Raw genomic sequence first — 71,865 nt, 5'->3', positions numbered from 1 at the left:
TCCTACAACATATCCCGGCTGGCTTTCAACAACTTTCGACGAAGACATGCCTTCTTCGCCGGGCAGTTCGCTTACGGATGTGGGGCCGGAAAGGTGAGGGACGAGATGGCCTGTGGCTGCCGAAGACGATCAGGAACCCTTGAAGTTGTGAAGGTGGACGACGAGCCTACCGATCCGAACTCCGCTAAAGACGATGCCCCCTCCCCGGTGACCCCTGCGATGAGACGTGACGACCCCCAGAACGACTGGACGGAGACTGCCCTGAGGCTAGGTGGCGCTTCCCTTTTTATCCCTTCTGGCCGACGAGGGGTGGCAATGCCCGGCCGGTTTGAACTAGTTCCCTGAGGCATCCGAGCACCTGTCGTGCCCAGCAGGTGTTCCACAAACGTGCCCGGACAAGACCCACTTCTTCCGGCCGACGAGGGGATGACAATCCCCGGTCGGGTTGAACTAGCTTTCTAACCCATCCGAACAACTGCCATACCAGCCCGCCCGCGACGCGGGCTCCCAAGCGCGCCGGACCCGATCGGGAACCTCTCCGGCTGCCTCCCTCCTTCGTGAGGCAAATTGAGCGACGCGTCACTAACCGACCACGTGGTGCCCCGTGTTTTCGAGACGAGGAAGAAGCCATCCAAAGATGGCCGTCCGGGGAAAGCAGCCGTAATGGCGGACATGCCAACAAAGATATACTGGTATCCTGGTCAGGCGTTTGTGACACTCAATGAGGGTTGGTGGCGATTGGGGGAAGGCCAGCTGCCACTTGGGTAGCTCACTATTCACCATTCGTGTTACTAAGCTCCAGCTGGGGATGGATACCAAGGCGTTGGACTGGGCTAGTTGGTACATGCTTGAATGGAATAAAAATGGAATAAAAAAGCCAGCTTGTCCCGTCGTTTTCTTCGGTGTCCTGTGTTTACCGCTGGTTTTTATTCCATTCTGGGGATGGATCTTGGTAACCTGAATAATGAATTTACTTCACGTTTCCCTTTCGAGGAGGAGGGGGCGAGGAATGGGGTTTGAGAAGGGTACAATAAGTGGAGGACTGAGCCAAAGGGTAAAAGTTTGTCAACATCATTTAGTTTGTCAACATCAACCTGTTTCAGAATCGGAATCGCGCTGCTAGCGGGGACACAGGATTCGTCGCCGTTCGACCACACTATTCGTAATTGTCGCCCCAAGATTACCGCGCCCGGAAAAGCCACGCGGGCTAAGCTCGCACGCATAGAGCGCTCCCACTGCACCTCGAAGTTTTCACTTTTTATATTCAATTATTTGTTTTTGACTTTTTGTCCCTTGTTTTGTCTCTTTACTGTATCCTTTTGCTCATTTTGTCACCGCCCCCCTCCCCACCGTAAGCCACTGGTTGAAGGCGCCCTAGACGCCCTCAGCATCTTCTCACCAGCAGGGAGGGGAAACGCCACAAACGCGAGGATGTACCCTGGATACATTCCGCAAAGGAAACTGCGCGGCGCTTTTGAAGTCGCTGGCCGATACAAGAATAGGTTTCTTTGTTTTTGCGATACTTATCTGGGCAACGCTTCCCTCACTTCCTTGTTTTCGCCAGGAAGCAAGTGCCGGAGGTTTGGCTGAACGCGAATGAAAAGTGTGTATACGCCGAATGAGGTGGGCATCCAGAATTTGCTGTAGGCGAAGAAAAACTACGCGCGCCGAATGAAATGGTCCCAAAACGCCTTTTTTGTGTTTGTTTGGTTTGGCTGCTGTGCCGTCGCATTGCTCTGCGCGCTATTGGGCGAGATTTCCCAGCGTTATAGCGACTTGAACAGGAGGCATGGCAGTATCCTTTCTGCAGCTTCTGCTGGTGACAATTTTCCTAGTTACTTACCAGAACCAGATGACAGCTACTGAGGAGGACTGAATGCAAGTGAAAACTTCGAAGTCACGGAAACAGTGTTCGTCGTGGGGGACACTGTCAGGTAAAAACTACGCTCGCAACGTAGACGCAAGTTCGAACCATATATGTTGCTAGATCCCCGCCGGCTCAACGAACACTTCGTGATGGTGACATAATTCGTAGAGACAGAAAATAATTTTTTTTATACTTCGGTATGTCGGCGGTAAGGCTAGTGATTAAATACGTCTTAAGTGTAAATTTCTAAAGGGATAGACAACCGATTTTTGTCGAGTATATTTTCTCTATCTCAAAAGAAAGGCGTCACTTAAAGCACCTTAACCCGAAACGGTTTTGCTGATAGCGCCCTTGAAATGGGAATTTTTAGATCTTAGAATTTTAAATTTAGAATTTTGAGAAGAAATGATGCCAACCATGACATTGAGCCGACCGGCAACACAATTTTAACTGTACGTGAGGTGAACAGAGGTATTTAAAGACATGTCCCCGGCTACAAGAACAATAATACGCAACCTTTACTATTCCTTTATGCGGTTCTTGAGTCCCGCGTTAAAGCCGATGGAGTTGTTGTCACGTTTAGACACAACATGGCGCCACCTTGCAGACTTCAGAAATTTTAGGGCAAAATTAAAATTATTTCTAGAGATGTTGCACGCCCCAAAAAAACGGTTGTATGTCCCTTTAAGGGACCAAATTATATTTTAACGCAGGGCAAATGCTTATATGTACGTAGAAGCTGTGAAGCTTCCCCGACAAATGGCGTAATAGCAGACAGAGCAGGAGGCGGTGTTGGCCAATAATATCTAGACTAACAGGCCAGGGCATATAATAATTAACGTAATGCTAGCAGGCATGTTCTGCACTTCCCGTTGGTTTCCGTCTCGGACAGCTACGGTTATCGTAGACAAAGGAAACTCGCTATCTGACAACTAACGCTAGCTTTATAATTTTCGGCGCTGGCCTGCTAATCAAAACGGCGTTCTTCAGGCCCATGTGTGGTTCGTTATCAAAACTGATTACCTTTCGATATCGTGTATAAGTAACAAAATAACTTTCACTAAGCTTGATTGACTGTGGGGATTGTTTGTGGAGCTATGAAACTATCTGGCCTCCTACGCCGAATCATCCAACACTGATTTTTCGGGAAATAGTGGCATTGTGCAGTTGGGCACGCGATATATAGTTCGATTTTCCCTTGTGGAGGCGGTTTTCCAGATGGAGGCGTAAAACGAAAATTTTTTGGGTGAACGAGGTCTGTGCAGGTACACTAGGAATCTCTAGCCAGCTCCTCACTTAACGCCTTATAGCCCTGCTTTAACTTCAATGCCTGAAAAACAAATGAACATAACTAATGCGTACAATAAAGCAACCACATATTGAGGTGTGCCTCAAAAAACAACGGATCCTAAAAAGAAAAATTTTAACACCTAGAATGTCTTTAAAATTATTCTTAAAATTTTCAGGAGTGCGAAATATTTGGCACTTGCCTAACTCTAGAACGAGCACCTAAACTGCAACCCTTCTGATGGAGGCGAAAAGCAAAAACGCCCATGTGTACGAGATTTCGGCGCACGTTAAAGATCCCCAGGTGGTCAAAATTAATCCGGAGCCCTCCACTACGGCGCGCATCATCGCCTGCGTTGCGTCGGCGCGTTAAACCCTACAATCAATCATTAATAAAATGCAACCCTGCAATGGCCGTGGTACATGGCCGCTCAGTTCGCAAGCCATGAGACTCACGAATGTTCGAGCTTTAATAAAGGCTGATTACGGCGAATGCCGTGACTTCTCGTGTTGAAGTACGAGATTTGTGCCCAAACAAAATTATTTCCCGCCCTGGCATGCAACATGTGGTTCCATGCCATTTGTTTTAAATAAGTCAGGCGCTTCCAGTCATGCAATAAAGGATTGAACTCGGCCTCTGTTAGGTTCCACCGTTCAATTGCAAGCGAAGCCTAGTTAAACGTAAGACGTTCTATTCTTTTCTCCCTCACTCCACATGGCCAGCGTCTGTCTGCGCCCGGCTGTGTTATCTGTGTTCGAAGCGAAACTCGTGTTGCCTTTCCTTTTTTTTTTGTATACCTCGCCGGCTATCTTATTTAATAGGGAGAGTGCATCGCCCTATCTTCACTTGGCTGGAATGTTCTACTGTGATCACCAGTGTTCTGGACCTAATCTGACTGTTCCATAAGGAATCACGCGGAGAGATAAATGGTCGCCGGGCAAACGCTGCGGCATTCTATTCTACGACACCCTCCGGCCCACGTCACTTCGTTTAATGTTCCTTCGCCGCTTGTGTATTCTTTGAGTTAATGGAGGAGCACAACTTCGCACCAATAAACTTTGTTCCTTGAAGAAAGCTGCGTCGTCCTTCGCTACACGACAATATGGAGTCCTTGTCGAGTGACCTATATATAAAAGTGATGCAATGGCGTGTTACCAACCAGCTTTCTTACCATGGCTTTTAAATTTTGCTCGTCCTCTATATTTACTGGAGAGAGTGGCTTTTCCTTATTGGCATAAATGAAATTGGGTTAAAACCTTGCTGATATACAGCCCACAGTAAAATTCCGCACCCCTAACAAAAAGGAAGGCGCAAAAGTAATACAAAACCACAATCAGCATCCACACAGCATCTCTTAACACATGAGTATTACACGTGAGGGCGGAATACGACACAAATTCTTAGCCAGGAGTGAAATATCCCGCGAAGGGAAGCAAGGCATGGTTAACTGAAACCTCCAAACGGGAGGGCGTCCAGTCTTCCCTTGCTTGAAACACCGATTCACGCTTATAAAAAAACGTTGCATATGGAGAATAACGGGGTCGGGTCAGAGATTTTGTTGGAGATCTCCACCATTAAGTGGTTGCCCTCACGCTAGGGCTCAACTGTGCCACGGACTTTCCTTACTTCACGGTCAGGAACGAAACCTGCATTTGTTGGCCTTCACAACTGCTAGCACCTTCCCGCACGTTATAATGAGCACACGACTATCCTTCCTATCAATAAATGAAAATGATTGTAAATCTTATACGAAGAGTATAGTAGTCATATTAATACCATTTCAGTTCACGCTGTCAGTCGCCTTACGTGGGTGGTAAATATCTCTCAACGTTTTAACCTCAGCTACTTGGGACGATGGCTACGCATGCTTTTAGGGAACTATGCAAATCTCACAGTAACGCAGCAGGCGCAGTAGCTAGGGTATGTCCAGTGCTCGCTGGCTTTCGGTATCGCACCCACATTTGCGCAGCCAATAGACAATTGGATGTAGCCAATGCAACGTCACACTTGTGCAAGTGACGCAGCTTACATGCTCGATAAGTTTGCTCTTCGGTGGGCCAGTAAATAAAGCCGGCGAGATTTATTTTGAGGCAAGGTATGGTACAACAATATATGCTGCGTTTATTTCCTTGTAGCTACTGTTGCAGCATACATTTAAAGTAGACATTACTTCTTTTCTGCAATTTAAGCACCTCAGAGAAATATGCCACCGTAACGGCCTTGCATATTTGAATAGCGAGTTAAGAGGGCGCCTAAAGCAATCGTGTTAACACTTTTCGGAGAGAATTATATCTGCTTTTAGGTTACCTGTCTTGCTATCACTTGGACATTTCTGTCTGCAATCGCTAATTCCCTGCGTAATTTCAGCAAAGGCGCAAAAGAATTTCTTCGTATTTTAAAGGAAGTCCTTGAATGTACTTGGTTTCATCTGAACTCCTAAAATATATATTTTTATCAGGAACTGTCTTAACTACGCTATGAACATGGCGCAATAAATGAAACACATGAAACGTTTTTTTCCTCACAGGAGATCAATCATATACTTTATTTCGCGACTAGCAATGTCATGGTCAAGATGGGGATGACATTTACAGAAATGCAGTCAGTGTAAACATTGACGTGCACGGATGACTTCTGCACGGATATCCCGCGCGCAGCATCCAGCTCCATTCACAGCCTACGCCATGTTAGCGCCGACGACGCCCATAGCCCTTCTTGACACCATTAAGCCCGTAGCCGTAGCTTCCGAGACCGGCGCCGTGTCCTCCTGCAAGCCCTCCCAGACCTCCGAGGCCTCCGTAGCCTCCATAGCCTCCAAGGCCTCCAAGACCTCCAAGACCTCCAAGACCTCCAACACCTCCAACACCTCCAACACCTCCAAGACCTCCAAGGCCGAGCCCTGGGCCCAGACCTCCGCCGAGACCACCCAGCCCCCCGGCGGCGAGCCCGGCCGCGGTGTAGGTGACCACAGGGCGAATAGTATGCGAAACCGAAGCCACCGGCTGCCTCACGTATGAGACCACTGGCTTGGTGACATAGCCGACGCGCACGACGGGCTGCTTCACATATTGCACGGTTGCCACGGGCTTAGCGACCGCTACTGGTGCTGCCACCGCCACCGGAGCTGCCACTACGGGCCCCGCGCCAACGGCCAGCCCTGGTCCATAGCCGCCCAGCCCGACGCCTCCGAGACCGGCACCTCCGAGACCGGCACCTCCGAGACCCAAACCTCCGTAGCCGACCCCGCCGAGGCCAGCGCCGCCCAGACCGACGCCTCCCAAGCCAACGCCTCCGAGCCCGAGTCCACCGTAGCCGAGACCACCTAGGCCCACGCCACCGAGACCGGCAGCTCCGAGACCACCGCCGTACCCGAGGCCGCCGACGTCGCCCGAGTAGGCACACGCCACCAAGGTCGAAAGGATTGCCAGCTGGGAGGAGCGGGTGTCAAGTATATGCGTGAGCAGCATTAGCAGGAAGTTACAGATATAGCCGGACGCAGAGAAGCCATACAACTACACAATTACAACTTCCAAGATCCTGTCATACACACGCTATGTTGAACATAAGAATTACAGTGCATTATAAATCTCAAAAACATATATCAGTAACTATGTCGTAGTCAAACTTCCCTAAAACATTCATTATATAAGACTGACGGTCGAATCAGGGCACATCTTTTCAAGTTACTTGGAACAACGAGCGTAACTAGGATCGCGCGCGTTGTATCCTTTCCTGGAGTCTCACAGGTGCAAGGTTGACTTTGAACATAAACGTTAGTCCGTGTTCTGGCGCCGAAAATGCCCTTTAATCTAGTGCAAGTGTGACTGTCTCCTCACTACAACGCTGTTACAATATGTTACCTACGCGTAGAAACAAAACCCATTGCAACCCCTGAAACGATCTCTTATATTAGCTCTCTAATCCATGCAAAAAACGCCATAAATTACCCGCCCACTTATTTGAGCAAATGAAGCGTTCATCACAGGAGGCGCTCAACCCAAACACATGCCGTTTCGAGGCGGTGGCACCTACAATAAAATGTTGTCATCTATTAACAACGCTTTGGAGCACAGGAACACAACATCGCAGCATAAACACCTGCTACCGCTTCTAACGCAGAAACTCCGGCGCGAATGGCGGAAGTTTTGTTTACAACATGTACACTATATTGTTAATCATCAAAATAATACGGGTAGGCTCTTCTGTTCACTTCACGTAATCCGGCTAGTTGTCGATGCTTCCGTAGTGGAGGTCAACGCCACTGCGAATGCACCAAACCTTGCTCGTCAAACTTGGTTCGAGGGGCAGCTGAGCACCCTTCGGGCCACACGATCGGAGGGTACGGGTCACTCCTTTTGCACCAGGCAGCGCATACTTACGAGAGCGTACATGGCTGCTTCGGCTGCTTGTTTTTCACGGGCTTTACGAGACTGTGACGAGCTATGGACCCATGCCCGCTTTTATACGGATGCTCCGTAGATGACAACCGCGAGCTGCGACCTCCTCCCCAGTTCCGGGGCACAGGCTGGGTTCGGGAGAGGGGGTCGCAGGGATGAGCCCGGCCCAGGCTCTATGGAGCCAATAGTTCCGAGCTTTAAGTTCAGCACGTACGAGCGCCCGATTCTCACACCCGCCGCTATAAGAGACGAGGATGCAAGCGCGCGAGTTCTTTATCACTTCCCATCTGGCGACGAGGTTTTTTTATATATTCTATGTCGGTGCCCGTCCCCCTGACTACCGTCGTTTCCTTTCTTCCGCCGCTGGCCCCGTGGATGCTTTCCTACAAGGCGGTTGATTTTAGCCCAATCTTGGGTATGCATCGGGCGTTTCCTGGCTGAGCGTTTCCTGCTGCGTGCAGCATCGCGATGTGGGACGGCACATCCAATTACTAAACACGCGTAATACACACTTTAAAGAGATTTTTTTGGGTACTTTCAATTATTTATTTTTCTACAGGGAAAGTAATACCCGCCGTCACCCACCGCCATACTCTGCTGCTCTCAGCGCGAAAGGAAATGCCATGGTTTGCTACTATACATAAAGTTGCTGGGGGACGCAGACAAACACGGACGCAGCGTAGCAAAGCGGCAGAGGACGCAACGGTATTATAGTCCACCTGTGTATCAGCTTCCCACATCACAACAGTGTAGCTAGCGAATGACTGATAGGTGTAGGACTTGGCTTTCATCACGCCAAGTAGCAATGCGGTAGCGACCCGGCAGTCTGTTGTGGCCTGTTTCCGTCATAGGCGGGTACGGCTAGGAGCTTGTTTCCTCCCGTCATTGCCTCTGTTGTGCCATATACAGCAAACCTTCGCTATGGTAAAATCGCCTTATTCAAAATCTCGCTTGATTGGAAAAGTTCCAAGGTCTCTGCTGCGGTGAATCCAGAGCAAGCAATCCCAGCTTTTAGCGAAGTATCACTTTTAACAATGCTAGTTTCTTGTTCCGAGTCTTATAACGAAGTTTACTGTATAATGTTCCCACTTCAATAAATTTTCATGCTTGTACAGCCGATTTAGATCCAGTCTGTTGGGAAAAACGTATTAGTTAGCCCACAGGGGCTTCGGTGCTTTTTTCAGGGAACTCAACGCGGCCGTCATTATAGGTATTGCTGCCCACATTCTGTGGCAAATACAAACATGAAGTAGGAAATTCTTTTATTTTTTTTTTCGCAGGTAGAAACAACATCGGCGAGTCAATGCTTGTCTAATATTAGTCAGTATTTATGCCTTCATGCCGTATTATTGAAGCATACTCGTAGGTCAGGGCTCCCATTACAATGACAGTTAGGGTGCTTGAACTTTGCAATGAGGCAAGCAATAAAAGAAACGGAAGTAAGGGAGAGTACACGCTTATTTTAGCGCCGTGCTTAGCTTGCTGGCAAAAATGATGGGGATACCTTTTCGGTGTAGACACTGAAGTATAACTTGTGCAGGAGCAGTTAGCGATTTTCAAGGCTGATTCGTCTAACACATCAGTATTGCTCGACAAGCGTACAATAAAGTTGTGGATAGACGAGCGTGGGTGTGGTATTGCTTCTTTCAAGCAAAGTAAGTAGAAGTCCATTGATATAGGTTATAAAAGTTAATACTACTGGAAGCAAGGTACGTATAAATAAACAATAGAATACTGCTCAGGAGAAAACCAAGATCATCATCTGCGGAACCATCAGCATTGAAGCCTAGATTTCGGAGCGCCTTCCGACACTGGCATGATTGACTTTCGTGGTGTCTCCTTTAGGGGCATTTCGAATTGTTAATTAGATGCTCAAGCATTTCAATGTCGACTCAACGAGAAAACCCGTCTGTCCGTCTGACCCCTTGACGTGTCCCACTATGGCCGCATGCAAAAATAGTACGAATTAAAGGTCCTACAGCCTTCAAATTTTCTTATAAGACCACTGATATTGCCTCTAGAAAAATCTCTTCCCAGCAATGCATTCGCGTATTGTATTCAAGCTGACATCAAAAAGACTGATGTATATAGCGCTTTACAGGGATACTTGGGGCCTGTGAAGTTATGTAATAAAAAAGCGGTATAGGCCTTCGTGCTTTGATATCAGGCACCACAATGCCTCCCTAGCAACGCACTTGTGTACAGTAGTGAAGCCGACTTGAAAGGGGCTTGGTGCGTAGCATAGTGGCTTCAACATTTATCCGACAGTTCTCACTTAGGAGCTCCTGCACTTTTTAACAGCAGAGCTGTTTAAGTTTGAGTTCTGTACGTGCGGATCGTTAAAAAGAAACTATGATCCTCAACGGCGAAGGGGATAGGGGGAAAATGCTAGCCCAACAAGTGTCAGGGGAAGTGGCGAGGAAGCAAGGAGCCCACGAGCAAGTGTTAGGAGCGCACGCCTCAAAAGAAATGTGCTTAGGGAGGTCCCGCGAATCGAACCCGGTACCTTCATGCCATGAAACCGGCCACCTAACCACTGGGCCACCCGAAAGGCGAGAGGGGTACGCTGTTAGCAGCGGCGTTGAACAATAACATGTGCAGCCATTTGGAAAGACAAAAAATTGTAGAAGCTTGCATTAAGCCACTCCAGGCTTGAACCACAGCGAAGCTGGAGGTCTTCTTTCTGTGTAAGCACTGAATGACACACCACCACACATTGCATTGGGTTTGAAATTGTTTATTTACATGTTCCGTCGTCGCTTTTCCCTGTGGTAGTAGAAGTCATCATCATATCCATCTATATCGTCGTCTTCCTCGTGCATGACTGGCGGGCCCGGATTGTTTTGTCCTCAGGTTTTCACATTTCTCCCTAAGTGGAACGCGTCAGCACGAGCTAGCACGGCGACAACCGGCTTCGCGGACCGGGTGTCTGAGCGCAATCTTTCTTGTGCTCTCCCTTGAGGCGCGGACGCATGCGAACTATCTTCTTGGTATGTTGTTGCGAGCGTCACGCGCAAGCCTGGACGACGCCGGCCGCTCCTCGTGAGGCGCGTGCTCACGGCAGCGGTAAACGGCGGGAGTAACTGTAACTCGGGGTTTTCTGATGGCGCCGCACACATTACGGCCAGAAACAACAGCTCGCTATTAAAACGCTTCCCGTGTCCGGAATCGAGCCTGGATCCCTCCCAGAGTTGTGGCGGCAAAGGCTTTGGGGGCATCCACTTCCGCGTAACATCGAAAAGCACACCCACGAAGGCAGGAGGGAAGCACGCACCAAGGCCCTGGAAAGGAAATACGGAAATAGGCGAGGTGTATTCTACGTTGATGTGGCAGGACCGTTGCCTCTAGGGTTCTTCACTGCCACTGTAATTCACAGGGAACAGCAAGTGGATGGGTTCTCCTACCGGGCTCCTAACTCCACGCAAGCCGAGGCGATTCCCATAGCGCTCGCCGCCTCGGACCCCAAGTCAAGGATAATAATCACGTACTCTCACCGAGCCTGTGAAAGCTATTTGGTGGGCACGGTACCACCCTTGGCCTACAGTATTTTAAAACGAGTGGTGCGGTTCGTAGACCCCGCACCTACAGAAATTGTGTGGTCTCCGGGGCATCAAGGTCTGAAAGGTAACGAGGCCGCGCACGCGGCTGCCCGAGCGCTTATCCACCGGGCGCCTCACCCATGCTCTCCCGGCTCGGAGATTAGTAAACCACTTCTGCGGTTTAGAGAAATCGCCAAACATTACTGCGATAGCCACCGGCTTTACCCAGCCCCTGCAAAGGGTCTGAGCAAGGTCGATGAGCGAATACTGCGGCGCCTGCAGACGAACACATTTATGTGTCCAGCAGTTATGTGTCCTGCCAGAGCAACCCTGCGTTATCCCCTAACCCTTCCCCCACCAGAGAGGCATGGGAGGCAGCCCTGCTCAATTGCTCGGGGCTGGAGTCTCAAAGGGCTCTAGCTTGACAGGCGAGAGCGGCGGCCTTGACCAATGGGGTCCCGGAATAGGGACTGCACCTGTGCGGAGGGCAGGCCCTAACTCTCTTTTATTCTGATCAAAAATAAAGTTTCACTCCTCCTCCTCCTCCTCGCGTTATGAAACTTTGGCTGAGTTGAAGTGGAGTTTGGCTTCCGACTTAAGCATTTTGGATTTTGGACTTTGTGACAGTGGGTTGAGGACTTTGATATAATTCCGTTTGCTTGGAGAAAGCTTCACTTTCCAATCATGTTTCTTTTACGAAAGGGCAGACCTAAGAAAAGTCAAGTTAAAGCTAGTGACGACCACCACCTCCGCTGTTTCCTCAGTCTTCGCATCTCAATTGCGAAGGTGGCCGAATGTTTTTCATAGATTATTGAAATTTTTGACAACGTAAAAATATTGCCATCTAATGGTACACGTAAAAAGAGCGCGAAATGCAAAATACTACGTTTTAAACACAAACGCGCCCGACGCAAACGGATCGTAAAAGATTGGCGTTTTCGAAACTGAAAAAAAAGGCAGCCTTTACCGGCGGTCTGACGCGACGTCAATGACGGAACGGAAGCGGGGCGGCAGTACCAGCGACCGCTCACATCAGCCTCCAAATGCGCGTGGTAGCGTTGCGTTTCCCCGTGCTATTTCCACAGGTCCAGGATAATGGAGTTAGCCGCAGTTCCGACATCGCGTTGCAATCAACCGAGCTGAAGTAAATATAGACCGCCCGAAAGTTTTTTGTGCATCAGAATCACTGCTTAAGTAGCAATCCTTGGAATTCGGAGTAAAAAAGCGGGTCCAGATTTACAAAGCTACTTGCTCGTACTATATCAAAAAGCAGGGAACAAACCCCGCACGGTGGGGGATCAATCACTATTTTACTATGCTATTACGTGCAAGCAGCTTTGTGAATATCTGCGCAGCATTTTTCACCTCGCTGCACAGCGAGGATGGATTTGTAAAATTGCTTTGAAACCGTGTGTCATCTACCACAGCTAGATGATGCACAATAAACACAAAAAAAGTTTACTTATCTACCGCTGTTTTCTACTTTCACCCGAGACATGCATGCAGTTGATTATTTTATGCATGCATTTTACTTTCAAGTAAACTAAATCTGACACTCTACAATAGTAAATGATTAATTTAGGGATTTAGAAATGTAATTTACTGTTCTGGAGACGAGCAGTTTCGCTAGCTTGCAATTCGCGAAGACGACGACCGCTCTTTTTGCGGATGTATTTGTTAGCAGGAGCAACACTGATTTTGTTTCACTTAGCCAGTTAGGCAAAAGTAGCACAAATGTTTATACCCGCGCGTATAACAACTATATTTAGGTCGTCAAACTTTTGTAGAGGTCTAAGGGTGGAGGCGGCGTTGGGCCGGCCCAAATACGGCAAATATTGGACGCGGAAGTGGAAGTGGTCAAAATATATAAAAGGTCCTTTTTATCTGGGACAGATGCAATAGGAATGATAAATGTACAGGGAAGTGCGCGTTTCACACTATTGTTTGGAGTGGAGTGGATAAACTTTATGTAGACGAGCTTCAGGCGCTGATGGTTGGACGCCCGCCCGGTGGGGGGCCTCCTCTAGTCCGGGAAGCCCTGGTCCGGGCTGGTTAGCTGCCCTATAGCCCTCTCCACCAGGCTACGCTGGACTGAGAGGTCGGAGCTGGCCAGCTGGCCCGCCCACTGCTCGTACGTTGGGTGAGGATTTGGGGCCAGGGATGGGGTTTTCTGACACTCCCATACCATGTGGTACAGGGTGCCAGGTTGTGGACAGAAATTACACGTAGCGTAGTAGAGGGTGGGGTACATGGCATGGAGGATAGGGGGGGTGAGGTTAGAAATTTCTTTGAAGTCGGCGAAAGGCAGTCGCCTCTGCTCTAGATAAATGGAGATGTGGTGGCGGGAAGCGTCGTCGTTCGTGGCAGTAATGGGCGAAGATGTCCGCGTATGAATTAAGAATAGCGGGCTTGGGAGAGCGAAGGGTCTACGTGACTTCGCCTTCTTGAGAAACGGCCCCGTGTGTATGAACGCGGGCAGCGGCGTGTGCCGCCTCGTTCCCCTCGAAGGACTCGTGTCCGGGGTCCAGACGATGCGCATTTCCGGGAGTTGGCGCACACTTCGCAGAATTTTTAAGGCCTAGGGTGCTATGCGACCTAGCAGGAAGTTGCGGCAGGCGACTTGTTAGTCTGTCATTATAGTGAGGTAGTCTTTTCCAGAGATGGCGGCTAGAGCGACGGCAAGTTCTTCTGCTGCTTCAATAGATGTCGTGGGTACTGTAGCGGCCGTCAGTTCTGCACCTTTGGCGTCGGTGACACTCACGGCATGGGCAGGTTGTTGGTGGTATGGAGAGGCATCTGTGTATCCAGTACGGGGACAGTTGGGGAAGCGTTTTCTAAGGGCTGGTATCCGGGCTTCTAGGCGTGCCTTGTTATAGATGGGGTGCATATTTGTAGGAATGGGTGCGTCTTTGATGTACTGCCGGATGGCTAGAGGGATTGGTTGCCTCTGTTCGCATTTTGTGGGACGCCTGTAGCCGAGCCGAGTAAGTGTAGCCCTTCCGGTTGGCGTGAGCTTAAATCGCGTGAATTGGGGGTTCGATGAGCTTCTTCCAGTTCCTCCCATGTATTATGGAAGCCGGGCTGTAGACGTTTTCGTGTTGCTGTTTTTGGAGGCAGTCCAAGGGCGGCCTTGTAGGCTTGGCGTATGGCGATGTTTAGCTTTTCTTTCTCTGCGGGTTTCAGGGCCAAATACGGTGTCCCGTACGTAACGCGGCTAATAAGGAGGGCGTAAATGATGCGCAGGGTGTCAGCTTCTTGTAGCCCAAATCGCTAATGGGAGATCCTCCGGATGAGGTGAATGAGTGAGCTGGTTAAGAGTCCATTGCAAGGGAAGGATAGTCTGGGCGCCTGAGCCATCTTTTGGTATGGTGAGGCCTAATATGCGTAGGTGTGGGACATTGGGGACGGGATGCTCATTAATGGTTAGTTCTTGATCTGGTATGGGATCTGGACGCTATTTATGTGTTCTTTTGCACAGGTTTAGAAGGGCAGATTTTTCGGGGGCACACTTGAGTCATCGGGCTTTCAGGTATTGTTGAGTGACCTGAATGGCTGCTTGAAGTGCGTCTTGCTGGTCGCCCGGAGATCCAGTGGGGACCCAGAGCGTTAGGTCGTCCGCGTATATTGCGTGGCGAAGGTTTGGGATGGCTTTTAGTAGGGGTGTAAGTCTTTCATGATGAGGTTGAATAGTATTGGGGATACTACCGACCCCTGCTGAGTGCCCTTTGACAGGGTTTTAAATGCGTCGGATCGACGGTGCCCGATGCCCACTGTTGCTATGCGCTGGGTTAGAAAGGAGACGAAGTATTGGAACGTGCGCTCGCCACAGTTTGTAGATGCAAGGCCTTGAAGGATGGCTTGGTGAGGAACGTTGTCGAATGCCCCCTTTATGTCGAGGGCCAAGAAGGACCGCTTGCTGTGGCTCTTAAGGTCGTTCAGCACTTCCTCCTTAGGCTGAAGTAGTATGTCTTGGGTTCACAGATGTGGGCGGAAGCCGAACATCGTGTCAGGGAAGTAGCCGTTGTCTTCAACGGGGGGCGAGAGCCGGTTGTGAACCATATGTTCAAACAATTTGCCGACACATGAAGTCAGAGAAATAGGTCTTAGATTCTTTGGGTTCAAGGGTTTGTTGGGTTTGGGGATGAAAGTGACGTCTGCGTGTCCACTGAGCACTCATTGATGTAGACTAGGAGATTTTCTTGGACGGCATGGTCGAGGTTTCGCAATAATTTCTTGGGGATTTTGTCTCGACCCGGAGTGGTGTTTCGGGGAGGTTGTACGCTGCCGCCTCGATTTCAGCAATGGAGAACGGCTCGTCCATTTTGGGGTTCGGATTGCCTGTGTAGTCGGGTGCCTGGGTGGGTTGGACATGAGGTGGGGCCGCCAAGGGTTGCTTAAGTTCTTCCAACTTGTCGTCTGCAGTGTCAGGGTAATTGTGGATTAATCGGCGAAGCTGGTCTGCTGCGACCGCCTTAGATTCACCGGGGCCATAAGGCAGCGCAGCAGGTACCATACGCGGTGGGTTCCCAGCGTTCCTTGCAGCTTGTTGCAGAACTGCATCCAGTTTTGCTGGCTCAGCTGACGGGCGTACGCTTCAGCTTCAGCCGTAATTTCCACAATGTGAATCTTCAGCTTGCGGTTCGTCTTGTTTTTTTTTTCCCACCGCCTGATTAGCCCTCTACGGGCGTCCCAGAGGTGGAGGAGATGGGCATCGATGGCTGGGTTATCCTGCGTAAAGGAAAGTTCCATGGTGTGTTTTCTTGCCTCTTGAATGAGCTTGGTAGTTCATTCCTCGAGACTTGCGATCGGATCAGCGGGGCGGTTTCACGGAAGTTAAAAATATTATTTAAGTAAAACATGTTTTGTTAATGTTACCAACTGCAGAACCATTGCAAGCGCGTTTAGTTTGTAGGTTTCTAACCTCTTTTACTGCATTTTAAAGAAAACGGCGAATAGTGCTACCTATGCGGTTAGTTTCAAAGATGGGATGCCGGTAGCGGTACAACGCGGCGATGTAGCCCAGAGATTTCGGCCCACGTTAAAGATCCCCAGTTGGTCAAAATTAATCCGCAGTTCTCCGCTACGGTGCGCCTCATCGCCTGCGTTGAGTCGGCGCGTTTAACTCTACAATCAATCAATGAAGCCCACAATGCTCCGGTGAACGCATCCCTGCGCCCTGCAGAGCGCCGTGCAAGCCGCCGGAGAAGCGTGAGCTCCACGGGACGGGTTCCTCTTCGTCACAGGCCGCTCGGAACTTGTTTCGGCGACTCTCCACCACGTGCAAACGCCGTCTGCTCAGAGCTACTTTGAACGACGGTAGCTAGTGTGATCTCTGCTTACGACGCTTACGATTTCGCCATGGGGATTTCAAGAGCATAAACTACTTATTTGGATCAAATTTGGGCAAAGAAAAATGTAAGTGCAGCTACCTTTAAGGATATCGGTAAACGTTTGGAGCACTTCAGCTTATTTTCACCGTTTGTCTTTCGGATTTCAGACGCACCAGAAAAAGCACTACAATAGATTCACGGGACACGCAAGTGAGAGAGAGAGGGACCCAGAGAAAAAGAAGACACACAGGCAAGAACACACGCACGCAATCTTGCCAATGGTAGTGGCCTGCCTTGCATACAAGGCACCAGGTAGCTGCAGATGCGCACTGCCTATATCGGCGGCTACGGGGCATTCGAAGCAGCCGATACAAACTGTATGGGTTGTGGCCACTAATAGACCAGCGTCAAAGCAACGACGTCACAGCGGTATGAATACGGTAAAGCGTCGTCCGTGTACAGGATGCGCACGTAAGTACTATGTGCTTCGCCCGCCCATTAAGCATGTTTACACACCACCCAAGTTGCGAAAGTGCTGTCTGGTTTGCCTTAAGATTTTCAAATTATGGAGCTTAACCTGCCGAAGATACACATGGTCTATGACGGGCGCCGTAGTGGAGGGCTGCGGAATAACTTCGACCACCTGGGGATCTTTAACGTGCTTTAAGATATATTCTGCGCGAATAAGTTGTTTTCTGATTTGTTGTGTACGCGTACAGTCTTTGACAAAATTTTGTGGGCCACGGCGACCATGGCCGGAGCAGGCGCCCGACACACTACAAAAGCGAGAGCAAAAGTTCCCCTCGCTCTCTTTAGCCGCGCAACCAGCAGACAGCGGCAAGCGCAAAGCCCCTACTCGGCCGCGCGCCTGCTCCGGCCACGGTCGCCGTGGCCCACAAAATTTTGACAAAGACTGTACATCGCGTGCGCCGCTTTTTTTTTTTTTTTTTTCCGGCGTCGCTATTTACTACTTCCGTTGATTTCACCACATCTGATATAGCAAACTTCATACAATCAATTGTACCAATAATGGGTGGACGGACAAGAGAATGGTGTGAAAGGTGGGAGGAGGGCAGGAAAGGGCGTTACCAGGCAGAGGCGTCAGGACTATCGTATTGCGAAGACATTTGTGGCGAAGCAAGTAGATACGAGTCCAATTTTCGCTAACTTTTTAATTCATATTTTTCAGGTGATTCCAGCCTTAGAGTATCTAAATCATGCATTTCGATCTGAAGACATTGCTTTCTTTCGTTTTGCTTCTATTTTCTTATTAGCTGATGCATTTTTTTCACGGGTAGTTTTCTAATCTGCGAACGCATTTTAGCGCCGTCGTTCCTTTTTTTCAGATCACGAAAGCAAAGGCTACGGCTGCTCTTGGGGACTTATTATTAGACATTGATTGATTGATTGATTGATTGATTGATTGATTGATTGATTGATTGATTGATTGATTGATTGATTGATTGATTGATTGATTGATTGATTGATTGATTAATTGATTGATTGATTGATTGATTGTTGTGTCAGGCTGGAACAGCGCAAATAATTTTATACTTAAAGGCGAAAAAAACCACAATGGCGATATGTACACTTACAGCGAATTACATCCATTTTATTTCGCATGTATGTAGAGTAGAGCTTAATCAAGAGTATCAAGTCAGAGATCTTGGAGTTTCCTTTTTTTTTACCTCAAAGCCTATTCTTTCATCCCATGCTACCCATATTACACAAAGTGTTTTACGGATACTAAGTGCCGCAAGCCGTGTCTCCAAGCAGTTTAACCAGCGCGGACACGCACTTTTATCTTTATTCTGCACTGTGTCGTCTATGTTAGTATGCATCGTTTGCTGTGGAATGGATCGTATTGTTCCAATGCAGACCTCACTGAGTCAGTGCAAAATAAAATATCGGTGAGCTACTGCAAAGGGCAGAGAAGATTCCGGGATCGATTTCTTCTGCATCCTTAATTTACCCGTTACACTCCCGGGGGCAAGAGCTTTCTTTCTATTTATATACTCATTGATTGCACTTACCTGTTGGGTACTGCGCAGTAGAGAACCCCAACAGTCAACATGTGGTTCCTAGACCCTTCCATATTCACGCCCGTAATATTAACGAGAATACAATGGCACGCATAAGCACCTCTACAATGCGCTTGCGGAAAAATTGAATTGGATGCATTCCATTTTTCCCTGTTACATTTTGGCAGGAAATGCTTTCCTTGACGAACCACCCATATTTTGCATGTTCTTGTTTCTTGTATTGACAACGTTTCTGCATTTAACTGCAAAAGAGAGACAACGTGGCCAGTTGGTTGCTTTATGCTTGCACGGAAGAAAAGATGTTTATGTGCGCTTAGGATAAAATGAAGTATGATTTCATTTGGGTAAGGGGGCTATTTGGGCGAGTTAGCACTTGTGTTGTTTATGTTCCTTTAGTGTCTTGTCCTTCGCTCTGTATTTATACTATGAACATGATTTTATTGGTTAAATGCGGCGATTCTTAAATCCCCAGTTCCTTGGGATTTTATTCGATTCCATTAGTCGGTGTTGAAAGAGCGCTGATAGCTCACACAGGCACCCGCGGAAACACGCAATAAAAGCGTCGTCGAGGAACTGCAGCAAACATCACGGAAGCGAAAATGCGAGATAACTGCCGATAGAAGACGCACACGAGCTTTCTGCTCACTCCAGAGGAATATAGGGCTCCATATAGAAACCAAAAAAGCACCCCAGTTTACTTCCCGCAGTTGGGCAGGTAGACGTGGTGATAAGATGCCCGGCTCTCCTCCTGGCGCATCGCGTGAAATCCTCGTTCAGATGTTTCCCCCGTGCACGGCGTGAGAGCGGCTTTTTCTCTCAACCGGATGGATCTGAAGACAGAGCCCTCATTCCGGTTTTCCTCAGTGCGCGTAGCAGAATCCGGCGCGTGCGGCTTTGCCACCCGTATATCCACTCCCCTTTGAGTGCGGCCGCGTGCATTGTAATGGTGGCTACCGGTTTATAGTTCATGGCCATATCCTCTTCTTGATGTTGTTCCTGAGGTGTGTCGGCCGCTGAACAAAAACGGGCACTTGTGGGGAAAATACGCAACAGCGTTATCCGGCTTTTCTGGATGTTGCTGCATCCGCCATATGGCACCGCATCAGGGAATCATCCATCATCTCTTATTTTAGATGCACCAACCGCATTCCTTATATATGTCTTCTATAAGTCTTATGTAGGTCTTCTCTATTCCAAGGTCTTTTAGTTCTTCTAGCATGGTTGTGGTGAGTACGGAATCAAACGCTTTCTCGTGGTCTATAAATGCCATTAAAATGGTTTAGTGTATTCAGAGAAATTTCTATCACTTCATCGACAACATAATGTGAACCATGGTCGAGTACCCTTTCCTAAACCCAGCCTGCTTTCTTGGTTGTCATAAATCCAGGCTGTCACACATGCGGCTAACTAGAACTTTGTTAAACAGCTTGTAAACAACTGAGAGTAGGCGGATGGGTCTGTAATTCTTGAAGTACTTGGGATCTGATTTCTTATGAATCAGAATATCGTTGGCGTTTTTCCAGGCTATGGACATTTTATGAGTCTTCAATCATTTTAAAATAGTACAGCAAGCTCTTTGAGTACAATATATTCTCCCTCCTACAAAAGATCCGAGTTATGCCGTCGTCACCAGCAGCTGTTCCTATTTTCGTGCCTTTGAGAGGGTTTCCAAGTTCCTCTTCAGTTAATAGTGATACATCGCAAGTTGAGCTTGCATTCTCAGTAGTTTCCCCTGGTCTAACATCGTTGGCATACAGCCTGGTATAGGATCGTTCTGCTACCTTTATTATCTTGTCCAAGTTGTGCGTAATGTTACCCTGCTCATCTTTGAGTGCGGACATCCTGTCTTTGCCGATAGCTAGCTTTCTGTTAGTTGCTTTCAAGCTTCCCCCTATTTGCAGTGTTTCCTTGATCACTGCCATGTTATATGCACGAATTTCGTTTGTTTTACTTCGGTTAATCAGTTTCAAAAGCTCCGCTAATTCAATCCGATCCGCCGTACTTGACACTCATGTTCTTACGTTTGGCAATTAGTTCCTTCGTTTTCTTAGTTATTTTTCCAGTTTGTTTCCTACATGTTGCTTCTCCCATAGCTGCTGCTGATTCACTGAGTGCCGATGTTAGGTTTTTATTTAGCCTTTCTACATTGACCTCATTCTGAGAGTTCAAAAGCGAGAATTTGTTTTGAAGAGTCACTTGCGCTCCTGCGATCTGGCTCTGACTGGCTCCATGCGGGGTTTCTTTGTTTTCACGAGTTTCGTTCTTTCTCTTTTGACATTCAGCCAGTTGCCCGGAGAACCCTTGGCAATCCATACCGTTATATCGTCCGCATACAGCGCGTGCTTAACGTTGGGTATTTTGTCTAATTGTCTCGGAAGGCCTATCTTGGTTCGTGTACCACGACTGCCGCATTGTATAAGGGGAGACTGGATATCGCCAATTTTAATGATGGCAGTTCTATCTCACAGGAAAAACTGACGTAGGAGTTCATCGTTTCTCCTCAACCCAGGGTGCCAAGATTTGTGAGGATTGCTTCATGTGTTACCATATCGAACGCACCCTTCAAGTCTAAAGCCAGGATCGTTTTGGGTGTGGTGCGACCGGCTGCTTCAAATCTGTCTCTCTTCAGCTGCAGTAGTACGTCCTGAGCTGAGAGGCGCGGGTGGAACCCGAACATCGATTGAGGCATTTGTACCGTCGTTTCGAGAGACCTACCTTTGTAGACGGTTAAGGGCGGCTTGTTTCATAAGCTTTCCGATGCACGAAGTGATAGAGATGGGGCGAAGGTCATCCGTGCTGAGTGTTTTGCCTGCTTTTAGAAGGAGACGAATCTCTGCTTCCTTCCAGGCCGGTGGCACCGATCCCTTCTCCCAACACTCGTTAATGTCAAGGCCTCAAGGAGGTCAAGGCCTCCACGGAGGCGTTGTCAAGGTTTGTTAGGGACTTGTTAGACACTCGGTCCATGCCAGGAGACGTGTTCCGGCGAATCTTGAGCAAAGCCGCCCGCACTTCGGCTGATGTTATTGGGCTATCGAGATCTGCATTGGGACGTCCCTGTACTCTGACAGCAGCACTATGGGTGTAAGCGGAAAATATCTCGCCTGTAGCTCCCGTATGAGGTCTTCTTGCGTGCCAGGGAATTGGTGAATGATGGCTTGCATCGTCTTACTTGTTTAACTACGACGTTTAGTGGGGTGTACTTGAGTGTACTTACTCTTGTAGATCATCGCACCTCTGAAGCCAGTTCTGCCTACAGAGCTCGGCCCCGTACTCAGCCGCATCTTTCTTGAGTAAGGCTATTCATGTTTCCAGCCTCTTGTTTTGCCTTTGCACTTTCCATCGTGAAAAAAAGGCTGCGCCTAGCCTCCTATAAATGGAGGAGATGTGGGTCGACCACTTGAATGTGATCGGAGAGGCTGAGTTTCTTCGTGTGGTGCGTGATTTCTTACACAAGTGTTTTCGCCCAGTGACTGATGTCTTCTATCTTTTCTTATGTTTACCTCTTCTATGGGAGCACAGTGCTTCCCACGAAGTGATTTTTGCTTCCCTCATGACCCTACGAAACCGAGGTCCTCGTATTTTGTTTTTGGTCTGTAGTATCATGTGGTCACTTCCAAGGTTGTCGCCCGTATTGCTCCATGTAGCATTTGAGGCGTGTGCAACGAGCGTAAGGCCCGGCTAGTATCCCGGGAAGTGCTCGTGCCTATAGGAGTTGGGGCACTTGGCACCGTAAGGAGAGTGAGTTTTTCCTCATCTATTATGCCCGACAGTTCTTTTCCCCGTTTGGTGACGTACGTGTATCCTCATTTAGTGTGAGGAGCATTGAAGTCACCCACAACGACGAATGAATTGGAACCGGCTAGGCACTTTGCCTGTCGGATCATATCAGCCAAACCCGGCGCTTTGTTTTTGGGGCGACGGTAAATGTTGAGGATGAACAGACTGCTCGCGAATTTGAGCTTTCGCGAGACCAGTTCCGTAAAGACGCAATCATGAGGGATAATAAGATAGCTGGTGGTGGAAGGCAGTAATGTTTTTCTTAATGAAAGTGCACATGTACCTACGTTCATGCGTTGTCCGTGTAAAGTAGCCCGGAAGTTTGGCAACCACCGTTGATTCTTGAATCGCTATTACGTCTTGGGATTCGTGTTGATGAACAATATGCTGTTGAAGGTCGCCTTTCTTATTGACAATATTAATGACAATGGAACAGCGCGCATTATCTTTTTGGACTAGTGCTCGTTTGGTTGATGGGTAGGTCAGTAGTCGTGCCATTTAATACCGGCTGATGACTCGCTTCTCTTTGCGCGCAAGATGGCCTGGGACGGGTGTAGTCTGGGTTTCGAGACTCTCCACTCTTTGTTGAGTATTCTGTACCTGCGCCGACAGCTGATTAAGGTGGTAGGCGATCGCTTGGAGCTGGTCTAGTATCAAGGTTGTAACATCACCGAGGATGGCATTTAATGATTCTATGATGACATACTGGGGGCTAGTCTCCACCGTGTCATCTTTATTTTGGGTTTCTTCTCGCTTACTGGCTGTTGGTCTGGTTGGGGAATGCTTGCGGGGGGAGGTGTTTTAAATGCGAATGCATTTATTAGTCGGGGGTTGTCTTGCGTCCATCGAGCGGCGTGCGCCTGCATTCCTCCAGCGCGAGCGCACGTGAGCGCGCGCCTCGTAGTTCTGCCTTCGTCGTCGTCGTCGTCGTAAATGTGAATGCATTTCTTAGTCGGCGGTTGTAGTGCTCCGTCGGTGCGCGCCCGCAGGTGTTATCTCTCCGCGCTCAGGTGTTATCTCAGCGCGCTTGAAGCGAGCTGTACTAGTTTGATCGAAGCGGCAAGGACGGCGAGTACTGCGGTGTTAGTCTCGTGTCTAACGTGTATGGGAACTTGATATCGCACGCCGTTGCCACGTCTCGCGTTCGAGACACGTCTCCGTACAAGGACTTGTACACCCTTGCCTACACCGGAGACGGAGTCTTTGTGGTGACCGTGTACCTCGCGCCCAACCTCGCTCGAGACGCCGTTGCCGCGCAGCTGGACGCGGCTATTGAAAGTGTGCGCGTGCGCTCCAAACCCTCTGGCCCCATAGTTTTGGTTGGCGACTTCAACGTTGACGCGCGCAAGAAGAGTGGCGAGTGGCTGGTCGAGTACATGCAGACCACGCACTCTATGCATTGTCTCTCTGCCGGCTTCGACACGTGCCCCACTACCATTCACGGGAGTTGCATTGATCTGGTCTTTACGCGAAACTGTGACGCGCGTATGCTTCTCAAAGACCCTTTGACCGTGCACTTTAGCGATCACAAGGCAGTGATTGTGGCCGTCAGGTACAACGATAACACAAACAGGTTCTGTTGAATAAATGATTACGTTCACACTCTCGTCATTCATTACGCCATTACTCGCAACACACTCATCGGTGCACCCAATGCGTTCGCATTTCTGCACAATTCCCTTCGGGAAGGTGCGGGGGAGTTTTTTTTTTTTTTTTTTTTTTAAGAAGTTACCTCTCTGGTTGAAGGGTTGGATTATGTAAGAGCGTTAACGTTCTTAGTCTGCTCTGCCGTTAACTTATTGAGCGTTTGTATTTCTGCCCTTAGTGTTTGAATTTGTGCCTGAAGCTTTTTACGCTCGGTACATTGCTGGAAAAGGGTTGGGGGCGAGCAGTGGGGGAGATAACTGAAGCCCAGCTCACCTGGTTGTGCTTCTCTCCTTTCGCGAGGTGCTTGGCCGGTGGCTTGGATTTGGAGCGGGATCGGGACTATGACCGATAGAGACCTCAACTGAGAGCTGGAGCAGGAGAAGTTCTCCTTGAACAAAGCGCTGACCGGGAATCGGACCTCGACCGGCCTTCACTCTGAGTTCTGCATTGGCATGGCGCCCGCTTCCTCGATGAAGTCTTCATCCTGGATTCGGTACGGTGCTTCTAGATGTTTCTTCCCTGACTGGCACCGCGCCTCATTGATGGGCGAGAATGGCGCAGCCAACTAATGCAGTCAACTAACGGGGTAATGGGAGCGCCGCGTACAAAGGCAGTGCACTCACCACCCGCACCGCCGCTTCTCTTTAGTACCACATCATCCATTTATGATTCAACGCGTCAGCAAACTACGTACAACAAAAAATTGCCCAGGCATCTGCTCCAATCACTGCAAATATTGTCGAAAGCCGATAGCCTTCTGCTATTTCTCCCACGTAGCTGCCTATCCTGTCTCATCCGCCCACCTCTCACGCTGTTTTTTTTTTTTCCTGTCTCGGTCCACCCGTTGGAGGTTTGCAGAGTTCAATTTTGCCGCGTTCGCACTGCTGCGCCGTCTGTTGCGACTGTTGGAACTAGCCGCTCGAGCCACGAGCGTGAGCCCCGGGCGGCAGCATAATTTGTATTTCGTGGTTACAACATTTTTTTTTTTCAACACGTTTTTTTTTTTTTTTTTTCAATTTGCTCTCGCAAAATCCAGCACACATCTACTTTTAATTAAAATAACAATGCAAGCACCGGTTATGTATTGACGTTCTTCCTGAAATAAGCCTAATATTATCTGTTTTGGGGGGCAATCTAGAAGAATATGGAACATCTTTCTAGATTTATTAGATTAAAAACGTTTTCCATATATATGTGGAAAGTCTTATTCAAGAATTAATTCTAATTGTCGGCCGGGCGGCAGATAGGAGGGGCAGCCAGACAAACAGACAGACAGACAGACCAAAATTTCTGCGTGTAAGTAGCCCAAGAACGACTACCGTCTTTAAAAAAGCGTCTGATTTGGAACTAGGGTTGATACAATGACGAGGCATTGGTTCCCACATGTGAACGGAATCGTGTACACAACGTTTTTTCTGCATTCCAAAAATTTGTACGTGTGACGCATAGTACATTTAGTAACCTTGTTGCTAGCCCTTTCTTCGTACAGTCTGTTAACCACCGGGCAAACGTGTCCCACTTTCTTTTTGGCAGAAAAAAACACACTCACGCTGTACCTGGCAGCGGCTTTTTTGAGCGGCTCAAAAATTATTGTCTTCGCGTCACTCCTGGCACGGCTGTGTGAATACTTATGGGTGGGAGCAACCATAGCGGGTACGAAGGCAGAGATGGGATCTCGTAATGTTGCGGTAAAACGTCATGCAGATCTGAAGCGCGAGGTATCAGCCAATGGATGGTGACGTTGTCTCGTGACAAAACGCAAACATGCACGAAGCAGTTCCTGTTTGCGCAGCGCTGTCGGCGTCAATCGTCTACTTTCAATGATAGTTCCCAGAGTGGATGTTGTTTTTGGGACGCCGATACACTCCCGGAGTATGCGCGCCTGCATGCATTCCAAAGCCTTAAGATTTCCTGCTGAGAGGGGAAACAAAGCAGGAAGGCTGTAGCGTAAAAGACCTTCTCAGAGAGAGTCGTAGAGACGAAGAAGCGAGTAAACTGTGCAGCCACCAGTGTTGCTGGAAAGCATTCGGAAGATGTTGAAGAATGACGAGAACCTTTCTTTACAACTGCGAATATGGGGTGTCCATGTCAACAATAAGTCGAATGTGACACCGGGAAATTTGTGATTTGCGACATAAGGTATTGGTATCCCCATTACCATGAGCTCGTACCGTGTGACGTCTCGCTTCGTAAAAGCGATGGCGGCTGATTTTGTAGCCGAGATTTCCAGTCCACGCACTGCGAGGAATTCTGAGATAGAATCTATTCCCCGCTATAGCCTCGCAAGAAGCACACGCCTATTGCGGCCGGAGCACCATATGCAAATACCATCGGCATATAAGGAAATCACGATAGGTCGTGGCAAACATTTTTCAATGCCGATGAGGGAAATATTAAAAAGCGCTGGGCTGAGTGAGTACTCGTTCTTGTGGAACGCCACGAGCTACGCTGTTCTTCGTTGTGTCGCCATCAGAGGTGGTCATTAAGATGCTTCTGTCGCTAAGATAATTCGACAGCCAATCGTACATCTGACCACCAATACCCAATGAGTGCATTTGAAAGCGGATAACGTCATGCGTGACAGAGTCATACGCAGCCTTCATGTCCAAAAACACCGCTATAACGCAATTAGCAAGGGCAATTACATTGTCGATACTGCTCCTGCCTTTGCGGAAACCGGACATTTGTGGCGGGTAAATATTTCTAGCACTTAGATCGCAATCTAGCCGAAGCAGCACCTGTTTTCCATCAGCTTGCGTACGCAGCTCAAAAGCGCAATAGGTCGATACGATTGAATGTCTGTGGGATCTTTTACTGGTTTCAATATGGGCACAATGCGAGCAGTCTTCCAGCTGGGCTGCAGACGACCGGTCCTCCATGATTGGTTGAAAATGACCAGGAGAAATCTCTTTCCCGCTTCTCCCAGATGGGCCAGAGCTGTATAAGTTATGCTGTCTGGACCAGGGGAAGCAGTCTTGTTAACAGCGGATAAAGGCATCACGAGTTCCGGTATTGTAAACGGGGCATCCGTAAGGGGCGTGTGATGTGATAGGCGTCCGTTATCCGAAAATGGAAGTGACGGAGGTGATGTTGATATGGCCGCAATTTTTGCACAGAGCATCTCAGTGACGTCTAAGAATGTGGAATTGGTACGTAATGAAATTGAAATAAATGGCTGGAGACACGTCTGTGGTGTGCGAATACTTCTGACGAGGCTCCATATTCTAGTGAATGGTTTCCTGGGGTCCAACTCTGAACAGAAAGATGTCCATTCTCGCTTAGCCAATTTGCCCATGTGCCGTTGAATGAATGCGCTTCTGCACTCGTCTGGATTCTCGAATGTCTTCAGGTGCCAGTGTTTTACGCGCTCTTCTTTCTGCTCGCCGGCGTATGGCACGAAGCCTTTCAAACTCTGCGTCGGCGACAGAAAACAACTTGGGTAATATAAAAGCCCCGCGGGCTCGTTTTACGCGCATTAGCCATCGTGCTTACAAAGTCATCGTAGGACAACACTGAACGCAGGCCCTCTTGGACTGTTGTGGTAAATACCTCCCAGTTTGTGAATCGGACCTCATGTTTTCTATAACTACCCGGAACACCGTCCAGTGTTATGTAGGTAGGGATCCGGTCGCTGCCATGGGATTCAATGTCCACAGATCAGTTTAACCTGGAAAGCAGCGTGGAGGGAACGACGGGGACGTCAAGAGCGCTTGAAACGCCTTTGCGGAAAAAAGTTGGTTCACCGGTATTAAGTACAGTCATATTGTACTAATAAGCAATGTCTAGTAAGTGCTGCGCTTTAATTATAGTTCTGCGGCTCCCACATGACGGATGATGCGCATTTAAATCACCAGTGAGTATATGCGGAGGCGGCGTAGCACGAAGGATACTCTCCAAACGGTCGCTATCTAACGCCTTTCGGGTTGGTATATAGGCGGCAATGGCGGTGAAAGACAGACCTTCGATTTGCACAGTGGCTGCTACGTACTCGTTCTCTGCACTTGAGTGAAACCATTATCTGAGCAGGCATTTCCAGCTCTCGGACAATCCGGGTAAAAAAAAAAAAAAAAAAAGTCTTGGCGCTTGTTGACCTCATAAGCCCTTGCGCCATTAAAACACCTACGATACAAGTATGCATAGTCTTGTAAAACTTGGCCTCGGGAAACGCCAGATACCATGGTAACGTTTGTGCTTGGTATTTGGGCAGCAGAGCCGACCGGTATACAATATAACCGATTCCTCAGATTACTGCAAGAGCGTTCCGCCACTGTCATGTCACTCTAAAATAAAATGCTTTACATTACAATATACCTTCGGCTCTTCCGAACGCCGTTGAGTGACTTACCCGAAAGCATTCGCGCTTGTCGCCGTGGCTGAGTGACTAAGCGTTGAATGACTGAACCCAAAGATCCCCATGTCTTGCAAATTATTCCGCAGCCCTCAACTGCGGCAGGCCTCATACCCCTGGCTATAGAACTTTGACGCGTAAAACCCCAAAACTCGTTTTTTTTTTTTTTTTTTTTTCGAATGCACTTACACTATAAATGACATTGTTGTTAGAACTCTTGATAATAACAAGCACTTAGGACAAACAATTGTTTCTGATTTCAAACTGACCACACAGAACAATCTATCAACAAGTGTGGGGAGTTTGTGTATTTTAAAGTGACGTGTGAAGCATTTCAACAGCAAATCAAACGTATATGCATACAAGTTACTGGTAACAGGGCACAAATAACACCCATAAATTCATTTTTTGCTATACCTGCGCGGAATGAACTCGACAAGAACTGGTGAACATATTCTCACTAGACACTTCTTCAGCAGCGGTCAGTACCTGCTTGCGAACCGTTAAACATTTTTGTCTCTCTGGATTCTTTGTAGGCGTGAGCATTGTACCATGTTGTTTCAAACTGGCCAAACTCTGTTTGATGCCATCTTCCTTTCCTGTCGTCTCAGTCTTTATGCTGATATGCACGCTATGGTAAAGAAACTTTAGCAGTCCCCTTCTTGGGCAAGTAAAATTGTCCTTTCAGTGTTATATTCTGTTTCCCCTTGTGTGCCCTCAGCCGTTAGTGTGTAACGTGCAGTTGGTTTATGTTTGTCTGCGTTTCGTTTTTAATTCTGATTTCTGCTATGCAATCCTCCTTTGGCTGCGAGCGTCAGTACTTACAAACAAGTAAAAACGTATAAAAACGGTGCACCACTGTTTATTTCCCCAACTGAAATTCCAAAACCACAGCGCCGAATATCTTCGTAAGTACTGTGTGGCATCCGACCCCGGAAGTGTTATCACTATAGAGCACTTCTCGTTTCAGGGTTATGTCGAATACCCTGTTAGGTGCTCGGTAACGGCTGAGTTTTTTCAATGCTGTTGCAGAGCACTGTTAGGATGCTTGCAGGTCGTCCAGTGGCAGGTCAAGCAGCCGTCCTTAACCGCTCGCGGCAAGCGAGGTTGAAAGTTGCCTGGCGGGCGGATGCAGCGCGCACCAACCAGACGAGAAGACGCCACCCCAACGCCGGGGGTCACCGCGCGGGTCATCGTTGGGGTTGTCCTCGGGAACTAAGCTTCGGGCCTGCTGCCGCAGACGCTTCTCTAGCCGGGATGCGAGCTCCGGCTGCAGAAGTGACAGGTCGTGCCGCTCCTCTGGATCCTCTAAAAATGGCAAGATTTAAAACAAACGCAGAGATAGAAAAAGAAAGAAGCTCAATAGATAGAAATATAGAGGAAGAAATGGAGGGCTGCCGCAAGGCGCACTGCTCTCCCGCTTTCGCGGTCACTAGTCTCGGCGAGCACATAATTGAATGTTTAAATGTAGAAAGCTAGGACAATGGCATCCGTTATAGTTGAGGAGTAAGTCCACTAAAACAAATGTTTTCAAGAAGTCATTTTCTAACGACATGATATAACAAAACAAAACTTGCACAAAAAAACAAATAAGCTGAATTGTATACTGGAAACATATTTGGAAACACACATTTTGGATATTTCTGGGTGAAGGCTCCCGCGTTATATCGCGTGTTTATGACAGAGTTCAGAACTACCGCTGCGGTTTACCTTCATAACATGCAATCTGACTTAGATAAAGGCCACCCAACTTTATGCCAAGTCTTTTCTGGCAGCTTGAAAAGTTATTAGTACTTGGCGGGGTATATATATACACACTCGAAATATTCAGCTTTGACGGGTACGTCCATTAGAAGTTTTACGTGCTTGTTGGCATGTAAACATCTTCTCTTCACTCACCTCGAACGTTAAAAAGGGCGCGTGTTAAGTTCCGGAAAACACGTTTTGGAAATTCGAATTCCAAATCTGGTTCCGGGTACCAGCCATTCGGATGGCCGCCATCTCCTAAGATGAACTTGTAGTCGCCGTCTCTAAAGCACAAAAAAGCGGCGACTAAAATTAATAAACTCACACTAAAATCTAGCCACTATTCAAAACTACAAAGCGGTAGGATAAGGATACACCAGAAGCAACACGATCCACGTGCTGTCGCGTGTGTGTTTTCATTTGTCGGTCTAGTTGGAGCTCCTTACAGTGAAAACCAAGGTTAACTTGCCGGTACTTTTGCTTTTTAGGCTCCAGGGGGTATCAAACTACAGAAGCTAAGAGGAAATTATCATAAAAAGGTAAAATGCCAACATCGATTTTTGTTTACTATTGTACAATCCTATTTGGATCCGTCGTAATGCTGCAAGAAAGCGTTCATGCTGCCGTAGAATGATTAGAATGTAATCAAACAGTAAACACACTAGAATACCTTTAAATTTATTACGAGCCCCGTTGCTGTGGACCAATTTTGTATTTCCGAGAGATTTACCATACACGTTCTCTCTACTTTTGACCCTAGGCCCTATTCATAAAACGGGTTACCTAATGAGCACCGCCTCGTTTGGCGTCACGTGTTGAAAGAGTTAAGACCGGCTTTGAGCCAATTGAAGTAGCGGTAAAAAGTGAAAAGGGCTGGCAAACAACTTTTTGTAACGATTCACCCCCTCGACCTTTTATCTTCTTAGAACGCACTAAAAATTAACAGAATTAATTACGAGTGTAGTAACAAACTGAAGAAATCGTAGGGCCTGAGACCTCGTCAAGCTGCTCAGTGAGCAACTTTTTGTCTGAGGTCCGTTTTTCCTTTCAGGAAAATAAAAAACAACGTTTCTGGTTCTGATTCCGAAATATCCTTAATGCAAGCCTTAGTAAGATATTACGAAATAATAAATCATGGGAGCCGGTTTAGCGATTGTTTGCTTTGTACTTCTCCCAATTCCCAATCAGCTTTGTAATCTGAGCTTATTCTCTTCGATGGAGTGTAGGGTTTAACGCGCGGACGCAACGCAGGCGATGAGGCGCGCCGTGTTGGAGGCCTTCGGATTAATTTTCACCACCTATGGATCTTTAACGTTCGCCGAAATCTCGAACACACGGGCGTTCTTTCTTTTCGCCTCCATGGGAAAAGCGGCCACCGCGGCCGGAAATCGATCCCGCGTCCTCGTGCTCAGTATAGCACAACGCCTCAGCCACTGAGCCACCGCGGCGGGTAGCTTAATCTCTTCAACAATGTTTGGCAGAGTTCACTGCTCGCAACGTGACTGCCCTGCAGTGGTGGATTAAAGGTACATGTTTTACTTCCCTTATTGTCTCTTCCCTCAGGTCCAGAAATTTTCTGCTTCGTCAAACTTCCGTCAACAACGCCAGAATTTAAGCGTTTTGAAAGTTGGTAGGTTGGTTGCATACATATATAAAGGCGCGAATAAAACTATAAAAGCTGTGGGTAGCGCTTCCGGTTGCCAAATAAACAAACCGAGAAGGAACTTTTCCCTGTGTCATATATTTGAAGATTGCACTCCTTTATTCTGATCTGTTCTCGAGGGCTATATATGGGTTAACAAGGAAATTTCACAACTGCAATCCTTAGAAAGAGCACGAGTTAGATTGGGAGACCAATGACGCTTTTCGCTTTGGTCAGAGTTTTGTTTTACAGATGGATTAACGTAATCGTGTGTTGTTGCCGCAGTTTCACGCGCGTATAACAGGCATTCGGTTAGAAGTCTTAAATACCCTACTAACCTGATTGCTCCCACCAGACGCGCGCGCTTCCTCAGATTGTAGACGAATTCGTTGCGCACTTGCGGTGCGTCCTCGCTGAGAACCTTCCACTGGTCCACGCCGTCCAGGTCCTCGAACACATTCCTGTCGCCAGCCAGGCCCAGCAGGGTCGGGAACCAGTCGACCGCGTGCACCAATCTGTGACAGTGGATGTCGCCGCGCAAGGATCGAGTCTCAGCCTTACACCATTATGGGGGTTCTTTACTTCGCAAATTATGGGTTTTTTCGAAGAAGCAAGGCCTACTGCAGCGTTGGTCTATTTACGCTATTTTTATACGTATTTCCAACGTTCTTTCGCGGACTTCCGTTTACTCCTCGGTTTTGGGGGAGCTGTGTATGGTGCATATTTTTTATTTTGTCGCATAATTTTTGTGAAAATTTTATTTTATCGGTTTTTCTTATGTTTTGGTTTTTAAAAATTCTGTCCGACCGATTATCCCTATTTACGCTATTATAACGGTTACAGGTGTTACTTTCACCAAATCCGCATTTTTGTGAAAATGCAGGGCGTTACACGGTCCTGGCTGTGGGGGTACTCGGCAAAGAATGCTACGCATTAACAACAACAATTTCACCGGATTGACAAAAATTCTTCCTTCAAGTTTGAATCGTAGGAAAATACGTATCTTAAGTTGTACCTTTTGCAGGCTTATTTACCTACAATATAATTTTCTGCTCTAGCGATGCGCACACATTCGACAGCGCCTTCAAATGTTGGGAGTTTTTGTCCGCGAAGTTCGCTAGTTTATGTCATAACAGCACACGAGCGTCAGCCAAATCAAATAGCGTTTATTTACAAATAGCGCGCTAAACTGCGCCAATTTCGTCGCTACATTTGCGGCGCAGATGATTCTGATCGCCTCAACCTACTTGCTGTTGGTGTAGGCAGTTTTCTTGAGCACAGGCCCAGTAACAAAGGCCGGTACTCTGGTGCCTCCTTCCCACAACGTGTTCTTGTTACCACGTAGAGGCCAGTTGTTTCCACCTTGTAAGATCTGCCCGCCATTCTGGAAAATAGTCACACATACATCACGCAGGCATTTAGGGGCCGAACTCTGATGCCAGTTATTTGGCTTTTGAGGCGGAAATAAGCGCGTCACAAAAAGGTAAAATATTAAAATTTGCTTTTCACTGCACATACACAATGATGACTTGTTCTTTGTTGAAAACGGGGGAAATGCCGCTGAATTAAAGCCGAATCTATATGTGGGAATTGTTTCGATCTAAACTTGTCAGCCTCTATCTGCCGAGAGAGAATGAGAATAATATTCGTTTTGACGTTGTTTTTTTTTTTTTTACAAGACGCTATAAAAAACCAGCCTTTCAGTATAAAGAGAACACCCGGCAGCACAAGCTCTTTACATCTTTTCACTTACGCCTAACTTAGTTACACGACCTGCAGCAAGTGAATACATTCGCGACGGTCGCTAGGCAAAGTTAAAATTTCCTTATTATCAACGCTGGGAACCCTTATTCAGTGCCGTATTTGGTTAAAACTCCCATTATTTTGTGCTAGTATGACGACTGAATCCGCTGCGTGTACGGCACTTTTTCTGCAGTCTCATTTTGGGCCGATTCCTCAAATGATACCCGCTTTAATAGGGTGGCTCCACGTTCCCCAGGACAAAACCGCCCAACGACATTGCATTGCAAGGACAGTACGTGCCCCGGGCTAAAGGTGCTATCGCAATACTGGACACTCAGCGAAAAAAATCTGCGTGAAATCAATGCGCAGATTAAGAATAAAATACGATCGCACATGACTGCGACGTCGCCGCCGGCTTCCTATTCCTTATTACTAAAGACGATAGTCTTTCTTGGGCTACTTAACCGCAGAAATTTTGGTCTGTCTGTCTGTCTGTCTGTCTGTCTGTCTGTCTGTCTGTCTGTCTGTCTGCCTGTCTGTCTGTCTGTTCGACGGCCGTCTTCCTATTCGTTATTACTAAAGACGATATTCTTTCTTGGGCTACTTAACCGCAGAAATTTCTGTCTGTCTGTCTGTCTGTCTGTCTGTCTGTCTGTCTGTCTGTCTGTCTGTCTGTCTGTCTGTCTGTCTGTCTGTCTGTCTGTCTGTCTGTCTGTCTGTCTGTCTGTTACTCGATTCAGCTACCCGCCCAAAGTGAAACAGAAGCTACGCAATAGCCTTATATACCCACAGCCAAATCTGAACAAGTCTGGTGTCAATGTTCCTACTTGTCAACATTGTTGAACAAGAACAACACATTATGCAAATATAAGACAAAATCAATGCATAAGTAATATTTGCAGTGTTCCTTTATTAATAATTTAAGGATGCTTGGTTTTCGCCACAGCAAATTAAATACTACATCAACTGCAGAAAACCGTCGCCTGCTAGTGCCCGCGCTACTATAGCTCCTGGCGCCATTTAAGAAATCAAACGGCAACACCAACGAAAGGTTCCACACTATATGTTACACGTTCCGCTTGGAAGGCTCGTGGAGTATGGCAACGTGGTTGTATAAACGTTGTAGTACGGTGCCTCGATTCACGTGCGTCTCCGCCGTACGGCAGCGCTGACATCGAGGCGCATCGAGCAAATCTGTAGCGTCTTATCTTGGGAGGAGGGAGACGGGAGAGGAACATCATGAGAAGTGAGCGGGAAAGAGAAGGGAGGCATTTACTTGGCAGGGGCGCCAGTCGACTATCGTCTTTCGTCGACATTTGCAACGAAAGGAGCAGATACGCGGCCATTTTTTGCTTTTATTGTTTGTTTTACACATACAGTAAATTTTAGTAAACACACACCACTTTAAAGGGACACTGAAGTGATTTGTAAACAATGCGGGATTACGAGCGCAAACTGTAGTCCGGAGTCCCTGGGCCCTGTTTCGACCACTCTGTGCGCGTTTACGCGAATTTATTTAGTAGAAAAATCAATTCGAAAATGCTGTCCTCCTCTCTTTACCCTCGCCCACTTTCTGTGGCGTTTTCGTGTGACGTCAGCAGGAGAGGAGCTGACAATTGGCTGCGCTACTGCACGGCTCGCCGACCTTCCGCGACCGAGTCAGTCGGCCCACCGTTTAGTCCGCCGGCCGCCGGCGGGTCGTCGCAATTCGCTCGATCAGTTGAAACTAAGCCACAACACGTTTGGGAATGGAAGAATACGCCTTTCTTTACTTCGTTAGTTTGTACACTGTATCTAGCTCCAAGTCAAGGTCGCTTCACACAAGCGCTGCACAAGCGCACATGCGACGCTTCGCTGACTGGTACGCCAGTAGGAAAATATAAGGCCTCTTGAAGGGGGAGAAGAGTGAGCGAAGTCAATATAGGTACTAAGGAAATAAAACCAACTGATATTTTTACCGTACAGCGTAAAACTAGGGTGCGGGAAGCACTTTTTTGCGCTGGGCGAACAAGCAGAGCGGTCAGGACAACGACTACGCATCTGCGAACGCTTTCCCGTCTACGAAGTGCAATTGCTAGACGTGAGCTATTGTGGAAACTCGGGGGACGCTTACTGCACGAGCGCAATACAACAAATAGTCACCGAAGCTGCTTGAAATACTAAAACTAAATAAAAGTGTAAACTGGTTATACATTATATACCTGATATTTTCCGTCGCCGCCAGTGGCCCTCTGTGGCCTAGTCGTCTGGTGCGCTAGGTATGTTACCGCAAGTGTTTTGCCAGTCACAAGTTCAAATCGCCGCGGGTACATGCTTTTTTTTTTATGAGTTAACTTTTTCGTTTTTCGCCGATGTTTTCTACACTGAGTTCACCTTTTTTGGGGCCGCAACGTTCATTGCTCCACGAACTAGTCCACAGAACTCGCGCAGGCTGGCACTGCCGCGCTAGCGAGTTCTCGTTGGCGTGCTGTTGCCATAAGCACCGACTGCTTGCGGGCAGCGGGCACAGGCCAGAATCAACAGACCCTTGGCCTGGTGCGAACACGCTTTTTACGATACAGGCATGAGCGAGGCAAGCTCCAAATATGGGGGAAAAGCGCATGCATTTGAGCGTCTGCGGGGACGCGGAGGGCGTTCATGCACTGCGTAAGCCTCAGATAGTGAATGCTACGATTCCAAGCCGTCCTGGGAGGCTTATCTTATGCATTTTACAGCCGACAACATGGCAGAAGCGCGGTACTACGATAACTGGGATATTGAGAATGCCCATCCAACGACGCCATCGAATGTCAAACATGTTGTTGTACAGACCGAAACCGAAACCGAAACTTGTTTGATTGCTAACCTTGGGCATCGTCTAGTCACGGCGCCCCCTCCTCCCAACGTCACAGCTTAGTTTGTGCGGCCGCCGCAAACCGCGCATGGTAGTTTTTCTTCTTTCGCGCTTTGTAAAATAATTACCGATTTGTCAACCGGATAAACGATGAAAAGTATGCTAATTTGAGCCAGTCTACACAGTGCAAGCAAAAACGGGAGCTTGACAAATTCACTTCAGTGTCCCTTTAAGGAAATTTTCCCTGGAACGAAACAGCTGCCTCGTATTTTGTTCGTTGTGTATTCGCGTAGTGTAAAAATACAACAATTGAACGCAACTAAGATTAGGAGATCTGCACTCAGCATTAGCAGAACCCCGGAGCCGGCCGCCGGCTTACAGCGGCTGGGTAACGTTCAGCGGCGAAGCTGCGTTGAGCGCCCGATGAACGCTCAGCGCCCGAGGAACGTTCAGAAAATTTTCTCGTAATTCTAAAGAAGATGCACAAAACGACAAGAAAAAAGGTGGCTGCACGAGTGTAAGCTGTGAAAGGCCCACTCGTTTTTCTCCGCTCGGGGATTGGCACCGGAATAAATTTCCCATGTCTGTGTATGTAAGGTATAAAAGGTACCAGTTATGCGCTTTTGCATGAATATATAGCAGCTGATGGTGGTGTTCGTTTGTTAAATCGTCGCTGTGGCAGCATTGAACACCTCAAATGAAGGATTTCGCCACACGGAGCTTATGATGAACGGAACAGATGTTTTCACAGTCCCTCCAGATTTTGTTTATCTGTATTGTACCGAGAGAGAGAGAGAGAGAGAGAGAGAGAGAGAGAGAGAGAGAGAGAGAGAGAGGGAGAGAGAGAGAGAGATAGAGAGAGAGAGAGAGAGAGAGAGAGAGAGAGAGAGAGAGAGAGAGAGAGAGAGAGAGAGTATGGGCAAAAAAGAGATCACAGAAGCTTCCACTCACGCGCAAGACTTGAATGGCGACGCTGTTATAGGTGAGCATTGCCGGACACATATTTAAGTTTCAGTATCATTGTTTATTTCTATAGCTGCGGTGCTAGAAACCGTAGACACATGCATCCATCGAAGAGGGCGTCGTCTTCTTCGGGGCGAGTGGTGGATGCAAAGTCATCCTCTGAATTGTAGACTTCCACCAGCTCTTCGTCATCGACTCGAGGCAGTGGTGGCTGGATCTGCAAGTCGTCTCGGGAAGCATTGGCACACTCGTAACCATATCTCCACTTAGCCATAATTGCTTCTCGAGAATGCGGCGGCCGTGGTGACCTCTCCCAATCAGTGTGTCTTTTCAGCTTTAGCATTAGCGCTGGAGCTGTCTTTTTTCTTTTTTTTTTTTCACATGCGCGGTAGCACTTGACCACAGCGTTGCAGTTATTTTTTTGTTTGTTTTTTGCTAAAGCCACTGCGCGAGCCGGCACTCGGCGGTCGCCGCGAGGTACGTGCTTACGAGCGCTGGGCATTTTCTCGCTGCTCCTTGCACCGAGCAACTTCCCGGCCCTCACACCAGGAGGCGACGAAAGGGCAAAGAGCCAGGGGCGTGCATCACGCTCGAAAAGCCGACCCGGAGATGTTATCGGCGGCGGCAACAATAACGTCAACCGCGGAGCGAGCAAAGGTCGCTCGAAATCGGGAGAACGGGTGAACTGGGCGCAGGTGGCCGGCAGCAGAGGAGTCGGGAGAGGAAAGGTCACTCCGCAGTCGCGCACGTCGAGCTCGACGTGCGGCAGAAGCATTTCCAGCTCCGCGGAGAGCGAGGTCATCAAGGCGCTGCGGGAGGCGAATGACGCGCTCCGAAGGGAGAACGCGCAGCTGCGCGAGGCCATAGAGAGAAACAGCAAGCAAATGGAGGAAATCAAGGAATGGATGAAGGCCAATGTACGTCAGCAGCCGCACCAACCACAGCAGCCGTCGACAATGCAACGGCCACAGGAAAAACCAGAGGAAGAGGAGGTCAAGGAGACCGGGAGACGGCCAACAGCGTCATCGGAGCCGGCAATCAAGAAAAGGGCGGTCGAGAACCTCCGCGAACGCAAACTTGACGAGCGGATAGACAAACTCGAAGACAACGGGAACCGACTGGGAGACAACGTGACACGACTGGAAGCCCGAGTTACGAGCCTAGAGCACACGTGCAAGGACATCTCAGAAGTCGTGCAACAGACCGCGACGGCCTTGCGGCAACTGACGGAACAGATGAACAGCATTCAAGCATGGATCGCGAACCAAATCAGACAATAAGGTCCTAAGAGAAAACCCTAAAGGTCTGGCATTGGAATTGCAACGGCTTCATGAGCAAGAAGGCGGTCTTGCAGCAACACGTACAGCAGGAAATCAGGAAACCAGACGTAATAATGTTACAAGAAACCCTCGTCGAGGAGACCCGACTCCCAGGGTACAGAACCCACGCCAGCCCGCCCAGCCGCGCCGTCAACGGCAAAAGACGGGGCGTCTGCACACTGATGAGGAAAGGTCTCACCTACGTAGAGAGGGAGGGAGTCAAGAATTCGACCATCGAAAACACGTTCGTCGAAATAATAACGGGAGGGAAGAAGAAAGAGAGCACGCTCTTGATGAACATCTACAGCAGCCCGGCGAACGCCAAACAGAAATTCAAAGCAGTGCTACACAAGTCCTGCAAGACGGCAAGACCGCAAGACAACCTGGTGGTGTTCGGGGACTTTAACGCGCCGAACCAGGCTTGGGGCTACGGAAAGACACTCTCCAAGGGGAGAGACCTGTTAAAGGAGCCATGAAGAGAAAACAAAAGTTTGTTTTATTCGAAAGATTAGGTGTTTCATAGTACCCTAAGCGCTTTCCCGGAAGCAAATGATGCTTTATTCACTGAGAAATAAGGCAATTTAAGTCAAAATTTTCAATCTCCCGCTAAATTGCACATTTCGTGACGTGAACAATGACGTCATACGAGCCGGTCCATGAAACAGATACTTAGTATGTCGACTCCATATTGGCGGTGAGATGTTTGAGTGGCACCCCCTGGCTCTGACGTCGGCTTAGGGACTCGCGCCGCTGTCGTCTGCTACACTCCGCTTTTGAGGGGCAGCAGTGTCTGTGCTAGAAATCGCCCGCTTTGTTGCTGTAGTGCATTAAAAAGCGTATTTCTAGTGCTTCAGTTATTTTGCCAGTTTCTGACGCATCTGAATAATTTGAAGCTGTATCCCCCACAAGTTTGCAACACAGGAGGAGATAGAGAACAACTTTCTTCAGAGCATCGGTCAGAAGATCGCTTGTAACTCGTCCTTTCTAGCTTATTCGCGACGATCAGCGCTCATAGCTCCTCGATAAGTATTCAAAATGCGACGGCTTCCCTGCAGTATTTTTGAGATGCTCTTATGAAGACTCAACAGTCTAATGTTACGTACCAAGCAGCGAGGGCCCCTACACGCGCGTCGCACGTACAGCAGGAAATAAAATGCCTGTCTTCTATTTCTTTTGTTGTTGTCGTCTTGCATCGGATGGATGTTTCGTGTTCTTTTTGTGCCCGACGCATTAATTTTTCTGCACCATCCTAAATGTCTTATTAGAAGGCTTGGGGATGTTTGGGAGTCTCACAAAGATACTGTGGATATTTTGTTCAAGATGTATGGCGTACATTCCCTTCTTCACAAATTGGCTTTCACTACGGCTGCGTGCAAGAATGCGCATATCCGTAGCGTGCTTTGTTTATTCACATGGAAATACAATCAGGAGGTTTGTGCTGCGCCACCGTGATCGCGCCCCAACCAACGTTGTCCACAGTACTCGAAGGCGGCTTTTGTGCCCCGAATTTATATCGTAATCATTGTTATCATGACGAACTGACTCTCAACCTGAACAATGATGACATGATTACGGTGTTGAAGGCATTATATACACGCTAACTAACGCAATAAATAGTATACCTGCAAATAACACAAGAATCGAAACCGATGAATATTTCTAGGCAGGTCTTTATTGTTTTACAACCATTCCAGGCGCAAAGAACAAATCCTATTCTACTCGGCATGGCGTTCTATGAATTAAATAAAATTGCTTTTACTCTCCTGTCCTGGACTTAGGACCCGGCCCACTAACCAGCTCGATTTCATTGTTAAAGTTTTCTCCTCCTCCCTTTCCTCCTCCTCCTCTTGAGTGCAGTATTCCTATAACGCATATCCGAATATCTGGAGGATATGGCTGTGGAAAATGTATCGAAATATCCCTCCAGGTCTGAACAAACAGAGTGTTATTGTATCTTTAACGCAGACGTGACTCGTTTTGCTCAATAAACCTCCTACTGGTTAGAAGCCTCGTACAATACGAGCACGCGCCTATACACACAGTGGGTTATTTGGAACTCAACCTATAGTTTTTGCAGCCTATAGTGCATGTCTGCAAACTTTCATGCCATGACAAAGTAAAGTGATGTGATACAATGTGATGTGATACTTTCGACCGTTCGGCAAGGTCGCAAAAACTGTTTTACCTTACATATGATTACCGGGAATCATAATGCCTTCTGCCAAAGCCGATAGCCCTGAAGGCCTAGAATTTGTTTTGATCTTTCATTTTCGCTGTTGTCGGTTATTAATATTGCAGCTGACTGTTCCCTTTTTGAAAAATTGCCTAATACAGAAGCTGACGCCTAGCTCCGACTCGTCGCGCTCCGCACAGGACCGGCTACGCAAGGAAGGGGGCGACGCCGGCAATGGTTCTTCCGTAGCGGTATCTAAAACTATACTCTAACTCACACTTTAAGCCTATTATTATGATAAAAAGTTACCCACACGCCAATTCTGGTGCGGACAAGCATCGGACGTTGACCGAGCGCAAAGAAACAGCAGGGAGAGCGAGCATGAGAGAAGCAGACGACAAATGCGAGAATCCCTAAGCTGACGTCACGGAGGCGTGCTCCGCAGCGCCGCCCGTGTTCGCGCTCACCGCCAATAGGGACCGGGCAGCTGGATGGGTGGCGCCACCACTCGGCTCTCCCCTCGTCAGTGGAATGAGCCGGTGCATTGGACTACACAGCCTCCCGTTGTTTTTGTCGTGTTTGCATCGCTGCTTTGTATGTTTTGGTGGCGTTGTTAGCAGACATGTGAGATGAAACGAAGTCTAAACAGATGCGTTGGGTTCTTAGATGCAGTAATTACTACGTAAACTTGTCGGACGCGTCTAAAGTTGGGTATCGGCTGCAATGGCATGAGCGCTTTTTGCAGCGATCTGCGCTTGGCTCAACCCGTTCTGAGTACGAATAAAACTACTATTATTAGTATTATTTTCTTCTTAAAGGCACTCACGGCTACGCAAACTTATTGGATGCTTGTAAGGTTGGGGAAGGGCTACATTGACACGAGCGCTTTTTGCAGCGCTCTGCGCCTGGCTCCGCGCGATCTGAGTAGGAATAAAACTATTAGCAATATTAGCATTCATTTCTGCCACTTTAAATTATCTTCACTGGTTTCAATGACTACGGTTTCCACGCCAGCTTTAGCGCTGGGATACCTCGATACGTGTGCTTTAAATAGAAAGGCACCTGCATACGAATTGGATTACCGTGTAGCCGTAGCAATGTTGCGGTAGTTTACACTTTCTGTAACCGTGAGCTTTGTACCTTCGGTTTTGGTGAGCGACACTGTGACAGCATGGGAGCCTCAAAGATGAAGTGGAAATCCCACAGATGTGGTAGTAATTTGATCAAGAGCCAAAGTTATTCACCAACTCAACAGCCCAAGCTACAAATTATCCCTCCTCCCCATCCCGTTTTACCCTCTGCGTAGAATAAAGGCTGGCACCGATAGTTAAAAAATGTGGCAGTGTTAACGTCAGCCGGTGTTTTTTTAATGCTTAAGTATTCTTTATAGAGTAGAGTGTAATACCTGGTGAAGACTCCAAAACGCGCGATTAGTTGCCTCAAATATGGGTGCATGAGCCCGAGTCCTCCACCACAGACACATTTCCGACACGCTGGAAAAAGTTTAGATTTGAAGAAGGGGCAGGGAAGTTCAAAATTAAACAGCAAAATCATCTAGCTCTCCGTCTAGTGATTATGATGGTTGAACACAAAGCTTTTTTCGTGCGAAATCGAATGGGAAATGGTCAAAAAGACGCTGCGATCAAAAGACCAAACTGCCCGCTGGTCAAATTCGATGCTTAACTAGTCAAGTTTAAATCCAGAAGGCAACCAAGGAAACCCATACGATAGAGCTTTGCGATAAACCATCATCGTCGTTAGACGGAGGTGTGCATGATTTTTCAAGCGTAGGTGGCATCTTGTAAACCGACCGCAGCATTCAGTTGTGAAGCTGAGTACAGGTTTCGGGCACCCTCCTGTCTTGCGTCATTCAGCCACGCAGGAATTGGTTTTTGAAAAACCATTTACCAACTAGCCAGCAACCATTGCAATTTTTGTAAAGCAATGCTTCTCCACGACAAGCAATAACATTCTACTATCATGCGGTATTTATTCTATCAACGATTCGCGATTACTGTAGTAAGAGCATTTCTGTGAAATTAAACACGTTTCAGCCGTAGGTAATGAAGATACGGAAGCGTCGTCCGTCACAATTTCTGTTTTGAGGTAAATCTTCGAAGACACCCTCCAACTTTGTCTTTCGCTTGTGCACGACGTCGGCGCCGTTTCGTCATCAACTGCCAAAGGCCAGCGCCGCAGCATTCCTAGATCGGTTGCACACACCGGCTTCGTGTGAGCATTTAGCGGCAATATACTCCTGGATTCGCGAAACTGCATGCAGGCATGAAAAAATTGCATGGAGCAACGAACTTTCACTTCCAGCTTGACTTCCAGCTTGGCGCATTGAGCGTCGTCTGCTATTGGTATGGGCGTAAATGAGTATGGGCGTAAATAACACACATGGCATGCCTCGTAACGTCCCATCCACACTCAAGATTTACCGATCTGAAAAATGCACGTGGGGTTACGTTAGCTTTGCCAGCCGCACCGCAGAAAAACGATAGAAAGCCATGCACAACAACGCTGCGCTGACCGCCACCGGCATTCCACTGACGAGCGGTTCGCCACGGGCGGCGCTGTTCGCTGAAACGACGGTGGTGCCATACAACGGCCGCCCGGTCCCTATAGGGAAGAACGATTCCGTGGCGCCAGCTTCGAAGCGCTCGGATCAGCCAGCTCCGTCCGCAGCCGGTACCCGTATGGTACTTCAGGCTTAACCTCGCGGCACAATATTGATCGCCGCTAGCGCTACAACCGCGCATGACTATCTATTGCGTTAATTTTTATCACAGTATCGTTCCCTTTCCTCGCATGCGTAACTTGGTTTGCCCGATTGGTTCCATTCGGGCAAACGGCGACAGACTGTAGCTGCACCTGTCGGTGTCGTTCTACGCGCGGAGGCAGCGCCATAGTTCTGGCGCTGGCTAACGTTGGCGCTGGCCGCATCGCGCGCCGGCCGGGCCGGCGGGCCGGTGTGGGGGTGTGTGGGTGTGTGCACGGCCGCGTCAGGGCGGCAGGCGTGTGCGGGGATCGTTTTTGCTTGCAGAATGCGCTTTATTGTTTACAGCTTTATCAATATCTCGCGAACGATGCGCGAAATCGAACACTTCAGCCAAGCTATCGTAGTAGTCTGCAATGTTGGTCGGGAAAAGGCGGGAGCTACCTTAAGTAGCGCTTACTTTTCGGTCCGATAAGTTCGCGAAATTCGCCCTTTGAGCGTAAGTTTGGTTCTTGAAACGCGTTAAGGCGCCGAAAAGTGTCCGAAGGGAAAAGTTCTACTTAAGTTTGGTTTGTGAACACGGGGGTGAGCTCAATGTTGTATGCCTGATTGGCCTGACGCATGCGCTCAGCGTCTTAGCCAAGAACTGCTGGGTCCTGCCTGGGTTTTTTGTTTACGACACGAAATTTTCCGACAAACTAGAGGCTAACAACTTCCCTGAGAAATCATGCACCCCTCTGTCAAACGACGGCGATGGTTGGACGCGAATCTTTCGTGACGAATTCTTTCCTTGTAGTCATAAGTTTTCCAAACCACTTCGACCATGTTGAAATAGAGCACTTGAATTTACCTTTCCTTCTTGCTTCTACGGGTGAGGTTAACAGGAAGCCGCCATGGGGTTCGCTAAAAAAAGTAGTGAATACTTTTCATTTCCTTACTGCGCGGTTTTCTCTGGAGTACCTGTTTAGTCTTTCAGGGAAGGCTATGACGAACACTTTAATTCATAATCTGTTCCCCGTGCCTCTTTATCGCCAGCCATACTTGAGGGGCCATAAAAATAATGTTTTAGACCGTGTCAAAAAACGTTTTTCTTTAAGCTTCATTCGCAAACGCTTCCAGTTAAACCACGGCTGCGCGAAAAAGGGATGTCAATCGCTTGAAATCAAACAGAGACTATTCACCATTGTTTTGTGCTGTGCCATGACGCGGTGCTTTTCTGGGGTGTTTTGCAACGGACACTAAAAAAGGACATTGACATCACCCCATCCACCATTCGCTTCTTGCCATTTCAAGGTATTAATCGGGTGCCATATGACGTTTTTGTTCTCCTAAGATTGTTGAGCTAGTGGAAGTGCCGCATGACTGATCGGCATGCGGACCCCCCTAGGCCGGCCAAGTGCATTTTTCGGAAAATATGCAGGGTTGGTGCAGAGCGTGTATGCTGCGCAGAGTGATCCACCGGAGTGGCTGCCTCCTTTGGATGCGTGTGCTTGCTTGCCTGAATTTTGAAATGGTGCCGATCTTTGTTAGACTTACGTCCTTACCCTTTGCTGTCTGTTAGTATCTGTATTGTGTGTTAATAGTCTTCTCTGAATTTCTCTCAAATTTCCATGCATTAAATAAAAAAAAAACAAAATGAATCAATTGGATAGACGCCGGCTTGATAACACAAGGGACCCATGTTCGATTGGGGCCACCAGAAGCGTTTTTTTTTTTTCTTTCACTTCGGCGTTTATACTGGCCAGGGACGAGCCTTCTTCAGGATCGGGTACCTGCGTTTGTCCTTGCTTTGATGAAGGCCAGTCCTACCTGGTCGATACATAAACAAACTTTATTGATGCTGTCTAAATGTGCGTCCGAGTCTTACTAAGCCGCTTTTATTCGTTGTGCATATGGTCCCAATCCGACTGAATCACGACCGCTTAAACCTGATAAGTTCGCTCGTAAATTCTTCGGTTTTAAAACGGTAAGCGATAGCCGGAACGCAAAATTACCAGAAGATAACTGGCCCCGCCTGAGGACCGCTCGATACTGGGGATAATTACAGCGTCTCCATTGCGTTCCCCGTCCGCATTCACTCGCGTCGCACCGAACACTGCATTGAGCTATGGAAACCAAAAGTGGCCTTAGAGCTAGTGTCCCACCACTTGTCGTGAATTCTCTGGAATGTCATAGTATTGCGATACAGTGATACGGTGTGAATTTTCTCGGGCATATGTCAAGAATTACGACAAGCCTTCTCCACTCGGGCATTCCGGCATACCTCCGTGGGTGTCCATTAGCAAGCGGATAAGCTGTTCAGCTGACCCGTACCTACATCGCTCCCGCCTGTATGGCGATAACCGTAAATACGATGGGATACTGTTTAGAAGACCGTGCCTGTGCGTGAGCACTCGATAACAGCGGGTCTGCTTTTTAGCTTGCCCACTTTGTGCGCACAAGCGTGACGAGGTATGCTTGTAGGTGGATTGATTGATTGATTGCAGGGTTTAACGCGCCGACGCAACGCAGGCGATGAGGCGCGCCGTAGTGGAGGGCTCCGGATTAATTTTGACCACCCGGGGATATTTAACGTGCGCCGAAATCTCGTACACACGGGCGTTTTTGCTTTTCGCCTCCATCAGAAAAGCGGCCACCGCGGCCGGGAATCGAACCCGCGACCTCGTGCTCACCAGCGCAACGCCTTAGCCACTGAGCCACTGCGGCGGGTATGCTTGTAGGTGGGCCGGTGAGCAAGTGTGCGAGCTTGCAATGGTTCTCCGGGTTCGCAACGGGTTTCTCTGTAGTGTCGAGAAAGTTTCAATAGGTTTCTGAGGGCGGGGCGAATGCTTTCGCTGTGCTCGAAGGACCACGTCGCATTGCTGTCATTCTATGCAGATTTGCTTCTCAGCGACTCTTTGCGCGTGACGTTAAGCAAGCCCGTACCCCCCATCGCATGTACCACTGACTTTTATCACGTCCGAATTATAGCTGTACTAGTACTGTTGTACCTGTCTCATGTGCACCGTGCTATACCTCAACCTTATTTCTAGCGGCTAAAATGTCACGCTAGCGTCAGAAGTTTTCGGGCAATATGCCCCGTTCTACATTTCATGCCTTATACCAGTCCTGTCTCAATACTACAGTCCACTTAATTTTTACTGCGTCAGAAAACAAAAAATAGAACATAGGTTAAGTTTTCGATGACTAAGCGACTTCAGCTTCAAAGCTCGAGTGCTTTGACTTACGCAGGCGATCCGATGCGAAACACCCCCGAGGACTTAAAGGGACCCTGCGACACTTTCGATTAACGCATTCCCTCTTTCCTTCGCGTCTGCATTACAAGCACTACGAAAGCTATAGTTATCGCCAGCACGGAGCGGCACTGCGTGACTTGCTCGTCGCACCAGATACGCCTTTCATTTCTGGTTTGCTTTTGTGGCTTCCTTCTTGAAGTGGCTCTCGAATGCGTTCCTTGCGGCAACTGCAGGAAAGCCGGCCAATAACCGCTATAGCGCTGTAATGACGTAATTTTAGCGGTCGAAGAACGCCAAGACCGGGAAAGAGATATAAAACTTTTGAGCAAGTTTCTACTTTATCTGATGGAAATAGAGCAGTAATTCTTAGCTGAGGTACTTTGCAACCCCCTAATATAAGTACTGGATGTGTTGCTTGAGTACGTTCTGAAAGCATTTAGGATTTTGAAAAAAACAAAAAAAGTGCTGCAGGGCTCCTTTAACTTTAAACGACCTATGCCCATTTCCTCTCTCTGTTCTGTTTCCTTTCATTTTGCAGTGAAAGAAGATATGGATCCCGGACACCAACTAGCCCTTTTACTAAAGGACCTGACTGCAGAAGCCGCGAAGAATAATGCGAAGCTGCGGAGTCATTTCCCACGGGAACAGGGACGCCAGATAGCTGATTTGGGTGTGAAACAGCCCGCATTATTATCACCTCGAACATCATTTACGCTACCAAGGAACTTCAAATCTCCAAACACGAATCACAAGCGATGAAGAGAGAGCGGAAAACGCTTGGCCACAAGATCATGCGATACTTCGCAAACCGATATAGTCCTCTTGCAGCCGCACTCACCCTCCTTCCTGCATGACGCTTGCGATCCGTTCGAAAGATGTTCTGCACAAAAGTAATGTAACGGCCACTCTGCTCCCCCAGCGTGAGACTTGGAGAAATGCTATCACGATCGCTCTGTATGCGACAGCGTGCGTCGGCAGCACTGTGTTTATTCTGGTTCGAACGCTGAATGCGTGGGCCCCCATAAATGTCACGTACGCCCCAATTCTTGCACCGCACGTGCTACCGCTGGTCCTCTTCCGGTTCTCTACGTACGAAGCGGGCGTGAAACCCTGCACGCGAATTCAGTATTTGGCCTGATCTAGGTGCGACATTATCTGCTCGGAACCTTGTCCAGCTTAAAAGGAGTGGTGACTACACTAGAATGGACAGTTGGGCTAGGTGGTGTTCGTACATCGTTAGGTAGCGCTTGGGACAGGACGAGAGATGAGGAGACAGTCGACGGCGCTGTCGTCTGTCTCTTCATCTCTCGTCCTGTCCCAAGCGCTCCCTTACGGTGGGGTGACAACACTCGGCTTGAACATGAGCACTAAATGTACCTGTGCTCAAGACAGCCCCCTAACTAAAAGCGTTGAAGAAACATCAGTACGAGAAGGCGCAGAAACACAGAAATCGAGCACGAAAAGGATAGACGAACCAATAGGGACGGGGCACAGGATTATTTCTCGTGTGGGTGAGGTTCAAGAAAAAACATCCGGCAGAGTCAAATCTACCTTAGAATTTCGTTGCATGCGTGCGTGCGTACCAGCCTTCTTGGGCACTTTATAATTTTTGATAAATAAAACCCAATTGCCAGTCCTTGGGATCGAATCTATGCTCTGCGGGTTTCCGGCTAGAATCATACCCTCTCAGCCACAAAGTTGTTTCTTCTGTAGCGAAGCTTTATTGTACTCAGTGATGCCGGTGTACGCCAATACGCCCTGTAGGAAAGCCAACTTTCTCTGACGATGAGGATGGATGATCGTGTGTGAAGTGAAAACAAAAAAAAAAACGCTTCTCGTGGCCGTAATCGAACCTGTGTCCGTCGTGTTATGAAGCAGGCGTCTACCCGATTGCTACCCTTCGACAAGGTCGAAGGGAACGCCAAGCAGCAGGTACCGATTCGCGCCGTACACCCCAAAACACAAACTTTAGTCCTACGGAGTGCACACCCGAGAGTTGCTGTGGGTATTCAACAAAAGTGGTGCGTACCTCCAGAGTAGCACATACTCGCAGTGTGGGATTGGTCAACCAAAGAATCCATCACGAGAAAGTTTCGCGTTCAACCATCGTCGTCGTTAGACGGAGGGGGTGCATGATTTTGTTAGTTTTCTTTCATGAAAAAACATGTCCGCGGGTTCCACAGCTCACGGGGCCTGACATAAAACTAGGCAACACAATAACTTAGGTAAATTATGGGTAGTTTATTATGCTCAGTGTATCAGAGGTGGCAACGGATTCATTTTCACAGGTGTTGAGATTTCCAGAACTATGATCTCGGAAGTAGCCTCGCGCATGCAGTGCGGGCTCGCGGGTCACTATTTCCATCGGCTGTGCGGCATTTACATAACCCGCACATTCCAATAATAAATATGAGTTCATTCGGTTCTGGCTCGGTCCTAATAACAGACAGACGCCTACTTATCTAAGCCGGGATAAAAAATCATGCACCCCTCTGTTTAACGACGACGATGGTTGAACGCGAAGCTTTCTCGTGATGGGTTCTTTGGTTGGCCAATCCCACACTGCGAGTATGTGCTACTCTGGAGGTACGCACCACTTTTGTTGAATACCCACAGCAACTCTCGGGTGTGCACTCCGTAGGCCTAACATGTGGGTTGGGGGTGTACGGCGAGAATCGGTACCAGCTGCTTGGCGTTTGCTTCGACCATGTCGAAATGGAGCAGTCGGATAGACGTGGGCTTCATAACGCGAGGGACCCAGGGTAGATTACGGCCACGGGAAGCGTTTTTTTTTTTTTTTTTTCACTTCACACACGATCATCCATCATCATCGTCAGAGAAAGTTGGCTTTCCTGCAGGGCGTATTGGCGTACAACGGCATTAGTGAAAACTTCGCTTTAAAAACTGCTTTGCAGAAGTTCGTTTCAAAATATATCTCAGAGGGAAGTAGCACTATGACAGTAAGTGAAGAAGTGCTGAGTTTTCTCCGTTAGCTTAGAAAGGCAAAAACTAACTAACGTATCAATATTCCCCGCTTTTGAAGCCACACACTGATGGTACTGCTGCGTAATAGAAAAAAAATTGTACAGCAAACAGTAGTATACGCCAAACTCGGCGAAGCCCTCCCTCACCAGATCCCAAGGCGAATCACGTAGGGAAGCAGGGGTATAAAGACACTAAATATAATGCTCCCGTGGAGCTTCTTTCCCATTGCCGTAGACAAGTAATCAAAGGGGGACGGTAACCTCAAAAAATTGAAAGGCCTCCTGCCACACTTTTATTAGGCCTTTTCAACGTTTGATAGGCTTTTAGTACGTGGTCAGTAAGCGCATATATAGATTAGGCGGCCACGAAATACCCGAGTAGCACATTTCTGATCTAGGCACATCAACTCAATCTTCCCAGAATATTTCTGCTTTCTCTTAATGTTCTTCGAAGATTGTGCATCGTTTGCCTGTTTGGGTTACGTCACCCCTGCATTATCACCGCCATTGTCCCACTTCCTATTATGGCAGCCATGGACGCATTCGATAGCCACTTGAGAGGAAATTTGAGAGGAAGGCGAAAAGAAGCGAAACAGAACAAAAACACTGCATGAGCCCCTATCAGCCACGCAGCGCAAACCCCGTCAACGCCGCGGAGAAGCGGCGGCAGGCGGCACAGCGATCGCGAAGCTCGAGGCGTATAGTATTTGTATAACGCTTTTGTTGCACTTCCAATGTATTGTGACGATGTTTTGTTTTTTTTAGTGTGGAATCGTGAAGCCTTGGTTAGAGTTCTAGGGCCCAGTCAAGCTGTTCATACTCAGCTTTTAGCCCTTGAACCCTTCCATAATGTTGTTGTTTTTTCTGGTAAAATAAAAATTGAATTGAATTGAATTGAACACGGAATGGGGTGATGCAGAGTTATGCGGCAGATGTTCAGCAGGTGCAGACTGCGCTCAAACAAAGGTACCAAAGCATAGTTTACTCACTCACATCGCTTGAGAATATAAACACCGTATTGTTCCAGTATCCATAGTTCACGAGAGCCTTCTCAATCTTTCCCACAGCTTCATCCAACGCGTGCAGCATACCTGGGGGCGAGAAATTGTGTTCGAACCAAGAAGTTCATTATAACTTTTGCTTTTTCTAAGAAGCAAAGATTACCGCAAACTAAAGGCTGGCTACTACAAACGTGTGGGGCATGTGCAGTGGCGCACGCAGGATTTCATTCAGGGAATGGGGGATGGGCGGTCTCGATTCCGATAGAGAGAACAGAACGAAGCATGGGAAAAAAACAGGAATCAAAAAGCATGCGGGAATATTTTTAATGAGAAATTAATTATAATTTTAAAAACTTCAACAGGCATTGCGACCAACCCGCATAGCCTCCCCATTGTTTCGTTCATTTTTGTTTTTCTTGAGCCGCATTGAAAAATGGTTGATCATCGTGGTGAGAGCCCACAACGAAGCCGCATAGCCTTAGTGCGTAGCTTGAGGCATGAAACTCGAATGAGTAAGCACGTGCTTCACATCCTCTGAACAACCCTCGGAGGGACACCTTATATGTATATCTTGTCTGGCTTGATTTCATTTTACCTATTTTATAATTTAGGTGTAATTTCTTCCTCATCTTTATTGAGCCCATGGTTGCAATTCAGATGCAGGGTATAGATGTTGTCGGAGGGCAGGGCAGACAAAATTTTACTTTCCGTTTGACTGGAATGTCATGCTAAGGCTTGGGCTAGTTGGTTGCTTGAACGCGCATTCAGCGAAAAGGGTTAGAACGACACAACGCAGCACTGTCATTGACCATTAAATTACAATCAGCCCCCAAAACTTACACCCGCTGGAACTTAATTCCAACCTGCCCCTCGAGGCAAACATGACGCTCGATGTTGTTGCCAACTTCAAAAATTATTAGTAACTTAACTATAAAAATTACTTTCAATAAAACCTAATTCTACCATGAACATGTGTAACTTTCCTAGCCTCCAGTTCCACCAACATGCATGCGCATGCTCTTTTCATAGACTTCAATGCGCTCAAAGCACACTTACGTTACAGTTCATACCTATACTATGCTTATCCCGCCAGGAGACATGAAGTACGCGTTTTAACCAGAAACTGACCATTGGTCTCAAGCGGCCGACACTATGTATGCATGGACACCAGCTCCATCACGTCACCCTTCGCCCACAGAAAGTCCAAGCAGGTTTACTAGCTATTAGGTATAGGCTCATTAAGAAATCAGGACGTTGCTTCAGGACTACTTAACGTCATGTTCACTTCAAGAGATGAGCAAAGTACACTCACGACAGGAAACTCACCACAGAGTAGTCTGCGATTGTTGTTTCGGTACTTGCCGCATGGAACCTCATACTCTGGAGGGACCTGGAGGGGTGCGTGCACGGCCTGGAACGCCAGGTACAAGAACAACGGTCGATCCTGGCCCGCTTGCTCAGCCAGCAGCCTGACCGCGCCGTCGGCAAGCAGCGTCTGCACAGTGAATACGAACACTTGCAGGCTCTGGCGTGCAGGGCTCTCGCAGCGCCATCCGTCCGTCAGCATACTACGAGCGCAGCCCACATCCTCTTGCAACAGCATATCGCTAACTGCGCAACGTTCCTCTGTTTTCGATACTGGCCACTACGAACCCACAGCTCTCGCCCACCTCAAATCATTGGAAAGTGGATGCCACAAATGGCCGGAACCAGTGAAGAATATTTAAACTAAGGATTTTCTCTGGCTTCAGCGTATCTTTCCATGTAAGCCAGCCCGGGCAGCTTTACGGGACGTCAAAAAGCCAGTGGAAAGAGTAGAGGAGAATGCTGAATGTAATTAGCGAAAGCAACCATGCACTCAACTTGAATTACCCTAAGATGAACCATTATGTAGTTCACTGCGTCCTGTTATTGTATAATAGCGTTTTACCCACCTCCGTAGTATTTTTTATATAAAAATTGTTAGAAGCACGTGCCGCTCAATGTGACAAAAATATACGGAGACGTAAAACCAAGACGAAAAATTGCGTACTAAATTGGGACAACGCGCCAGCTACAATATTGTGCCAAAGACTTGTCGGTGTATCACGGTCACACTTCTACTTACTGCGTGAATCCCCACTCGAGGAATTCAGAAAACACATTTAGATCAGTCGTTATTCCCTTAACTTGTTAGGAGTGAAAATTTTAACAAACCCGAAGTTTTGTTTTTGGCCATTTGTGCGATTACTCTGCAGACGAAAAAATCAATCAATACGATAACTTAACGGGTCTTGTAAGTGCGAGGGGACAAGCGGAATTACGTTGATGCAAGGTGTTAAGTTAACCTTGGCAATACAGAAGTTTCAAAAAATTATAAAAGTTGTTTTAGTCACCTCTATGAGTAATCTTTGGATTCAGAAAATTAAGTGTATAACTTTACAGGCTAATACTAATAAGGCGAGCTGTAAAAAGCGTGGTTAAGCGGCATAGGTTATTCATTTAACGTCGTTTAAAAAATTGCGAAGAAAATCAGAAATTGTTTTATATATAGACATCTGCATGAGTATTCCTTAGATGCAAAACCATTTAGATGACTCCACGGGCCTAAAAGCTGAGGCCACTATTGCGATAGCACGTTTAATAAGCCAAGTGCCAATAATTTTAACCTTGTTAATTGTGACATTACTGCCTTGTAAGCTGTGAAATTATGGAATCTAGACTCGCACGAACGCGACAACGCAGAGAAAAAGCATCAGGCGATTGATCCTAAAATAATAAAAATTGTGGTTTGGGATTCCCCTGGAGCGCGTAATTTTTCAATTATCTTTTGTTACTACCATTTCAGAATTCCATCTTCCACATAAAAAGCGACAAACTACCTCGTTATCAGTCCCTCCCTCCCTCCTTTCCTCCCTCCTTTCCTCCCTCCCTCCCTCCCTCCCTCGCTCCCTCCCTCCCTCTCTCCCTCCCTTCCTTCCTTCCACTCTTGTTTTTGAGCGAAAGAGAGAGCTTGTTTTTTTATACATGATGACTCTCCGATACTCTCCGGCATAACCCTGTTTTTATGGTCAATTGAAAAGCACTTCTCCTGAGTGAGGAAGAACTTACAAAAAATATTGAAATAATGTTCCGCCTCTTGGATTTTTTAGTATTCCAAAAGTTACACGTAAAAAGCCGCAGACGTACCCCCTCCCCCGGAAACAAATAGAAATAAAGCAAAAGGAGCCCTAGCTCAGTCGTTAGAATTGCACTTATGTAAATGGTGGAGTTAGGGTTCGGTCCCCGGTACAGACAACCCATGTGTGTGTATTTACCATTAAAATAAAACTGCCTATGCGAAATTGTACGTTCACATACAAAAATAGGAACGTGGGTTAAATGTCAGTAAAGGCATTTAAGGTGTAATGCTTTCTTGTGCTTTAAACAGCCGACGCACTGCCCTGCCATTACGTGACTCTCTTCACTATGGGCATAGAAAACGTTGAGATCGTTCACGATTAAATTACGGTCCCCCCAATAAATTTACACTCCACCAGTACATTACCCCAACCTGCATCTCTTTTCCAACAAGGTGAACATCCTGAAATTAATATGTTGCCGACATTAGAAATTATTACTCTAACTTAAACGTAAATCACGCGTGCACAGTTCTCACTTTCTTCAGTGTCCCCAACACGTGTGCAGACACTGCGTAGACAGTTTCACCTGTAGGATAACGGTATAGCCCTCTGCTAGTGGACGCTAACGTTATATGTAAGGCAATAAATTGGTCCAGCTTAACCACGATGAATTCGAGTACCAATCCATTCCGTGAACAAAGCAAAATTGGCGAATGACCGAAATGCGCACACTATTCGACTCGAAATTATGACCTGCGCTGTGACATTGCGCCATGCAGAACGTCGTGCTTTCACTGCGTGAAGCCACAGCGCATACCGCCTTTTGAGTTGAATCGTGTGCTCGACATCGTCATTCGCCAAACTTTTATTGTTCGCTGAATGGATTGGTCAATCGAGTTCGTTGTGGTGAAGCCGAACCACGGGATTGCCTTGAAGTTTAGTAGCAAGGACACCACGTCAACGCTTACCACGAAGAAATTTTACATACTAGTAACTGGCTGGCTTTTTGTCACGCTCTTAAGCATTGGCAGTATCGCACTAATACCTCGTGATAACATTTCAAGGCCCCGTACGTGGGCGCATGTAACCGACCCGTTTTTGCTTGGCTATAAGCGAGGCCCTCATCCTTTGTTCCATATCAATCCATCAGCCGTTTGTTCTATATCAGAATGTGTAACGGCAATAGAGCGACGCCATCAGCACAATATAGCGAGATAACAAAATCAGCAGCACGTGAGCAGCTACCCACCGAAGAATACAGGCCGCGTGCATCCCAGTACGGTGTAGCATTTGCCCGGTAGTCGAACCCCTCCATGCCAGGGCCGGCCCAGGAGGTGTGCGAGAAATGGTCTTGCGAGCCCATGTAGAAGCCCGAGAATGAGTCGAAGCCGCGTCTTTGTGGCGTGTACGACCAGTTGCAATACCCTAGGTGCCACCTGCGTTACAACCGGAACCACTTCAGTTTCGCATCCTACGAACGCCGATCAAGAGGAGTCAAGGCCAAGGTTAGCGGCGACTGCTGACGCATGAGGGTGAAATAAATTACTAACGCCTCTCTTCACGCTACTAACGTAAGGATACCTTGGACAGTGCCCGTGGTTATTTGAACAAATTTATCTTATTTTTCATGGCGCAAAGCTGTTTTATTTGGCATGAGATTTTTACTTTATGAATAGCGGGGCTGAGCGAAAAATTCAGAGCACATATATCGGTACCCGACCCCTTAACATGTATTGACAAATTTACCAGCCTTCTAATACCCCAGGCATACAGTTTACGTTTAGTCAAATTGCAGTTTACGTATACACTAATATGAATACTAAAAGGTAACAAAAAAATGCTTGATGTAGGAGAGCAAACCACATTTATCGGTCACATTGCAGGTGGGGTCAAATCTTTGTCCTACCGTGATCGTTATCTAACCACGGCTGGCCCATTGATGCGCGTTGTGGCGAAGCCAGCTGACGGGTGAGAAATGTGGGCATGCACGCCACCGTACCCGTAGCATAGAGCCGTTTCCGTTCCCCAGCAGTGCCCACGGCACTTCTGTGCGAGTTTACGTTTAGGCTAGATAATACTTTACGCGAAAGATTTATCGCTGACAAGTACCGAGATGCAATCTCCTCTCCTCACGGTTTCAGCTTAGCCCAGATAAGCACGCAATAATAAATGAGCAGGAAATAACGACTTATGGAGAGCTTCGCCGATTAGTGCTGATAAAAAGGCGTATTTTCTTTCCAGGAATACCCACTTTCCGAAGGCGTGTGTGGAGTATCCGCGACGTGAGAGTTCCTCCGCCAGGAGCGGGACACTCGTGGTCAGCCCGGTTGGTTCCAGAGGGTTCAGCACGTGGCCCTTGGCCAATGAAGATACGTGCAAAGAAGAATTCAAGAAACGCTGTTTTAGGCCGGCGTCCTCTCCAAGGAGAAAACGGTAATAAAAATCATAGGGAAGGTGGTGCCTACCTGCCGTCCAAGTTTGTAAGGATATCTTCCCGTCAAAATGGCGGCCCTGGTTCTAAAGTGAAACAGAGACATGTCAAGCAAGGAGTACATGTATTGCTGTGGGTTTATCGACGCCTTGTAACATGAAGGAATCAACCTAAGTTTTACTGCGCACAGTTGGTAAGCATTCGAATTCGCACTCGCCTTTAATTCGAATAAGACGGGACCTAGTCGTCGTCTAGTTCTTCCTCCCGCTCCCCCTCCCCCCACATCGAAAGGGGAAAAAGGCAAAATAGGGTCATCGAATTCAGCAATAAGAAATCTTCTTATCTGTGATACCAAGGTCACTTCAAAGATACAGAGAGAGAGATAAATCTTTAATGCTACTGAATAAGTCATTCTGCTCATTTAGGTATTCTACAAATCCACCTAGTAATCGTCTATTACTGAGGTATTTTAAATGAAGGCACAACATGTCTACCTGTTCTAACCGCTGCATATTAAAGAGTTTTTTTTTAATTTTACAATTTGTGGCAAATAAACGTTTTTACTACTACTACTACTTTTATTCGGCACAAAGGACTCCATGTGAGTTCCAATCTTGCTTTTTGCTGAAATTCAGAAAATCAGCAGATACGTTGGCCTTTATTTTGAACTTGGCGTCAAATGTACTCTGTTGCATATGTATACAGATTTCTGATATCAGAAGCCTGTGCATAAGACGTTTCACCAATCGTCATGCTAAATTACCGGTGGCATGAAGCACTTAAACCTCCGCGAAAAAAATTACTGGATATCAGTGTTGCCATCTTGACCATAACGAATCACAGGGCAGCCTTGTTGGTCAAGCGAAGCTTACATTTGTTCAGTTTCAAGATCGTCGATATTCAACTGCAACGAAGCATCCAAAAATTAAAGCGATCATTTTTGTAGCCATCGCGTAATCACACTGTACCGATGTCAGATGGGAAAAAAGCCGAGAAATACTAACGGTGTACAAATAGGCTGTGCGTAGTACTGGTCGAGGATGACGCCTTGTGTGGCCATCCGAGCCAGATTTGGAGCGAACAGGCCTGTGTTGTGCCATGGGACGTCATTCCAGCCTGCGTTTAAAGCAGCTCGTAACGCCATCGTCGACATTTGGAGCTCGGAAAGCTCTGCATAGATTATCCACTCTCGTTAGGAGCCCCAACCAGGTTTTCTTATGTCCTTACCGCTAAGGAGTAAAGTTCTGTATATAGTTCTCCTAGGGTAGCTATATACACGTAAAATTTCTAGGTATAGTTCCTTCTGGGACGGATACTAGGAGCTCCAGTTTGTTCTCTGGTCTGGTAGGCTGTATTGGCGCCATTTGGAAGCAGCGATCGTCGAATTTAATAAGACGGGGGGGGGGGGGGGGGGGCGTTGTTTGCTCGCTACTGGCTTTTATTACCATGTATGTTACAAGCAAAAGCAGATATGTCAAAGCTAATTCAAATCACACCCTTTGAAACACAAGGCCCGCTTCCAGATGGCGTCGCCAAGAGGTACATCGTGCCTGAATTGGAGGGGATGTCAACCTCCCGGAAACACTTGCTTTTACAGTTGACAGAAACGTTAACTGGTTTGCAGCGGAACTCAGCAGATTTAGCGAAAAGCGATTAGAGTCTGTAGATGGGAAAAGGGCAATAAATGTATGGTTACATTACTGTCGCAACCATAGTTAGTGTCTGCTCAAAATCAAAATGGAATAATGAGTCTTAGTTTTAACAGAATAAACAGCAGTAGCTAACCTCCCCGATTGAAAGGTTGGGAAGCATTTTGCTATCATCATCACCAACAACCAGAACGTTCTAAATCGCGCTTCAACCTTTGCTATGAAACCCCTGGCACCAAAGATAGGGAAAGCTATGCAGGGAAGGTTTTAGCTACTCAGACAATTAGAGTCCGTCTGCTGGCACTAAGTTGTTCAAGAAAAACGGTGCATCATGATACTTAGGACCAACACGAGAGAGCTTGCTGACAGCTAGTGTCTCCTTCCCTATCCGCGTACACGGCGCATGACGGCACAAAGGTGGGCCACTGCAGGGGGCTGCAGATTTCCATCGAAGACGACCTGTGGCCTGTGGCCAGATTGCTATGCTCACGTTGGTGGAACGTTTCCCTTCTGAGGTGGTACCGTTTGCCCGTGTAGTGCGTGATTCGCGATTTCAAGTTTGCGCTCGCCATCTGGCGGTTAGGGCGAGAAACTGAGCTTTGTTGACTATACTGTTACGGTGACGTGAAGGAAGACGTGAGGCGAAGAGGTATTCACGCAGTATATTTACAAGCCTCAGAGCACAGCACAGGCAGGGCGCAACATCCTCTTCTTCTACTTCTAGCTCTGTCCCTTAGCCCGAGGGTGCTAGCGTCATCTTCTTTCGGCTGCTTACTGGTACATGTCCGAATGTTGTACATAGGCTGTGTACTAGGTCTTGCTATGCTTTCTCTTCGGCTGAGACACTGTAGCAATACATAACCAGGTCCGGTTGCTTTTCTCTCCATTATGTGCCACTGGCTCCCCTTCTGATCACAACCTCTTAACTAAGACGTTATAACGAAGCCACACAGAGGCTCAATGGGCAAAAAAAAAAGACCGTTTACAGAAATTTCCTGTGCACACCCCTTTGATGTGGTGCCGTGATTGTCCTCACGCGTTCCCACCAGTACCCGCGAGTAGTAGGCGACGGGCCTCGGAGAGCGTCATGAAGGAAAAACTTAGAAATGAGAAATAAGTGGCGGCAAACGCGGTAGTTTACTGGAAACATTTCGCTCTGAATGACTGCCCCTTCCAGGAAGCGATGATTTGCTTGATAACAAATAACGTAAGGAAATTATTCCGCCTAACCACGCGCAGCACCGATCTGTTCAGCTAGCCTTATCGGTTCGCGCCGTCGTTGCGCGCCGGTGCTCGCTCCCCCGCCCACTTTTTTTATTAATGCTACATGCTGATCTCCTTTAAGTGGTAATTGCTCTAAAATGTTTGTTATGGAAGGCGCATGAGATTTTATTGCTTGATGGGGGAAGGGGGGGGGGGGGGCGGGGCGGGGCGCAGGCACTCGTCCGAACAGTCTCTACGCGTAAGGAAGAGCTGATGAGCTTGCGAGCCTGAGTCAGGGATGGTAAATTGATAGGTGGCCGGTGTACGGAGGTCCAAAGATTGTTAAAGTAGGGAGGGGATCAATCGCATCTTCTGTACCATCCACGCGGAGGGGTGGTTCCCATTTGTTTTTAGCGGGAATTATGCGTGCGACGTTGACTTGGTAGTACTCTGTTTAAGTTCCTGTATGCATTAAATATCCTCTACGTTTCCCAGTTAATTACAAATTGCAACAACCGCGCTTTAAAAAGTTCAATTGGCGTTAGCATGCCGTTGGTACTGAGCGTGCGACCTGATCCAATGAGATACGTCGTAATGGATTGCTACAGATATATTGAAAGTTGACCGGAATCTGTGACAAACGGAGTTTCCCGAATCCCGCCTTTATAATTCAACCACCAAAAAACACTTCAGATTGAAATAGCGACCGTGTACTCAGTTGCGAACTCCACGAGCCACCGATGCTGGTATAACTCATCCAGAAGTTGTAATGCAATCTATCGGCAAGGCGATGTTTCTTCAGAAACAACTGATAATAAAAAAAATCTTCCCACAGAGTTTGCCCTGTCTTAAGCGATCTTTTGAAAGACGCTTTCGTTTAGGAGTGGGTGTGAACTGCTGGTTTTTCGGCCAACGAGTACTTCTTGCTGCTTTGCAGGCGTCGTTGGTATCTTAAACTCATCCGCACATCTCATATCACTTATTCCGGTTGCAGACAAGCCAGTTAAGAATGTTACACAGCATTGGCAAATGTCATTGGGAATAGACACATTCAATTCATACCGGCAGGCTTTAAGCCCAGGTTGAACCCCACTCCACGCCCAAGTTGTTCTCAATCAGAAGCTTCGAGCCGGTTTGTCCTTGTTAACCATAAAATATGTCCTGGAAAATAATCGATTCCGCATTGCTGTGAACGGAGCCCTACGGTCGTGCCTCGCACGTACCGAACGGTAGTACACATCTGCTATTGTGCAGGTACGCATCACAGGTTATGGAGGACGAACGCAGGAGGCAACAAAAGGTCAGACGTACCCTAGCACCTCCCCCCTCCCCCCACCTCCAAGAGCATCCCTACATCGTTGCACACATCACTGAAGCTTCATATCATTTCTTTTATTGGCGGAATTTTAATATACGACCAGATAAATGAATTCACCATGAATTAGTGAAGTTTTCATTGGACCGCCGTGAGTGCCGGATAAGTGAAAAACATTAACATCAATTGCAATAAGATTTATTTCTTCATAAGTTTCCGGGACCCTATAACCGTTTCGCACCAAGATAAATCAAATAGATCACAAGCATCATTGCTTAAGTAAGCTGGAATGTAATGCGTACTTTTCCTGAAACAAACGTTTCGTGTTACTGAAGCTGCATACAATACACTCCTGTAGCGCGACTGATAAAGGAACTGGGAGAATATGCCAGATTTTTCGAATTTTCATTTGTCAGCAATTTCCGAAATATGTTTTGTTTTTGGCCGAAGTGCTTTCAGTTTCCCTTTAAACACATTCGCCTCAGATTCGGTCGTATTTGAGATCGTGGAAAGGGCTATGAGGAAACATTTTCTATTCTACACAGCGCATGTGCTTACAGTTTCAAGCCAGGAATTGTTCACATTACAGACAAACAGTTTTAAGAATAAAGCATGACCTATGAAATTTGATGCGACATATAAAATTACTTCAATTATCGATTTGAAGTGACCGTGTTGACCCTTAGCCATGCCGGGTCCCATTATGCAGTCGGTGGGATTCGGTCTTGGCACGAGGCACCTTATCCCACGAGGCGCCAAATACAAACGCTGCCATTTTAAATTGCGGAATGGAGCGGACGTCTGAAATCTCACACAAGAGGATCGCCTCAAACAAGAGGGCGCGTTACCCAACACAAATACATGGGATTAGTTTACGTCTTCCTGCTTGCTCCAGGCTGAAAGAAAAATTGTTCGGTAAGACAAAAATAAGGAGCTGCGAGGAAGCCGCTAAAACCAAGGTTAGTACATGTGCAAGCAGAAGTAACTGTTTGCGTTTCTACCAACAAAAAATCCGCAGCAACACGCGCTTACCTACATCGTCGGCGAGTACGAAAACGATGTGGGGTTGCCGCACCTCCCTGGTTGCAGCACCGAGTGACAACAGCACGGCTGCGACAAGAGGCCGCAAACAGAACAGCGCCCAACAAAGCGCTCCCGACATCCCAGGACTATTCGCAATGCCTCGGATGCAGGCTTCCGCTCGACGGTGCTCACTTCCAGCGCCGCCCATCGTGATAAAGCCACTCGTCCGCAGGCCGGATAAACCCGCCCCGGCTCTTCGCTCGCTTTTTCGCTCCCTTCGCGGGCGACTGATTGCGACGTGAGTCTTCCCGTGGTCCTCCACGCTGTCGGCGTGCTCTCACGTCAGAAATACCGCTTTACCGTCACTCACGCTGGTAACTCGTACAGCGCCTCGACCAAAGTAGCACGCAACATTTTCTGCTATCTAGCCGAGTTGTGGTTTCGGACGTGGAACTTGGAGTCTTTAGTGCGTACAATCCGCATATGCGTGTTCCTTTTGTTGTCAAGACAATAATCCCTCGCTTCTGTGCCCAGGATTTCTAACTTCGGTCCCCTGCATACGCTACGCAATGTTTCTTTTCCAATTCTTGCGAATTAATTTTCACCATCAATTAGAGGATTTTAATTGACATGCGGTGCACTTTTGAAAACATCAGGGGAACATGCTTTACCGCAGTGCAACTACATGACCAAAGGTTCAAAGGAGTTTACTGGTTAAAGGAGTAGCTTTCATATAGATGAAAGACTGAAGCAGCAAAAAGGCAGAAGCCTGGACAACCAAGTGCTGCAGCCTCCCCAGTTGTATGTTTTCAAGAAAAGAGCATGTAAAGTGTATGTATGTATGTATGTATGTATGTATGTATGTATGTATGTATGTATGTATGTATTATGCATATATATATATATATATATATATATATATATGAGAGAGAGAGAGAGAGAGAGAGAGAGAGAGAAATGAGGGGAGGCTGCCATGAATTGCAAGGTAGGCAAATGGGAAAATGTGGCACCTCATTTATTCTTTTCGTAACACATATCGTTTTATAGACATTTTCCCCTTTGCCTACCTTGCAATTCACGACTACCTCCCCTTATTTCTGTGATCACTCAACAAGCCCCCAATTTTTCATTCTGATTAGCTCCGTGCGTAGCGAGGGTCTCTGTTCTGGCATCCCTGGTGCCATATGTAGCTTAATTAAGAGGGTTCAATGCTGGTCGACCGCTCCCTACATGTCGTAGACGCTGGATTCACGGCCGGGGTGGGGTGTCAATAAGGAGGTTCCCTTCGGCCCGAATAGTCGGGGTGACGCTGGCTGCCACCTACCAGCGTCAGAAATTGTTGTGCTAAATATAAATACCCGAGAAAGTTACGGAGAACAAGATCGCCCAGATAGCCGAATTAATAAGGCATCCAAGATGTAATCAGAAGGCGTTGGTTGGGTCCTCACTCAGGACGCGTGTTTTTCTTCACTTTCTTTCCTATATAAAATTTTTAAAATGTTAATTTCACTAATCGTAGTGAAAAAAGCCCAACACCTCGCCTATGCCTCCTTTGGCATTGTAGGCTGCCGGCCTCTCCTGTATTTCCTCAACGACTCCCTCATTCCTAACCATATTAATCTGCAAAGCATAACGAGGGCCTCGGTTCTGGCAGCCTTGATGGCGAAAGGAGGCGTAAAAGGGTTTCCCGTCAGTCGACTGCTCATGATAGGCTGTAGACGCGCGATTCACAGTCCGGGAGTGAAAAAGAAGGTATCGTTCGCCGTGTATTGTCAGATTGGCGCTGGCTACCACCTTGAAGCATCAGAAATAGTTGTGCTAAATATAAGTAAGGAATCATGTATGTATGTGTATATATATATATATATATAGTAAAAAATCGGTATAGATTTTTTACTATTTGCTACGGCAACCAAAGACAGCCCTTCTCGCAATCAAAGTAGATATATATATATATATATATATATATATATATATATATATATATATATATATATATATATATATATATACATGGGTGTGCTTGTGTACTACACAGAGCAAGTAGTTACTGAGTGCGCATCTTTCATCCGCTGCTGTCTCAATGTACTTAATCTAACCACTTGTGGTTCCTTAGGGCAAGTATTGTACCTTTTGTATACTCCAATGCCTGGAGTAGCCAGCTCCTGTTTGGGTTGGAGCTAAACTCTCCAATAAATAATTATTTCTCTCTCTCTCTAAGTACCCCAGAAAGTGACGGAAAACCCTGTCGCCCAGATAGCCGAATTGGTAAGGCATCCGAGGTCTATTTGGAAGACATGGGTTGGGTCCCCACTCTGAGCGCGCGTTTTGCTTCACTTCCTTTCTTACATAAAATTTAAAAATGTGTGCGAGAACTAACGAAGTTGACCTTGTGGGAAACAGAAAAGCCCCAAATCCGACTGACTCCGTATTGTCTGCAACCTGTGGTCGAACCGTTTCGTCGTAAACCAGTAACCATTATTTATTTTTTCGGTTCGGTTCCTGTTCAGGTTCAGCGGGCTCGAAAATAACTGTCCGACAGACTGATATATATATATATATATATATATATATATATATATATATATATATATATATATATATATATATATATATATATATATATATATATATATATATATATATATCGTCGAACGGAACCGAAAACCGGAACTGAACCCGAACCGGAACTTCACCGAAAAAAGAAATAACGGTTACCGGTTCATGCCGAAACGGTTCGACCCTCCGTTGTTGATATTGCACAGTCAATGCAATTCAGGCCTTTTTTTCTTTCACGTACCGTCAACTACGTACCCACTCGCGCACTTTCCCCTCCAGAAAATTGAACACCATCACGCCCTATGTAACAACAAGGGAAATGAATGAGCACCAATGTAGCAATGGTCCTTTTCTGCGGACCAAACAAAATATTCTCGGAAGCTTGCAGGGGATATAAAACGACTTTGCCCTTCCCTAGCTGCGACTTTATTTGAGCAATCTGGCTGCAGGAGTGCTCCACTGCGCAACAGCGAAAGCCCACACCCGATGTGTGCAAACTTTTTGTATTTCATAATTTGTTTAAGAGGTCCGACACCTGCAAATTGTTAATACTTGACAAGTGTGACCACAGGAGCTGATCAGTGGCTAAGCCGTTTGCTGCTAACCACAAGTGGCCTCGATCTCCCTTCCCCGCGACCGTTTTTCTAAAGTAGATGGAAATCGAGAACGTCCGTGTATCGATATTTTGACCCACGTTTAATATCACCAGCTGGTTAAAATAAGTCTGCCGGCCTGCAACATAAGCTGCGCATCGGAGCAGAGATATAGCACGGGGCATCAAACGCGCCAGTTTTTTTTTTTATTGTTTACACGGAAAACAACGAAAAAGAAAAGGCGAATCACGTTGTTTTAAAATATTACGCAAAAGTAAGTAAAACCGAATAAGTGAAAAAAAAGCACCAAAACGTGGATATTGCTCTATACTTTTGTTTGCCCTGCCTTTCACAACCAAACGTGTCATCAATGCGAAGGAAGTGAGTTCCGTGGTCAGTTTTTGAGGACAGTACAGTCGAGAAGTTCCGTTTTTTTTAGATACAAGTAACAACAGATATGTCAGGGAAAACTGCTAAGGTGCGCACTTAATCCCTTGGCAAGAAACTGCAGCCCTCGACCTTGTGTTGGAAACAGAAACAGTAATAAAGCAGATGACACGTGCAGAAAGGCAGGCCGGTACCTCACAATGTCCCATTCACCCAGCGATCATCTTTTCTGCTTGTTTTGCACTTTTGTCTCTTTCAGATCTGCTTTTTTTCGAAGGTGCACTTGTACTGACTGCCCAACTCGCTACATTACTTCTACTGCAACTCGTTCCGGAGGGGAGTACCGCTGTTGACGAAATAAAGAGCGTCTACCCAAAAAAGCCCCATCTCATGCTCCGCGTGTCAAATTTCCCTTTCATTTTGTAACAGCATAATCTTTTACAAGATTCCGCAATGTAGCACACAGAACGATGGCCGGGGGTCAGGCGGTACGATAACATACTGATTGTAATGCACACATCCGGTATAGCTATCTCAAAAGGAATTGCAGTGGTCAGAGCAATAATGCACTGACTGAGCGTTAACTAAAGCTTACATTTAACAAAAGTGTGGCTAACACATTCGATAAGGTGACAGCTAACAAATTATTCAGGGTGACCAAATAATCTAATAATTTGGTAGTATTTATGTGGCTGTTGTAGGATTTTTCTGTTTTGTTACAAATATAAACAATGTGCGTCATTGGTAGTAAGCGCTGGTATTTGAACGCGCCAGTACGCAGTCCTAAATTTAAGGCTTAAAGGTTAGCGTGATGGGTGACCCCATAGCGACGATAGCGATTTCAACAAAAAGAAAAGGGCCGAAAATACATCGAACCGTCATAGCTCTTGGTGGTGGCTTTATGAATAGTAGTTAGGACAACATAAACTCTGGGCGAGAAAGTAGGTGGTAAATAGTCGCCACTTCATATGTTTATCTAATATCTCGCAAAGTTTGCCTTTCAATTGCGCCACTGCCCTTGGGGAACAGCAGCATTTTGAATTTTGGTTTGTATTTTGATTTGACCGTCGTTTTAAACTTCTAAATGTTTTTTTTCTAATTTCACTGATAACTCAACTCATCGAACCGTTTCGGTACGTGATTTTGTCTCGAACCGGAACTGACGGAACGAAATGATATCGCCTGAACCAGAACCGTAACTGAACCGGTATTTTTTTCGGTTCGGCACGCATATATATATATATATATATATATATATATATATATATATATATATATATAGAAAATAAGGGTTGGCAGTCAAGAAAACCTCGGAAAGCAAAGGGGAGGTTGTGGTGGGTCATAGAAAGAGATGAAGAATTTTTTGAGTCGGAAAGAAAGTGGTGAAAAAATGCCCGTTGGGTGGGATCCGAACCCACGACCTCCAGAATACCGGTCTGGTGCGATAACCACTACGCTACCAGCGGGGCTGTTTCCCCAGCACTTTCTCGGGTATTTATGTTAAGGTATTTTTGTTTCCTGCACTTGGGGGTGGTAGCCAGCGCCACTCGGACTACTCGGGGTGAAGGGGACCTTCTTTTTAACCCCCGGGCCGTGACTCGAGTGTCTACGACATGTCGAGAGTGGTCGACCAGCGTTGAACCCTCTTAAGCTCCCTTTGGCACCAAGACTGCCAGAACAGAGGCCCTCGCTAAGCATGTAGTGAATCAGAAAATGGGAAATGAGGGGCTCCGTGAAATAAGACAGAAAATAAGGGTTGGCAGTCAAGAAAACCTCGGAAAGCAAAGGGGAGGTTGTGGTGGGTCATAGAAAGAGATGAAGAATTTTTTTAGTCGGAAAGAAAGTGGTGAAAAAATGCCCGCCGGGTGGGATCCGAACCCACGACCTCCAGAATACCGTCTGGTGCGATAACCACTACGCTACCGGCGGGGCTGTTTCCCCAGCACTTTCTCGGGTATTTATGTTAAGGTATTTTTGTTTCCGAGGTTTTCTTGACCGCCAACCCTTATTTTCTGTCTTATTTCACGGAGCCCCTCATTTCCCATTTTCTGATTCACTATATATATATATATATATATATATATATATAATGTAACATGGGTTGACTACACAGTGCAATGCAGCGTGATCACAAGATTTACACATCTCTGTTGTAGCGAGCAAGAAGTCATTCCGCACATACACACACACGCCTACACACACCTACCTACACACATACCTACCCCCCACCCACCTACACACACACACACACACACACACACACACACACACACACACACACACGCATGCACTCCCCCCCACACACACACACACGGCTCATTTTTTCCAACGCACGCCAGGCACCCCAGCCCCAATTTGTCCCCAATGCCTTATTCCACCTAACCGAGGGCCACATTCTATGGAACTGCCCCCCCCCAACCCTACACTACCCCACAATTACACCAGAGAGTGGCTGGCTGTTGCGGCGAATGAATCTTCAAGAGCAACGGGAACTGGCGGCCCACATCATCCGAGCCTTGAGCCGTTGCCTGGGACGAGCGGCTGATTTAACTCCGCCATCCCATGACTAATAAAGTTTTTTATTATTTATCTATCTGTACCACACGAATTCCTTAAAATCGACGACACTTTGGGCCCTTCTAGCATAAATTGCCAGAGTTCCATTGTACGGGAGCTTGGATAAAGCCCTGGTGATGCATACAAGATGTCTCAAGGGGTCCCGCCTTGATCACTGCAGGTAACCTTCCGGGATGAGAGGATGGGACAGCGGCCATGTATAAACTTGTAAGGAGAACCCGCCTGGAGAAATGTCTGTGTCTATCAAGTCGAGATCACCGCAGTCTCTGTAACCGTCTCATGTAGGGGAGTTTGCTTACCCTATACTTTAAGAGCCGTCTTCAACGCTTTCCTTCGTACGACTCGGGCCACTTTTGGAGGTCTGTTTGGTGGGAGCTCCAGATGTTGGCACAACATTCCAGTACTGTAGTGCAGGGGCTGTGAACAGCGTACAGAATGCATTGTGTGGCATGGCCCTTGATGTTAAGGTTATTAGCCGTCTTAACCTGTTTGCTCTTTTGCAGACACAGTCGACATGGCATCTGAAAGGCAGGCATCAATCAATACCACTCTGAGGAGCTGTCTTGGTGACCTCTTGTAGGTGTGTGCCATGGGCATTGTAGGTCACGTCGGCCGGTATTCGTTTGCCAGAAATTTGTAAATATAGTGATTTGCTTGGGTTGAGGAACAGCCCATTGCGATCAGACCATCTGGAAATCTTGAGCAGGTCGAACTGCAAGATCCTTCGGTTGTTGAGGAGTGGATGGTGCGGTCTAGTATGTTGTCGTCGGCGTATCGTAGGATGTGCGATTCAATGCCGGACGCGAGCTCGGTGATGTACGTGCTAAACAGGAGCGGCTCGATCACGGATCCCAGAATTTCTAATGACGTTTTGCATTGAGTGGTGTCGCAGCGAAGACCCGGCTTTCCTGACAGTTCATATGTGGGTTGGGCTTTGTCGTTTGTGATATCTGCTCGCTTGGATACATTGTTTCGCCACTCAGACGCATTGTGACAGAACAGACCCGGTGAAATTGACAGCGCAGCTGCTTACACCGCGTTGTCGGGAGTTCACGCTGCGGCTCATTCGACCGATCGCTTGGTCGGTGGGTACGTCGGTAGGCACAAAGCAATTCTCACCCTTGTCGTGGACTTATTCGTTGAAAACCTCCCACACACAAGCCTAGTGTGCATCGCTCTTTCGGGAGTGCAGAAGACATGGCCATACCTCACAGAGGCAGCTCCTCCTCCATTCATGGCAGAACTTTTGTGCCAGTTTGTTTGCTGACATAATTGGCGCCGTTAGGCGAAGAAACGAAAGCGAAAAGAAAGGGATAACACGAAGTAGCAGACAAGAAACCGGTCGAAGATTTTCGTACCAAAAGAAAAGCAAACGGAAGTTTGGAAAGAGACGCACATACGTTGTACCAGTAAAGAAGTCGATAACTATCACCAGGCTTTTCCCTTAAAAGCATCAGTAACGTTGATCGTTCCACATCCCCCCGTCAACACAGCAGCCACGCTAATTCATCTGAATCCACTTTAATACAACTTCTTCCCACCTTATTCAATCAATTCAATTTAGTATATCTTAATTCCTGCTCTTATCTACTTTCACCCATCTTACTTAACCTTAATCACACCTTCATTTTCATCACCATCAATTACAAACGCATCTTTAATACACTTTATTTCATTTTAGTTTACGCTAATTCACCATATAACACATCTTAATCCACCTTAATCCAACATTGCTAACAATTACTATCAATCATTATTCAATCAATAAACTTTAGCAAGTTTTGATCCTCTAATAAACACGGCTGCCAAGTTTTGGTTCACATGTGTCCTCCCATGGATTACGTAGGCCTTTGTACCATTTGTGTCGAGGCCGTGGCCTCTAAAAGTTTACCTTCTAGAGAGAGATGTATAAGGCTTTCAGCTTAATAAGGACGCGCGGGCAGAAACCTCGTGCGAACGAGCCGCCACAACGGTCTGTTTTAAGTAGGTGTCATTCATTCTTATTTTGTACTGATGTATGGGTGAGGGGACAGGTATGGGGGCGGTGGTCTGCATCAGCACACCTGCACTCCCTCGGTGCTTCTTCTCGAATTCGAAGAACTTCTGGCGGAGCGTATCGTGTTTTCAACGGGCGATGACTTCGATAGTGACCGGTGAACACACCGGGACATTCGTTTTCCCTGTTGACTGCGAAAGCTCGTTCCGAGCAGCTCGTGAATCCTCTTCCAGCGGGGTACAGATGTTTAGTGTACAGATGTGTACAGTGTACAGATGTTTTAGTGTACAGATGTTTCTTGCTCTAGCGTCAACGTGAGTCTATGCAATGTGGTGAAACTGATATGTTCCGACATTGATTGAATGAATGTTTAATGAAAGGAGGTAATTGAGCTTGGTGGTAGGCACACCTGCCTTGAGAAGGGGAGGAGAGAGAGAGAGAGAATCCCCTTTATTTGGAACTCTGGTTTTAGGGTGGGGAAGTGGAACTGTCAGAAGATCCAATGCGTCAAAAGGTCCAATATTGGATCTCTTGACTAGTTGGATCTCTTGTCTCGTTGGACCTCTTGACTCACCGTGAACCTCTTGACTCACCGTGAACCTCTTGACTCGTTGGATCTCTCGACTCGTTGTACCTCGTAGGAAGCTATAACAATCAGCAACCATCACAAGCAGTAATTAATCGCAATGTAGACTCGCATAACTTAAACGGCCAAATATTAATAGGACATTTTATTGGATCCAGCCGTTTTATAAAATAAGCTGAAGGGGTTAATCTTTAAGAACGTCTGCGGGGTAAATTATAAATGGCGAAGACAAAAAAGCAAGGCTCGTTGGACCTATTGACGCGTTGGACCTCTTGACGCGTTGTACCTTTTGACGCGTTGTACCTCTTCACACAAATTGGACCTCTTGACGCGTTGGACCCTTTGACTCGTTGGACCTCTTGACCCAAATTCGACCTTTTGACTTGTTGCTCCTCTTGACTCGGCTGTCACGTGACAATTGGGCCTCTTGATTCGTTGGACCTTTTGACTCATAGAACCTCTTGACCAGAAGCGATTTAAACGGTCGTGGTCGGAAAACCCGAGCCTGTTCCCAGAAGGTTGGGGAGGGTTGAGGGGGGAAGGGGTCACGCGGACATTCGCAGAGCGAGTGATAGAGCGTGTCCGGCCCGTTACACAGAAGACAGTTGGGAGAGGAAAACAGGTGAGGGTACGTATGCACAAATAGAGTGCGGTGAGGAAACGCAGGTCTTCGGTGGCAGTCTGGCCCCTGCTCCCCAGGTCTCGCTGATGAGTCAGGTCGCAACTGATCAGCCGTCCCGTCGACTGCTTGTAACTAAGGTTAGCATTAGGGGTGAGGTGTGCCGTTTGTGAGCCCCACGTGGAAGTGGGCATGAAGCTTACCACAGAACATCCAGGTCGCTGGGTAGCGGGTAGGGTAGAAAGCGTGTAGAACAGTGGCATGAGGGTAGGAATTCGTCTATAGCAGGCGGAAAATTATTGCTTGAGCTATTGTAAGAAAGTGATGGAGAGGAGGGGGTGATTACAGCGATCATGACAGTTTTACGCCAATACATCAGTGTGTTTCAATACAGGCTCATATCGTAGTTCATTTTCCTCTTGGGAAATGCCACGGAGTTTGTAAGCTCGGGCTGCGGCGTGTTAGAGGCGGCCTGGGAGTCCGCGATGATCGTAGGCACGCGTTCGTTGCGGGGGTAATGGTAGCTTCAAATGCAAAGACCACCTCCTGTGCCGTTTAAGAAAAGTTGGTTAGTACTGTTGCCGTGATGAATTATTCTCCCTTGCGGTTGATTCTGCTGACGATATGGACCGAGCGTCTTGGATGTGGGAAAGCGCCCGTATTTTGAGTGTTTAGCTTCTTATCACACGTGGCGGTGAGGGCTTCGATGCGTTATTTGCGGCGGGCTCTATTGTTTATGGGATTCAATTTTGTGGGCTTGACGGAACAGTGAAGGTTTAGCGCATGGCGAGGGGTATAAGTTATTTCTGGTTTTATGCGGAAGATGGCGTATGTACCCGGGAGGAGGGTTGACGCTGTAAGTGCGCTCGTTCCCTACCACGCCTCTTTGTCGGTACTCCACAGCTCGCTTTAGCAGGCTAGAGTCCCACTTGCGGCTAGACTTAAAGAAGCGAGAGATTCGGCCGCTCTTGTCAGCCGGCGTCGCTCAAGTTTGTCCATTTTTGTCGCCGCCGTCGTGGCCGTCCCTCATGCAGCGGAAGAGCAGCTGACGTCGCATGATCTCCAGACGTCACACACTGCCAAAGTGCCCAGGAGCGGCGACCGGCGAAACGCAGAAAACAGTACGCGTTGCGCGGGTCAAGTTCGAGCGCTGCCGCAAGCGACTACGCTACTGTTCCCTATTGACGTGAAGAATATATCTATTCAGAAATGCAATCCAAATCTGCTTGGCA

General features: G+C 47.4%; 2 protein-coding genes across 3 annotated transcripts; both read right to left on the bottom strand.

Annotated features, from left to right (window-relative positions):
• Positions 1-5,842: 5,842 nt before the first annotated feature.
• Positions 5,843-6,859, bottom strand: LOC144170930 (uncharacterized). The gene has a single exon (XM_077700930.1). It carries the CDS (start codon positions 6,620-6,622, stop codon positions 5,843-5,845), a length of 780 nt encoding a protein of 259 aa, XP_077557056.1. The 5' UTR covers positions 6,623-6,859.
• Positions 6,860-29,079: 22,220 nt separating this feature from the next.
• On the bottom strand, positions 29,080-61,581 carry LOC144155024 (arylsulfatase B-like). 2 transcript variants are annotated; one of them, XM_077686217.1, is made up of 11 exons: positions 61,326-61,581; positions 57,131-57,242; positions 56,161-56,212; positions 55,947-56,050; positions 54,945-55,131; positions 51,921-52,089; positions 50,587-50,684; positions 32,871-33,007; positions 31,962-32,138; positions 30,135-30,265; positions 29,080-29,543 (listed from the first exon to the last, which is right to left on the bottom strand). In XM_077686217.1, exons 1-11 carry the CDS (start codon positions 61,522-61,524, stop codon positions 29,320-29,322), a joined length of 1,590 nt encoding a protein of 529 aa, XP_077542343.1. In that variant the 5' UTR covers positions 61,525-61,581; the 3' UTR covers positions 29,080-29,319. The 2 variants fall into 2 exon arrangements, with proteins under 2 accessions (XP_077542343.1, XP_077542342.1); XM_077686216.1 differs by having other exon boundaries at positions 61,330-61,447.
• Between the last annotated feature and the right edge of the window lie 10,284 nt (positions 61,582-71,865).

This window comes from Haemaphysalis longicornis, unplaced genomic scaffold (genome assembly GCF_048455015.1).
Source record: "Haemaphysalis longicornis isolate Haplotype H1 unplaced genomic scaffold, Haemaphysalis longicornis Haplotype H1 scaffold_1, whole genome shotgun sequence".
Classification (NCBI taxonomy): domain Eukaryota; kingdom Metazoa; phylum Arthropoda; class Arachnida; order Ixodida; family Ixodidae; genus Haemaphysalis; species Haemaphysalis longicornis.
This window is presented reverse-complemented; position numbering and strand designations above follow the sequence as displayed.

Bases quoted from the DNA above. Each gene is read 5' to 3' on its own strand.
- LOC144155024 (XM_077686217.1), bottom strand. From the start codon at position 61,524: ATGGGCGGCGCTGGAAGTGAGCACCGTCGAGCGGAAGCCTGCATCCGA. The intron at 30,266-31,961 runs GTTAGTAGGGTA...TTTGTGCTTTAG, and splicing joins CGTCTGGTGGGAGCAATCAG to AGACGGCGACTACAAGTTCA. The intron at 29,544-30,134 runs GTGAGTGAAGAG...TGCCATTTTTAG, and splicing joins CGCCCTTTTTAACGTTCGAG to AGGATCCAGAGGAGCGGCAC.
- LOC144170930 (XM_077700930.1), bottom strand. From the start codon at position 6,622: ATGCTGCTCACGCATATACTTGACACCCGCTCCTCCCAGCTGGCAATC.